The sequence below is a fragment of the Myxine glutinosa genome, chromosome 5 (assembly GCF_964187855.1).
Source record: "Myxine glutinosa chromosome 5, kmMyxGlut1.1, whole genome shotgun sequence".
Taxonomy (NCBI): Eukaryota; Metazoa; Chordata; class Myxini; order Myxiniformes; family Myxinidae; genus Myxine; species Myxine glutinosa.
In genome coordinates, this window is record NC_136265.1 from 16,773,966 (window position 1) to 16,839,489 (window position 65,524).

General features: G+C 47.3%; 1 protein-coding gene and 3 non-coding genes across 4 annotated transcripts; 1 reads left to right on the forward strand and 3 right to left on the reverse strand.

The window, feature by feature from the left end:
* Positions 1-11,347: 11,347 nt before the first annotated feature.
* Positions 11,348-11,511, forward strand: LOC137428805 (U1 spliceosomal RNA). The gene has a single exon (XR_010984760.1). It is a non-coding gene; the product is annotated as a U1 spliceosomal RNA (small nuclear RNA).
* A 3,649-nt stretch (positions 11,512-15,160) lies between these two features.
* Positions 15,161-15,321, reverse strand: LOC137428811 (U1 spliceosomal RNA). Its single transcript, XR_010984765.1, has one exon. It is a non-coding gene; the product is annotated as a U1 spliceosomal RNA (small nuclear RNA).
* Positions 15,322-17,258: 1,937 nt separating this feature from the next.
* LOC137428810 (U1 spliceosomal RNA) lies at positions 17,259-17,422 on the reverse strand. Its single transcript, XR_010984764.1, has one exon. It is a non-coding gene; the product is annotated as a U1 spliceosomal RNA (small nuclear RNA).
* Positions 17,423-20,715: 3,293 nt separating this feature from the next.
* UBE2I (ubiquitin conjugating enzyme E2 I) lies at positions 20,716-44,948 on the reverse strand. Its single transcript, XM_068117703.2, has 7 exons — positions 44,607-44,948; positions 44,369-44,450; positions 41,390-41,473; positions 30,535-30,607; positions 24,008-24,117; positions 23,851-23,930; positions 20,716-21,086 (listed from the first exon to the last, which is right to left on the reverse strand). Exons 2-7 carry the CDS (start codon positions 44,432-44,434, stop codon positions 21,023-21,025), a joined length of 477 nt encoding a protein of 158 aa, XP_067973804.1. The 5' UTR covers positions 44,435-44,450; positions 44,607-44,948; the 3' UTR covers positions 20,716-21,022.
* Between the last annotated feature and the right edge of the window lie 20,576 nt (positions 44,949-65,524).

Here is a 65,524-nt window from a genome sequence, read left to right on the forward strand (position 1 = left end):
ACACACACACACACACACACACACACACACACACACACATCCCCCCTACCCCCTCCCACACACACACCCACACCCCTCCCCCCACATGCACACCCTTCCAAACACACACACACACACACACAGTCACGTGGAAAAAGTAAGTACACCCCATGTAAAGTTTTGACTTTTTCAACATATTTCAACATAAAGCTATTTGATCTTCATTTCAACAATATTGATAGATAAATGTGATATAATATAACAAATATAATGAAACATTTACATTTTGTAGTCCATTGCATAATTTAAATAAACATAAATGGAAATTTCGCATGTGGAAAAAGTAAGTACTTTTTGCCGTCCTGTAAGTAAAAAGCTGGCCGTCCGACCGGTCCTGGGGGTATGATGTCACTTCCGGTCGATGGTAAGTAGGGTTGTAAGCCCAATTTGTCTTAATACCTAAGTACTACCACCGGCCGTAAGCGAGGAAATACTCCCACCCGGGCCGCAGCGTGATTGGATTGCGCAGAGCGGAGCGAGCTGCGACTCGGGCCGTTATCAAGGGACTAAACCCGATTCCGAGCGTTGGCCAAATCGTGCCACAGGTACTCAATCGAAAGAAGGGACGAAAGTGATCGGATGATAAAGAAGAAACCAAAGGTAAGAAATGAGACATTTATTAATTATGTACAGAAAATCAAAGGAAGAGAAACGAAAGTAATATACAAGACGAAGAAGAAGAAGATACACAGGGCAAGCCTTAAAACAGTCTTAATAATTATCAACGCCCAGACAGAACAAACAGACACATGAAAGGGGAATAGCAGGCAGGAATCGCTGGAAGAAGAAGGTCCAGGCGGGACAACAGGGCTGGAAGGTTCGGCAGGGTACAGCAAGGAGGTCCGCTCCAGGTCCACGCTCCGGGCTGGAAGCGAGCAGCCAGCGGCAGGTACACGTAGTCGTTTCACGCGGTAGGGCTTTTTGAAGCAGCTTGTCACAGAGCTCCGCACAGCTTCGTCTCTCTCTGCCTTCTTCGTCCAACCCATCCAACTCGTACCTTCTCACCGACTCGTCAAGCAGTCCCTTGCAGTCGCTTTTATTGCTGTGTTCGAAATCAAGCCGCCAGCTCTGATGACCCACCTACTGGTTGGCTCACCACGGTTGACCCGCCTACCGGCTGGTTGGCCGGTAGGGGCTTGCTGACTCCACCTCCGATGACGAGCTGACGTGCCACACCTTGTTCTGGTGGCTCCTCCCCCTTCTTCCTCGGCCCGACCGCATGGCCAATGGCGGCTGGTGGGGAGTTAGAACACCACTCGCACCGCTTTTGAAGGGAAGTTTGGGCCTACTCTTATTTGATTAATGCAATGCAGATTCAACTACTGGGAACAGATCCTTAACTGAAACACATAATAATGAAATAACTACGAAGAGGTCCTATGGTTCGCTACGTGTTGTTCATGGGCTAACTAGGGTGCGATCTTTAACAAGCCAATTGATGGGAATATTTACAGGGGGATATTTATAAGGGATACATTTACTAAAATTTACTAGTGAAGGTTCTAAAAACCATAACAATATACAGACTTGGCATTTAATATGGAATATATTTTTTTTTTCCTGATTTGGGTTTACTTTCTGAACTCAGTATATCAATCTGGTGAGTTTCTTTTACCCTTCGGTGATGTCTTTGTTGAAAGAACCATGTCACTGATTGTCTTTCGCAGCAAGAAGTCAATAACAGGATTATATCACAGGTGGCATGACAAAATGTAAGGACGGGTATATAAGGGTTGTTGCGTTCTGTATTAGTGGAAAACAACTGCTGCACGTCTACAAAAGTTATTGCCGCTTCCTCTGGAGATGGTCCGTCAACTCGACAATGCTGTTTGTCATGGAGTGGTGGCTTTACGAAATTCCGGCATGAACCAGCGTGCTATTGCTCGGCAGTATGGCATCACTCAAGGTCAGGTGTCAAAGATCCTGAAACGAAATGCTCAGAGGGGTGTCCCTTCTTCAATAGCGAGGCCAGGACGTCCCCACAGAACCACAAGGAGAGATGATCGCCAGCTGCACCGGTTAGTCTGCAATGGCCATACCAAGTCAGCTAATTGGCTTAGTGCTGAGTGGCAGCAACTGACGAATGTGCCTGTATCCAGAAGGCTAGTCAACCAACGACTGGTTCAAGCAGGCTATCGTGCCAGGCATCCCCTGAGAAAGCCAAGCCTGACCAGACAACACAGCCAGCGCCGATTGCAGTGGGCCAGAGAGCACTGTCAATGGCAGCCAGTACACGAATCACGTGACCTTCAGTGACGAGTCTAGATTTCTGGTCTATTGTCAAGATGGCCGCGCCCGAGTGCGCAGACAAGTGCATGAAACCTACAACGAAGATTGTATAGTGCCAAGAGTCCAAGCTGGAGGTGGTGGGGTGACCGTTTGGGCTGCTTTTCATGCAGGGGGCAAAACTGACCTGGTTGTTCTGAATGGAAACCTGAACCAGAGCAAGTACAGGGCCATTCTGGAAGAAACATTTTTGGTTTCAGACCAGGTCACTCTACTCTGGACATGCTGCTTCTGCTGTCTCAACAATGGATGGAGGTCCTCAATGCCAAACAGGAAATCAGAGCTGTCTCCCTTGACATATCACGTGCCTTCGATACGGTCTGGCACCCAGCTCTGCTCACCAAACTCTCCTCCTATGGTATCCATGGAAATCTCCATGCATGGCTTGCGGACCTCCTCTCTGGTCGTAGTCAACGTGTAGCCCTGAATGGATTTCTCTCATCTCCCCTTCCCGTTCAGGCTGGAGTTCCCCAAGGCAGTGTGCTGGGCCCTGTGCTTTTTCTGGTCTTTATCAATGATCTCTCCGACTCTCTGGAAAATCCTCTATCTCTTTGCTGATGACTCCACTCTCTGCCGCTCCATTCCTCTTCCCTCAGATCGGCAGTCTGCAGCCTCCTCACTCTCTGAAGACCTGGACAAAATCACAGACTGGTCAAACATGTGGAACATGTCTTTCAATCCTGACAAATCTCACACTCTTACTATGTCTCTCCGAAAAGATCGACTGGACAACCCTCCCATCTACTTTCTCAACAATCCTCTCCAAGAAGTTCTGTCGCTCAAGCTTTTGGGTCTCACCATCTGCCATGATCTTTCTTGGGAAAACCACATTTCCAAGCTGGCCTCCAAAGCCAGTCGCCGACTGGGCATCCTCCGTCGTGCGAAGTCCTTCCTAGGCACACCTGAGCTCCTCACCACATACAAGGCTTTCATCCGCAGCTCAATGGAATACTGTTCTCCCCTATGGGCTGGTGCTCCTGCCTCACACCTGGCTCGGCTTCACGCTGTTGAATCCAAAGCTTTCAGAATCATTGGAATCTCCCGCGATGAAGCTATCTCTGAGGGCCTTTCACTCACTCACCGCAGGCAGGTAGGTGGTCTTTCTGGCTTCTCCCGACTCTTGTTTGGCCTTGCTCCCCCAGCTTTCTCTGTGCTCTGTCCCCCAAATATTCCTACAGGTCGCACAAGATCTGCCAGCCACCCTCTGATGGTTAAACTGCCGAAATCTCGGCTCTCTGCTCACCTTCACTCTTTCATTCCTCTTTTCTCCCGCCTCTGGAACAAACTCCCACACTCACTTCAATCACACTCCTCCCTCCAGGTCTTCAAAACAGCTGTTCACCACCATCTCTTATCTTCCCCCATCCAAAACCTTGATCTTTTCTACCCCCACTAATTCACCCCAGATCCACCTTGTTTGAAATTCCAACTTCTTTCCTGGAAGTCTTGGCAGTGTCCATATGTTTTATACCTCTCCCACCCCCCCCCCCTTCCCATGCCTCCCCCCAAAGCCCTCTCCCTCCCACAGTTCTCTCGATGTCTCCATGTCTCTCGGTCCCTGCTCTCAAATGTTGTTTGTGTCCTTCCCCCTCTCTCCCCATCTTGTCTACCGCTCCCGATGTTATTTGTTTTGTGTGTCTGTTTGTCTTTCTGTGTGATTAATGTTCGCTCTTTCACGAGCCTCGATCTTGTATACAAAAAAAAAACAAAAAAAAACATTGCTTCCATTTGCTCGTGCAGCCTTTCGAGGAAACTTTGTCTTCCAAGATGACAATGTACGGCCTCATCGTGCTCGCATGATCCAACACTTTCTTGCTGACCGTGGTGTCGAGCATATGGAGTGGCCTGCCATGTCCCCGGATATGAATCTGATAAAGAACTTGTGGGCAGAGTTAACACGTCAAATCGACCACTTGGACCAGCAGCTGACCTCAGTGCGTGAATTGCAGCAGGCTATTGTCACTGCATGGCAAGCGATTCCTGTCCAAACCTTGGCAAATCTCATGAACAGCATGCCTCAACGTGTGCGTGCTCTCCTGAATGCTCGTGGGGGTTACACGAGTACTTAACTGTAATTTTACTGTCCGTAATCCCAGTCGTATTTTAACTTTTGTTTTTGTTGAAAAAAAAATTTGGCCAATGTGCAAAATAAAGAGATACTTCTGGAAAACATACAGAAGTTTAACACTACTGTCCGTGAATTGAGTTCGATATCAGTTTACATCACTTTCGAGGATCAATTTATTTGCTTCGAAATGTCAAATGTGGTTTTTGTTTCTTTTGAAGGTCACATTAACAAAATCTAGAATAATTTCAACATAATTCCAATGAACTTTTGGTTCTAAGTCATCTTGAAAAGTAAGTTCATCCCCACAAAAATATTCCATATTAAATGCCAAGTCTGTATATATATATATTTTAAAGTGATTCTTCACCATTGTGAGATGGGGCCAAAAACGATACATAGCAGGACATTGTGGTGCTGGGCACACACGTTAAACAAAGGTAGGCCACAACGCTTTGGTTTAAGTCGAGCTCTTTATTCGTTGCTCACTCGTCAGCACTGCCGTGCTCGGGGCTGCGAGCCCGCGTGTATATCCGGAGGCCACACCTCACCTGGGGCGTGGCCGACACCTACTGGTGCGCGGAATTACGTCACTGCGCCAGCGAGCCATCGTGTCCGCCACACGCGCCCCCCCCAGAATTCCCGCTCACCTGAAGGGTCAGTTTGCGGGGCAACCGGATGACCCGGCCGAAGCGCCCTCTGGCGGCTGGCGGCGTCTGGGATGCCGGGATGCCATCTGGGATGCCTCTGGCGGCATCTGAGATGGGTGCAGGGCAGGGGAGTGGCATGACGGCGGGGTTGGGCGGTGCCGGGGGTCCGCCCGCCGGGGGACGGCCCCGACGCGGGGGCAGAGCCGCTGGCGGGGGGTGGTCCAAGTCGAGGTGGGCCGGCTTGAGGCGGTCCACGGAGACGCGGTCAGGAGTACCGCCGATGTCCAGGGAGAAATGCTTCGCCCTGGTCTCCAGCACACGGAAGGGCCCGTCGTACGGGGGCCGCAGGGGTGTCCGGTGGGCGTCGTGGCGGATGAACACGTACTCCGCCGTGCGAAGCTCCGGGGCGACGTGCGTTGGCGGGCAACCGTGGTGCGCCGTCGGCACTGGGGCGAACCTCCGGGCGGTCTACTGCAGGGCGGAGTGCTGCTGCGCCGCGGACCATGGTGCCGTGGAGTCGTGGAGGAACTCGCCGGGCACCCGCAGCGGTTGTCCGAAGACCAACTCCGCCGCGGATGCGCGCAGGTCGTCCTTGGGCACCGTCCTGAAGCCTAGCAGGACCCAGGGGAGCCTGTCGACCCAACCGCCGTCGCGGAGGCTGGCCCGGAGCGCGGCCTTCATGGCGCGATGGAAGCGCTCGCATAGGCCGTTGGCCTGGGGGTGGTAGGCCGTGGTGCTGTGCAGCTGGACACAGAGCCCCTGCGCTACCGCCCCCCAGAGCTCCGAGGTGAACTGGGGGCCGCGGTCGGACGAGATGTCCGAGGGGGCGCCGAACCGGGCAACCCAAGTGGCGATGAACACCTGCGCGACGTCCGCCGCCGTCGTTGCTGCCAAAGGCACGGCCTCCAGCCACCGGGTGGTGCGGTCCACCATGGTGAGGACGTGGGTGAAACCCCGCGATGGGGGCAGAGGTCCCACCAGGTCCACGTGAACGTAAACGGGGCCAGCGGGGCCTGGGTGTGGTGGTGAACCTTCGCGCGCTGGCACGCGAGGCACGTCCTGGCCCAATCGCGGACGGCCTTCCGGAGGCCATGCCAGACGAACTTGTCGGCGACCAGCTTTTGGGAGGCCTTCGTGCCCGGGTGGGACAGGCCGTGGATGGCGTCAAAAACCCGGCGCTGCCAGCCAGTGGGCACGATGGGGCGAGGCCGGCCGAGGGAGACGTCGCACAAGAGGGCCGCGCCCCCGCCGTCGAACAGTACCTCGGTGATGCGGAGGCCCGTGACGGCGGTCCGAAAAGCCTGGACGGCGGGGTCGGCAGACTGGTCCGCCGCCATCCGGGCATAGTCGATCCTGAGGTGGACCGCGTGGGCGACGGACCGGGAAAGGCAATCCGCCACCGGGTTGTCCTTCCCGCGACGTGCTGGATGTCCGTCGTGTACTCGGACACGGCCGAGAGGTGACGCTGCTGCCGGGCCGACCACGGCTCGGCGACCTTGGCCATCGCGAAGACCAGGGGCTTGTGGTCGACGGAGGCCACGAACGGGCGGCCCTCGAGCAGATGGCAGAAGTGCCGGACCCCCAGGTGGAGCCCGAGCAGCTCGCGGTCGAAGGTACTGTACCGCCGTTCATGCGGGCGGAGCTGCCGGCTAAAAAACGCCAGCGGCTGCCAAGCTCCCTTCACCCATTGCTCGTGCATCGTGCCCACCGCGTAGTCCGACGCGTCAGTGGTGAGGGCGATCGGTGCATCGGGCGCCGGGTGCGCGAGCATGGTGGCGTTAGCCAAGGCGAGCTTTGCGCCCGCGAACGCCGCGTCTATCGGCTCGGTCCAGGCAACGTCGCCTTTGCCCGGCTTCCCCCAGAGGGCCTCATGCAGGGGGCGCGGGAGCTGGGCGATGCGGGGCAGGAAACCGTGATAAAAGTTCACCATGCCCAGGAACTCCTGGAGCCCCTTGATCGTGTGGGGGCGCGGAAAACCCCTGACCGCCTCCACCTTGGCCGTTAAGGGGATGGCCCCGTGCCGGTAAGGGGATGGCCCCATGCCTGGCCCCGTGCCTGATGCCCATGCGCTGTCGGAGCGCCGGACGATGCCCAGTCGCTCCAGGGTGGCGAACTCCTGCGCCACAGCGAGCTTCGCCGGGTCGAGGCGGCGTGCCCGGGCGTAGACCGGTGGCCCGACGGTGTGGATGTGATACTCCACCCCATGCTTGATGGCCACCGCCGAGAAAGTGGGCCGCGTGAGGGCCGGGAAACTGGCGAGGAGGCGGGTGAACTCGTCCGCTGCCGGAAGCGTGCAGACCAACCTCGCCGGGACCAAACCGCTCAGCAAGCCGCTTGGCGAGCTGCTCGATGAGCCGCCCAGGGAGCTGCTCAACGAACTGCTCAGCGTGCAATCAAGCGAGCTGAAGGTTTCGGCTTGGACAAGGCGTCTGTGCCTCACGTCCACCAACAGCCTATGTGCACAGAGGAAGTCCGCTCCGAGTAGGCCCATGGGGACACTAGCGGTAACGAACGACCACTGAAAGCGCTGCCCCCCGAACCGCAACGAGAGACGACGCTTTCCGAACGTGCGGATGGACGTGCCGTTGGCGGCAAGCAAAGCGGGGGCCCCGGCCCTCAGCTTGCTTGTCGGACGCGGAGGCAGGGAGGACGCTCACCTGCGCTCCCGTGTCGCACAGGAAGCGACGACCCGAGGAGGTGTCTGTTATGAACAGAAGGCTGCCAGTATGGCCGACGCTCATGGCAGGAAGCGAGCGCCGGCCTGGCCGTTTCCCGACCTGCCAAAAGTACAAGGCGGGCGGCAGGACCTGGCCTTGTGGCCGAACCTGGTATGGAAGTGGCACCAGGTCTGGCCCGGTGGTGGTTGTCGCGCTGGTTGTGACGACGGTGGTGGGCGTGGCGGCGGCCACACGCGGATCCGCCAAACCTACGCCGTGTTCGGGAGGATCCGAACGCCATGCCACGTGGCGATCCGAACCACTCGCGCCGTGCGCGGCGCCGGGATCCGCGACAGCCGTGCTATATGCCGGCCGTGTGTCGTGGGCCGCGAAAAACTTGTCCGCCTCCTTGGCCAGGGCGCACGGTTCCGTAATGGTCGAACCGGCCAGCGCGAGCCGTACCTGTACAGGTAGCTGGCGGAGGAAGAGAGCACGGAACAGGAAATCCGCGTGGCCGTCGCCGAGCAGGGACAGCATGTAATCCATGCGGTCGGACGGTCGTGTGTCGCCGAGGACGGGAAGGTCCAAAAGACGGTCAGCACGGTCGGCCTCTGTGAGGCCAAACGTGTCGGTCGCTTGAGCGCCGCGTACTTGCTCTCTTCCGGCGGGTGCCGGAGGAAGGACACAACTCGGGCGGCCGTGCCAGATCCAAGGGCAGCGACCACGTAAAAGTACCTCGTGACGCCCCGGAGCTGGAATTGGGCCTCGGCCTGTAGAAACCAGGTGTCGGCCTGCGCTTCCCAGAACTCCGGTAACTTGATCGTGACAGCGTTGGTGGCCATCGCGCGTTCGGGGAACAGCAACGGCTGAACCAGTCGGAGGTCACCAGTGTGGTGCTGGACACAGACGTTAAACAAAGGTAGGCCACAACGCTTTGGTTTAAGTCGAGCTCTTTATTCGTTGCTCACACGTCAGCACTGCCGTGCTCGGGGCTGCGAGCCCGCGTGTATATCCGGAGGCCACGCCTCACCTGGGGCGTGGCCGACACCCACTGATGCGCGGAATTACGTCACTGCGCCAGCGAGCCATTGTGTCCGCCACAACATCGCAGTTATGGATGGATTTGGACGAAACTTGTTGGACAGGTTGTGTGTGACAAGGAAGAATCGATTCCATTTTGTTGAAGATCTGAATATGGATTCGGATATGATAATTATTTAATTTGTAATGTGATTCTTTACCATTGAGGCAAATGGCCAACCCGGCGGAGGTATATGCTCCCTACTGAGTGCCGTGCTAATTCTGACTGGGAAGCACCAGCATGACGTCAGTACGTCCACCTATCCTTGCCTCGTGCGGTGCAGCGTGCACAGTGACGTCACTTATGCCTCGCCCAGTGTGCATATGATTAGCACTATGGTTCTTGCATTTTATTGAACCTTCCCCGAATGATTTATTTATTTTAGGTCATTATTCTGTTAATGCGACATCATCAATGTCCACAACGTAAATTTATAGGTACGGAGAGAAAAAGAAAAGTAAATAAAGATGGCCATGAGATAAATGCACCAAGTAGTTAAAAATATGAAGAGATGGAAATACAGATGAGGAACGAGTGAAGATTAAATAAAGAATTGAAGGAGCTGGGGCTCCCACGTCGATCGGAAGAATGGACGCGACAAAAAGCTGGAATTCATCCGAGTTGCTTTAATCAAACCAAACACTCAGGCACTCTGAAAAGCCCGTTTATCGGGCAGCAATATATATACATATTATCCCGGAGCGTTTGCCCAGGAAAGGCGAGAGGGGGCGTGGCCCAGCGTCCCGACCGAGGCCTGGCAAGTTGAGCGCGGGCCTGCCCGGGCGTCCTGGACGAGCCCGGCATGGTGATCGCTCCGCGTCCTTGATAGGTGCAAGGCGATTGTGAAAACCCAGCGGTAGCCGCTACAGAATAATAATAATAAAGGAGTCTTATATAGCCCCATCAAGCAGAGTAAACTACCCTCATGGTGCTTTACATTATCATGTGAACGCACACACACAAACATACACACACACAGACACACCTTCACTCTTGCCCTATTCCTCTCCCTCCCCATTCAAAACCCACAGATGTGTACACTCCCCTCCTCCTCCCCTCCCTCCCACGCACATGTACACAGACATAATCTCGATCTCTGTCCCACCTCAAACCAAAGGGAAAAACTAGACTTAGATATAGACATTAGACATAGACATTTCAATGAGAATAATATTGAAATTGAGCTAAAACTATTTAAATTTTATTTGCATTTAAGAAAAAGGTCTTTCTCCCATGTTGGTGTTTTTATCATATTTTCCCACAAAATCACCACGCAATCATGTGATATTCATTATTTTCTCGCAAATGGAAACGACCGATTTGTGATGAATGGAAACAAAATGGCGTGCACTGATCACGTGACCAGAATATTCGGGACACGCGATGTTGGGAGCACTGATCTAAATACAACTGTATCACTGGTTTGCTGAAAAAACTGAAGTCGCCGGCCGCCATCTTGGTACTCACCATAACAAACTCCCAATAAAACAAAACTCAGTTTATTTTAAAACCTGCTCTCCGTAATCACCACAACATGAAAAAGCGCTAAAAATCGAAAACCTGCTCATCTTTCATTTTTATTCCACGTTCACTGTGGAATTTTCGGTCCTTAGGGAGTCCCAATATGGCGGCCACGCTCCCATCAGCAAACGTACTCTCTTCGGCTGGGAGTTCCTGCTATGATACAGCTCAGTGGTCTAGGCTCCACACAATCGCATCCGCAAACTCAACCAGAAAGTTCAAAACCTTTCCCGTCATCGACTCGTCTTAATCAACTATGAACACAAGGATCCATGTGCGATGGAGTAACTTCAAATAGCTTGTTCTTCCAACATCACGAAAATCGCGACTCAATATCAGGCGTCATGACGTCATGCGTTGATACACTACTTAGCGTCATAACGTTGCGATGGCGTTATGACGGCAGGACAGCGTCATTAAATGTCGGCTTCCTCGAAAGGCATCTCGCCACGAATACGTTCAAAATCTGCTCCAATATCAGGCGTCATACGTTGATATAGTACTTTGCGTCATAACGTCACGAGGCGTCATGACGTTGGAACAGCGTCATGACATGTCGGCTTCCTCGGAAGGCATCCAGCCGCTAAATCGTTTATCATGTGCTCCAATATCAGGCGTCATGACGTCATGCGTTGATATAGTACTTTGCGTCATAACGTCACGAGGCGTCATGACGTAACGGCTTCCTCGGAAGGCATCCAGCCGCGAAATCGTTTATGATGTGCTCCAATATCAGGCGTCATGACGTCATGCGTTGATATAGTACTTTGCGTCATAACGTCACGAGGCGTCATGACGTAACGGCTTCCTCGGAAGGCATCCAGCCGCTAAATCGTTTATGATGTGCTCCAATATCAGCAGCAAAGCGAGAAATTCTCCAAATATATAAATCAGAATATCGAACCGAATATTCCAATTGGGATTTGTTTACAAATATCGCGCAAAATTCACCATTTAAATAGATATTCAGAGGAAGGTGTTGATTACGTCCTGGTCAAGTAAGGCGGTGCTCGCACTAAGACAAGGGAGACCGTGGGGTGAACAACTCATACTTACCTGACAGGAGAAATACCGTGATCAAGAAGGCGGTGTTCTCAGGGCGAGGCCGACCCATTGCACTCCGGGCTGGTTGACCCTTGCGATTTCCCCAAATGTGGGAAACTCGACTGTACAATTTGTGGTAGTGGGGGACTGCGTTCGCGCTATCCCCTGATCTTTAACCTAAAAACAGATGAAGCGTGGATGTGGATGTCGCTGTTAGTCAAACCGGTTCGCAAATGGATGTGGACCTTCTGGACTAAAGTGATAACTTTCCTCACATGCTGCGCAGAGCTTGAGCTTGCCATTTTTGGTAGGGACTTCCTTGCTCCTTGCACCTTTTTTTTTTTTTTTTTTTTTGTATAAAAGGTCGAGGCTCGTGTGAGAGCTAACGCATTAAACACAAAAAAAGACAAACAAACATAAAATGAAAGGAGCGGGAGACAAGAGGGGCAGAGAGAGGGAAACACACACAAGTAGAGAGCAGGGATATCGGGAGATCTATTAAAGGGAGAGGGCTGGAGGTTGTTGGAGAGAGGGGGGGGGGGGGGGGGGGGGTCTTAACTTCTTTAAAGACCACGACCATGGAGGAAGTGCGCAAGCCAAAAAAAACCTTTAGCTCCTGAACTTTGTGTCCTCACCTGACAAGGTGGAGACTTGCTGTCAACCCTCGACTCTGATTCTGCAACTGGACCAGACGTCATCATCCCACGGGTCCTAAAATCCTGCTCTGCCGCTCTTTCCCACCCTCTCTCTGTTCTCTTCACCCTCTCTTTTGCTCAAGGTCATCTGCCATCAGTTTGGAAATCGGTCAACATTTCGCTTTACATAAAAAGGTGCAAAAACAAATCCTTGCAACTACAGACCAATCAGCCTGCTCCCAATTATCAGCAAAGTCATGGAATCCATCATTGCTTCGGATATCAAATCCTTCCTCTTCTCCAATGGCTTGATCTCTGATCATCAATTTGGATTCAGAGCAGGTCACTCTACTCTGGACATGCTGCTTCTGCTGTCTCAACAATGGATGGAGGTCCTCAAAGCCAAACAGGAAATCAGAGCTGTCTCCCTTGACTTATCACGTGCCTTCGATATGGTCTGGCACTCTGCCATGCTCACCAAACTCTCCCCCTATGGTATGCATGGAAATCTCCACTCGTGGCTTGTGGACTTCCTCTCTGGTCGTAGGCAACGTGTGGCCCTGAATGGATTTCTCTCATCTCCCCCTGCCTATTCTGGCTGGAGTTCCCCAAGGCAGTTTTCTGGGCCCTGTACTATTTCTGGTCTTCATCAATGATCTCTCTGACTCGCTTGCAAATCCTCTCTGTCTCTTTGCTGAAGACTCCACTCTCTGCCGCTCCATACCTCATCCCTCAGATCGGCAGTCTGCAGCCTCCTCACTCTCTGCAGACCTGGACAAAATCACAGACTGGGCAAACAAATGGAACATGTCTTTCAATCCTGACAAATCTCACTATGTCTCTTCGAAAAGACCGACTGGACAACCCTCCAATCTACTTTCTCAACAATTCTCTCCAAGTTCTGTCACTCAATCTCTTGGGTCTCACAATCTGCCATGATCTTTCCTGGGAGAAACACATTTCCAAGCTGGCCTCCAAAGCCAGTCACCGACTGAGCATTCTCCGTCGTGCGATGTCCTTCCTTGGCACACCTGAGCTCCTCATCATATACAAGGCTTTCATCCACAGTTCAATGGAATACTGCTCTCCCCTCCGGGCTGGTACTCCTGTCTCACACCTAATGCCGCTTCACGCTGTTGAAACCAAAGCGTTCAGAATCATTCGATTCTCCCGCGATGAAGCTATCTCTGAGGGCCTTTCACTTACTCATCGCAGGCAGGTTGGTGGTCTTTCTGTCTTCTACCGACTCCTCTATGGCCTAGCCCTCCCGCCCCCCCCCCCCAGCTCTGTCCCCCAAATACTCCGACAGGTCGCGCAACATCTGCAAGCAACCCTCTTATGGTTAAACTGCCAAAATCAGATGTCTCGCTTTGCTGCTGAATATCAATAGAACTAAACGTCATCTTGACGCCGTTGTTCACATGATCCAATGGCTCCAAAGGGGATGGGGGAAGATAAGAGATGGTGGTGAACAGCTGTTTTAAAGCCCTGGAGGGATGAGTGTGATTGAAGAAAGTGAGAGACTTTGTTCCAGAGGTGGGAGAAAAGAGGAATGAAAGAGTGAAGGTGAGCAGAGTCTTGATTTTGGCAGTTTAACCATAAGAGGGTTGCTTGCAGATCTTGTGCGACCTGCACGAGTATTCGGGTGACAGACCTGGGGGGGCTAGGCCAGAAAGGAGTCTGTAGAAGACGGAAAGACCACCAACCTGCCTGCGGTGAGTGAGTGAGTGGCCCTTGGAGTTAGCTTCATCGCGGGAGATTCCTATGATTCTGAACGCTTTGGTTTCAACAGCGTGAAGCCGAGCTAGGTGTGAGGCAGGAGCACCAGCCCAGAGGGGAGAGGAGTATTCCATTGAGCTGCGGATGAAAGCCTTGTATGTGGTGAGGAGCTCAGGTGTGCCACGGAAAGGCTTCGCACGGCGGAGGATGCCCAGTCGGCGACTGGTTTTGGAGGCCAGATTGGAAATGTGTTTCTCCCAGGAAAGATCATGGCAGATTGTGAGACACAAGAGATTGAGTGACAGAACTTGGAGAGGATTGTTGAAAAAGTAGATGGGAGGGTTCTCCAGACGGTCTTTTCGAAGAGACATAATCAGATTTGTCAGGATTGAAAGACATGTTCCACTGTTTGACCAGTCTGTGATTTTGTCCAGGTGTCCGGAGAGTGAGGAGGCTGCAGACTGCCGATCTGAGGGATGTGGAATGGAGCGGCAGAGAGTGGAGTCATCAGCAAAGAGATAGAGAGGATTTTCAAGAGAGTCAGAGAGATCATTGATGAAGACCAGAAAAAATACAGGGCCCAGAACACTGTGTTGGGGAACTCCAGCCTGAAGAGGAAGGGGAGGTGAGAGAAACCCATTCAGGGCCACACGTTGCCTACGACCAGAGAGGAAGTCCGCAAGCCATGCATGGAGATTTCCATGGATACCATAGGAGGAGAGTTTTGTGAGCAGGGTGGGGTGCCAGACCGTATCGAAGGCACATATGTCAAGGGAGACAGCTCTAATTTCCTGTTTGACATTGAGGACCTCCATCCATTGTTGAGACAGCAGAAGCAGCATGTCCAGAGTAGAGTGACCAGGTCTGAATCCAACTTGATGATCAGAGATCAAGCCATTGGAGAAGAGGAAAGATTTCATATCAGAAGCAATGATGGATTCCATGACTTTGCTGATAATTGGGAGCAGGCTGATTGGTCTGTCGTTGCAAGGATCTGTTTTTGTACCTTTTTATGTAAAGCGGAAATGTTGACTGATTCCCAAACTGATGACAGATGACCTTGAGCAAATGAGAGGGTGAAGAGAACAGAGAGAGGGTGGGAAAGAGCGGCAGAGCAGGATTTTAGGACCCGTGGGCTGATGACATCTGGTCCAGTTGCAGAATCAGAGTCGAGGGTTGACAGCAAGTTCTCCACCTTGTCAGGTGAGGACATATAGTTCAGGAGCTAAAGGTTTTTTTTGTTGTTTTCTTTGGCTTGTGCACTTCCTCCATGGTCGTGGTCTTTAAAGGAGTTAAAGCTGAAAGGAGCAAGGAAGTTCCTACCAAAAATGGAAAGCTCAAGCTCTGCGCAGCATGTGAGGAAAGTTTATCACTTTAGTCCAGAAGGTCCACATCCATTTGCGAAGCTGTCTGACTAACAGCTACATCCACATCCATGCTTCATCTGTTTTTAGGTTAAAGATCAGGGGATAGCGCGAACGCAGTCCCCCACTACCACAAATTGTACAGTCGAGTTTCCCACATTTGGGGAAATCGCAAGGGTCAACCAGCCCGGAGTGCAATGGGTCGGCCTCGCCCTGAGAACACCATATTGTTTTATTGAAAAATTCGATAGTGCAAGTCAACAATAGTCAACAAATAAAACCATAAACAAACCTCACCAAAGAAACAAGTTTCCAATGTTCGGAACATTTCGCAAATCCCTTGCTTCCCTCATATTGCTCCCAAAAAAAGAAAAACCCCATTGCATTCAAAATTAAAGCCATACACCAAACCTCGTATGCCCATGGTGAAACAACTCCTTTCCAATGTCCAGATCATTTAGCAAATCCATTGCTTCACAGTACTTTCCATACTTTCATGAAGTATTTAACAAATCAAGTAAACTAACAATCAGGGGGTAGCGCCCCGGCTTGGGAAACATCTTTTTCCACAAAGCCTTCTCTCTGACGGAGGCTCTTCCCAAAAGTCTCGAGCAATTGGCTATCTCGCTCAGGAAAATAGCCACAAAAAGGCCAGGGTCCCACTTGTCCCTTCCAAAGATGGCCAAGCATCTGCACTTCCACAGCGCCATCTTCGTTGCACATGTGATCCTCCAATATGTTGACTTCTGCAACAGAGGAACTCGCCCTGTTAGTCCATTTGTAACCACCTCATATGTTAAATTCATATTTGGGAGCAAAGTGGAGAGCCAACGCACGTTGGTGATGCCCCAAGACCTTTGGGCAAATACACATGACCACATGTAATGTGACACCGATTCTGCCTGATTACACCCAGAATACGGACATTCGACTGTTCGGGCAAGGCCACGCGTGACACCTACCAGCCGTGATGGAAGTAAACCGTTTACGTGTAACTATGCCAGGTCACTATGACGCCCGGGCATAGACAATGCCGAGATAGATGCTGGTGACCAGCTGTTTTAAAGACCTTGAGGGAGGAGGGAATGGGGATTGAAGGGAGTGGGAGAGTTTGTTCCAGAGGCGGGAGAAAAGGGGAATGAAAGGGTGAAGGTGAGCAGAGAGTCTTGATTTTGGCAGTTTAACCATAAGAGGGTTGCAGGCAGATCTTGTGCGACCTGAAGGAATATTGGGGGGACAAAGCACAGAGAGAGCTGGGGGGGCAAGGCTGGAGAGGAGTCGGTAGAAGACGGAAAGACCACAAACCTGCCTGCGGTGAGTAAGTGAGAGGCCCTCAGAGATAGCGTCATCGCGGGAGATTCCAATGATTCTGAACGCTTTGGTTTCAACAGCGTGAAGCGGCATTAGGTGTGAGGCAGGAGCACCAGACCAGAGGGGAGAGCAGTATTCCATAGAGCTGCGGATGAAAGCCTTGTATGCGGTGAGGAGCTCAGGTGTGCCAAGGAAGGAGTTCGCACGACGGAGGATGCCCAGTCGGTGACTGGCTTTGGAAGCCAGCTTGGAAATGTGTTTCTCCCAGGAAAGATCATGGCAGATTGTGAGACCCAAGAGATTGAGTGACAGAACTTGGAGAGGATTGTTGAGAAAGTAGATGGGAGGGTTGTCCAGTCGGTCTTTTCGAAAAGACATAATGAGCTTTGTCAGGATTGGAAGACATGTTCCACTTGTTTGCCCAGTCTGTGATTTTGTCCAGGTCTGCAGAGAGTGAGGAGGCTGCAGACTGCCGATCTGAGGGATGGAGCGGCAGAGAGTGAGGAGGCTGCAGACTGCCGATCTGAGGGATGGAGCGGCAGAGAGTGAGGAGGCTGCAGACTGCCGATCTGAGGGATGGAGCGGCAGAGAGTGGAGTCTTCAGCAAAGAGATAGAGAGGATTTTCAAGAGTCAGAGAGATCATCGAAGAAGACCAGAAAAAACACAGGGCCCAGAACACTGTGTTGGGGAACTCCAGCCAGAACAGGCAGGGGGAGATAAGAGAAAGCCAAAAAGTTCCTACCAAAAATGGCAAGCTCAAGCTCTGCGCAGCATGTGAGGCAAGTTTATCACTTTAGTCCAGATGATCCGCCACATCCATTTGCGAACCGGTCTGACTAACAGCTTCATCCACATCCACGCTTCGTCTGTTTTTAGGTTAAAGATCAGGGGATAGCGCGAACGCAGTCCCCCACTACCACAAATTGTACAGTCGAGTTTCCCACATTTGGGGAAATCGCAAGGGTCAACCAGCCCGGAGTGCAATGGGTCGGCCTCGCCCTGAGAACACCGCCTTCTTGATCACGGTATTTCTCCTGTCAGGTAAGTATGAGTTGTTCACCCCACGGTCTCCCTTGCCTTAGTGCGAGCACCGCCTTACTTGACCAGGACGTAATCAACACCTTCCTCTGAATATCTATTTAAATGGTGAATTTTGCGCGATATTTGTAAACAAATCCCAATTGGAATATTCGGTTCGATATTCTGATTTATATATTTGGAGAATTTCTCGCTTTGCTGCTGATATTGGAGCACATCATAAACGATTTAGCGGCTGGATGCCTTCCGAGGAAGCCGTTACGTCATGACGCCTCGTGACGTTATGACGCAAAGTACTATAGCAACGCATGACGTCATGACGCCTAATATTGGAGCACATCATAAACGATTTAGCGGCTGCATGCCTTCCGAGGAAGCCGTTACGTCATGACGCCTCGTGCGTTATGACGCAAATTACTATATCGACGCATGACGTCATGACGCCTGATATTGGAGCACATCATAAACGATTTGGCGGCTGGATGCCTTCCGAGGAAGCCGTTACGTCATGACGCCTCGTGACGTTATGACGCAAAGTACTATATCAACGTATGACGTCATGTCGCCTGATATTGGAGCACATTATAAACGATTTCGCGGCTGGATGCCTTCCGAGGAAGCCGACATGTCATGACGCTGTTCCAACGTCATGACGCCTCGTGCCGTTATGACGCAAAGTACTATATCAACGTATGACGTCATGTCGCCTGATATTGGAGCAGATTTTGAACGTATTCGTGGCGAGATGCCTTTCGAGGAAGCCGACATTTAATGACGCTGTCCTGCCCGCCTGCCGTCATAACGCCATTGCAACGTTATGACGCTAAGTAGCGTATCAACGCATGACGTCATGACGCCTGATATTGAGTCGTGATTTTCGTGATCTTGGAAGAACAAGCTATTTGAAGTTACTCCATCGCACATGGATCCTTGTGTTCATAGTTGATTAAGACGAGTCGATGAAGGGAAAGGTTTTGAACTTTCTGGTTGAGTTTGCGGATGCGATTGTGTGGAGCCCAGACCACTGAGCTGTATCTGTAATACCGGCACCCGATCTCTGTAATACCGGCACCCGGTCTCTGTAATACCGGCACCCGATCTCTGTAATACCGGCACCCGGTCTCTGTAATACCGGCACCCGGTCTCTGTAATACCGGCACCCGGTCTCTGTAATACCGGCACCCGATCTCTGTAATACCGGCACCCGATCTCTGTAATACCGGCACCCGATCTCTGTAATACCGGCACCCGATCTCTGTAATACCGTCACTCGATCTCTGTAATACCGTCACCCGATCTCTGTAATACCGGCACCCGATCTCTCTAATACCGTCACCCGATCTCTGTAATACCGGCACCCGATCTCTGTAATACCGGCACCCGATCTCTGTAATACCGGCACCCGATCTCTGTAATACCGGCACCCGATCTCTGTAATACCGGCACCCGATCTCTGTAATACCGGCACCCGATCTCTGTAATACCGTCACCCGATCTCTGTAATACCGTCACCCGATCTCTGTAATACCGGCACCCGATCTCTGTAATACCGGCACCCGATCTCTGTAATACCGTCACTCGATCTCTGTAATACCGTCACCCGATCTCTGTAATACCGGCACCCGATCTCTGTAATACCGTCACTCGATCTCTGTAATACCGGCACCCGATCTCTGTAATACCGTCACCCGATCTCTGTAATACCGGCACCCGATCTCTGTAATACCGTCACTCAATCTCTGTAATACCGGCACTCGATCTCTGTAATACCGGCACCCGATCTCTGTAATACCGTCACCCGATCTCTGTAATACCGTCACCCGATCTCTGTAATACCGGCACCCGATCTCTGTAATACCGTCACCCGATCTCTGTAATACCGGCACCCGATCTCTGTAATACCGGCACCCGATCTCTGTAATACCGTCACCCGATCTCTGTAATACCGTCACCCGATCTCTGTAATACCGGCACCCGATCTCTGTAATACCGGCACCCGATCTCTGTAATACCGTCACTCAATCTCTGTAATACCGTCACCCGATCTCTGTAATACCAGCACCGTGCACACATTAGAGATCAATGGTGGAGACTGAAGACAAATGTTGTCGCACACTTGCACCCCTTGCTTACCAACAAGAATGGACAGGATTCGATTATTTGCTGCAGTTACAATCGTAATCGATAGTGATTTATAGATAAAAAATTTGGAAACGCTCTGCGACCCTCCCACAGGTCTGCAGGTGTGTGCCATTATGAATGAGCTTGTGGAGTACTCACCTGATTTTAAACACCTAAGCGAGCACTTCAAATAAACGGTTTAAAAGGAACGGCTGACTTGGCAAGCAATAGCAAGCTGATTGCCAATGGTAAATACATGTTCCAAAGCAGTTATCATAAACGATGCGGAGACTGCCTGGAAACCGCCAAGCCACGCCCCTCGCTCCTGTGGAGACTGCTTGTCACCATTAAGCCACGCCCCTCGCTCAGTTGTTTTTTTGATGACTCGACATCGATGAACTAGGGTAACTTATAAACATATAATTGCTTAACTTAGTTTTGAACTTTAAAACCAACAAATATATGTAAACCCCACATTCCCGTGGGGTACACGGCACCATGAACTCCACATTGACATGGTTGTAATTTCAAGTCAATGAGATAAAAACTGAGACTTTTGGAAATTCGAAAAATAAATAAATAAATAATGCCCTATGCTCATCTCAAAAATAGTTGGTTGAATTCAGTTCATTGATATGAAAATCTTATTCAAATTTCAAGTCCATCATGATAATTGAGGATTTTAGATATTTGAAAGAAGCAGTTGACCTTTGTCACCTTTTGCCGTCAAAAATGAAGAGGATTCTGTCAGACCACGAATTGTACCATTTGGTGAAGTTTCGTGAAGACAAAAACAAAGGCATTTTAAAGGCCATTTTCCCTGCAAGAGCGGCGGTTAGCATTGCGGTCCCCATGACAATCTTCCCCATCTTCGTGAAGATCAGTTTAAAATTGTGACCGGTAGCCAAGTACAAGTGAACGGACAGACAAACACAAACTGGAGTGATCAACATATTCGTCTGACAAAAAAAAAGTAACGAACGGACCCAAATGCAATACCCTACCCTCTGGCGAGGGTAAAACGTCTAAAGGAAATATTTTTGGACCGTTCAAGCACAAATTTCTAAAAGTATAATCTTTCACTTTGCAAGGTGGACTGGTCCATGACCACACACGTTTATTTCAAAATATCTGAAAAGGCTAGATAAATCACCATGCAGTTATGTTACAGTAAAACTTGAAGAACCAGCAATCAAATTTTAATGGAATATCAGGAGAAATGAACATGAGTCAAGAACAGGCAGTAGTCGAGGATAAGCCAACAAAATAACCACAACTGCACCTTCTTTACAATCATAAGATAGGATAGACGAAAATGGGAAGAACTATAAAACTACGAAATGACGAATACATCTATAATAAACAGCTTATTGCATGAAGCATGGCAAGTCCTTCCACATTTACTTAGAAATAAAATGGTTTTATGCACGCTGTGTACAAGTCCCACTGTCATGAAACTCCAGTTCAAGTGAAGTCTCAGCAAGAATGCATCAAGGAGGAGAAAACTTCTTGGCTTGTGCTCGCACCCTCTTGTCATACTCAACCCGGTTCTGACTACAAAACACAGAAAACAAACAAACTCCGACAAAACTTAAAACGACATCGGGAATCGCCGTTTACAAGCATTACTCATTTAATAAATTGCGTAATAGTGTGTGTTTTCCTGAAAAGGGTCAATCAAGGAAAAGGATATCCACTTTCTTCAATAATCAAACTCCCAAAATAAATAACCTTCTCGATCAATTACTGCACATTCATAGAATTCACATCAGATATTCATGAAACATTTTAAAACTAAAGCTGGAAAGAATCGCAAAATGCAAGGCCTGTCCACATCTGCTTTGTACGCAAAGCTTGACAAAAACGGCAGTTAAAAAAAAAAAAAAATTCATTTTATGAATCTGTGTTCTCCATATTCCCATAATAAAGGGATTGGTGAAGATTTGCTGAAAAAGCTCATTGGTAAAAATGGTATGGCCTGGACACACACGAAAGCTCAATATCACTCGGTAGAGAGCATGCCTCCACAAGGTTGAACAGTTAAAATTTTGCATCCCACTGATGGGCCAGATCCAGACCTGAACTAAAATCTAACAAATTTGTCCTTGGAGCACACCCAACATGTCCACCAAGTTTCGTCTGAATCCGTCCACAACTTTGAGATATTGTGCTATGTATCGTTATTGGTAATCTCTATAAAATTTAGAGTCAAAATGGTGAAGAGTCTTTAGAGTTTAAATGGTCAAGAGTCTTTAGAGTTTAAATGGTCAAGTCTTTAGAGTTTAAATGAATGAATGATCGTTTTAAGGCCATTTTAGAGTCTAAGGCCTTTAGAGTCTAAATGTTCTCTTCTAAACTAGTCGGGTCGAGTCGAGTCAAGTTAAACTTGAGTCAAAACAGAGAGTTGTCTCTGTTCTCTTCACCCTCTTTTGCTCAAGGTCATCTGCCATCAGCTTGGAAATCAGCCAACATGATCCTTGCAACTCCAGACCAATCAGCCTTCTCCCAATTATCAGCAAAGTCATGGAATCCATCATTGGTTCGCATATAAAATCCTTCCTCTTCTCCAATGGCTTGATCTCTGATCATCAATTTGGTTTCAGACCTGGTCACTACTCTGGACATGCTGCTTCTGCTGTCTCAACAATGGATGGAGGAGGTCCTCCATGTCAAACAGGAAATTAGAACCGTCTCCCTTTCGATAAGGTCTGGCACCCCGCTCTGCTCTCCAAACTCTCCTCCTATGGTATCCATAGAAATCTCCACGCTTGGCTTGCGGACTTCCTCTGGTCATAGTCAACACGTGGCCTTCAATTGAATTCTCTCATCTCCCCTTCCTGTTCAGGCTGGAGTTCCCCAAGGCAGTATTCTGGGCCCTGTGCTTTTTCTGGTCTTCATCAATAATCTCTGACTATCTCTTTGCTGATGACTCCACTCTGTCGCTCCATTCCTCATCCCTCAGATCGGCAATCTGCAGCCTCCTCACTCTGCAGACATGGACAAAATCAGACTGGTCAAACAAGAGGAACACGTCTTTCAATCCTGACAAATCTCACACTCACTATGTCTCAGAAAAGACTGTCTGGAAAACCCTCCCATCTACTTTCTGAACAATCCTCTCCAGGAAGTTCTGTCACTCAAGCTTTTGGGTCTCACTATCTGCCATGATCTTTCCTGGGAAAAACCACATTTCCAAGCTGGCCTCCAAAGCCAGTCACCGACTGGGCTTCCTCCGTCGTGCAAAGTCCTTCCTTTGCACCTCTGAGCTCCTCACCACATACAAGGCTTTCATCTGCAGCTCAATGGAATACTGCTCTCCCCTCTGGGCTGGTGCTCCTGCCTCGACTTCATGCTGGTGAAACCAAAGCTTTCAGAATCATTGGAATCTCCCGTGATGAAGCCAACTCCGAGGGCCTTTGACTCACTCACCGCAGCTAGGCAGGTTGGTGGTCTATGTCTTCTATAGACTCCTATCCGGCCGAGCTCCCCCAGCTCTACCCCCCAAATATTCCTACAGGTCGCACAAGATCTGCCAGCAACCCTCTTCTGGTGAAATTGACAAAATCAACTCTGCTCACCTTCACTCCTCTTTACTCCCACCTCTGGAACAAACTCCAACTCTTCAATCCCACTCCTCCCTCCAGGTCTTTAAAACAGCTGTTCACCACCATCTCTTATATCTTCCCCCATCCAAAACCTGGATCTCTTCTACCCCCATTAATTTACCCCCAGATCCTCTTTTTTTTGAAAAACAGACTTCTTTCCTGGAAGTTCTAGAAGTGCCCATGTGTTTTATACTCCCCCCACCCCCCCCCCCCACCCCCAAAGTTTATACTTTGCCAAAATTCCCAAAGTTTATACTTTCCAGTCTAAATTGCGAGGAATCATGGTGAAGAATCAGTTCAGCATTAGCTTCCGGATCCTCACCAAAATCTAATAATTTCACCCCGTCACACACCCAACTTCGTCTGAATCCATCTACAACTTTTTAAAAAGATATCCTGGTCAAACAGACAACGGTTGAAAACAACCTCCACCCTCCTTCGGTTGCGAATGTAATTACGACACATGCTCCTCAACCACCAGAATCTACTTCAATTAAATAAAGACCTCAAAAATATTTAAAACTCCATCTCCTGTCAATCCTTTTAATCACAATTGTTGAAAACTAGGTTCAAATTTTGTCATAAAAGGTCATGGTCAGTTTTTGTTTTTTTGAGGTTTAAAAAAATTCTCAAATGAGTTCATTATATTCATACCAACAGATTCTTATTTGGATGAGTCTCGGGTGATGTGCCAAAACAACCGTGGCATTTACCAGTATATTGTGTAGGCCTCAGCCTGGGCAGGGTCTTGTATGTTTGGCTCATTGAGCAGCTCCTGTATACCCAGCAGGATCTGCAGCACAAACACCACCGGTTACATGTGTCACAAACGTACAACAGCACTTTGATACACAAGACCCTCCCATTTACCTGTTTGATGGTGATAGCTGGCCTCCAATCCTTATCCTCTTCCAGGATTGAAAGACACACCGTGCCCGAAGGATACACGTTGGGATGGAAAAGTGGAGGCTCAAACTTGCCTAACACACATTTTGGGCAAAAGGACAAAATGGAGTAATTTTGTGTCCAACGTCGCAGAAAAGGAAAATTCCCAATTATATTCCGTTAGTGCGAAAAGCAATCTCTAGTTGCTTATCACACTAATGGGCTCAACCAATCAGCTTATCAACAAAATAAACTACCAACAAACAAGTCGCCATTATCCAATCACTTGGTTTGGCAAGAAATCAAACCGAGACGATCACATTTAAACAAAGCAATCACTTCCTGTACTTCTCATTGTTACCCACATCCCGTTTGTCTGTCTGTCGTTTTTGCCCCTCGGCTTTCTACACTTTCTACTGTTCTTTGGCCTGATACGTTCAGTATTCCAGCTCTTCCACAAGCCTCGACTGTGTACAAAAATATAAAAAAACATCGTTTACAAAAAGGATGTGGCAAAAGTACTCCTAAGGCCTAACCTTGTGTACATATATTTCTTCTCAACAAGGTACATGGTGTTTCAAAAGTCTCAGGACGATATGGATTGTGTCGCTATTGAACATTATTAATTGTAATTATGATTATTTATTTTCATAAGAGATCAGGGAGGAAGAAGACCAGGCGTTCAGAAGAGACCAACAACTCTCGCCGGTGGTGAGACAACTGGTCACTCGAAGTCCAAGAAAATACTCACCGGTACTCACAAGAGCTTGGTCTTTTCAAACACGACGGCCAGACATGAAACTATCCAAGCAGATCAAACTAGAACGGCACTCTGTAAAGAGCACACCTCTGCAAAGCTGGTTTGTTTATCCCACCGATTGGTCGGATCTGGATCCAGGCCTGAACCAAAATCGAATCAGCTTGTTCTTATCACCTAACGAAACTCATCCACCAAGTTTTGCCACAACATTTTGAAATATAGTGCTCGATCTAATTTTCAGCACGATCACTGAATGGTGAAGAACCACACAAAATGTAAAATTCGGGTATCCGAATTCAGGTCTTCACCAAAATTGAATCGATTAGTCCTTGTTACACACCCAATCCCCCCCAAATTTTGTCTGAGTCCATCTACAACTTTGAGATACCCTGTTCACAAAACAACCGGGTGAAAGCATAACCTCCATCCAACTTCGGAGGCGAAGGTAACAATCTCAGACACCGACAAGCGAGAGCAACCACGCGTCAGTGGCTCAAACAACAACAACAACACCACATGCATTTTAAGGCCATTTTCCCTACTAGAGCGGGGGTTAGCCTTACGGTCCCCATGACAATGTTCTCCATTTTGCCCTATTTTCTGCATCTCTCCTTGTTAACCCCCTTACCCGCATTTCTTCTTCCACCATCTTTAGCCAAGTCTTTCTCGGTCTTCCCCGTCCTCTACTTCCTTCTACATTCATTTCCATCACTCTTCTCAACCAGTCACTTTCATCCTTCCTCAACACATGACCAAACCATCTCAACCTGTTCCTCTTCACAGCATCAATCACAGGCTCTATTCCCATCATCTTTCACAATTGATCATTTGTCTTCCTCTCTCTCAACGATACTCCGCACATCCGTCGAACCACTCGCATTTCCACCCTTTCCAACCTTCGTTGCTGCTCTATATTCATTACCCATGTCTCGCTCCCATAAATCATAACACTTCTCTCACATGCAGCATACACCTTTCCCTTCAGCTTCAACGACACTCCCCTCATCATCAGCACACCACTCAGTTCCCGAAACGTCTTCCGTGCACATCTCACTCGAGCAACCATTGCCGGGTCTGATCCACCTTCTCCATTCAGCATGTCTCCAAGGTAGCAAAATGTTTTCACACCTTCCAGCTTCACGCCATCTCCAAGATCCAACTCAACATTTCCTCCAACTGCAGCTCCCTCTGTGCACACCTTACATTTGAATGTAGCTGCCACACTGGTTAATGACCCTCTCAGACCATTACATTTTTGATGAACCCATTCAGCGCACATTGTACATTGAATTGAGTTCACTCGGACACCCTTCCTGCACACAGCCACTTCCCAGTTCTTTCCACCTCACCACATGCTTTACCACTTGCCATCACCTTCGTCTTTCCGATATTCACCTTCAGACCTTTTGTCTCCATACATTCCTTCCACTTGTTCATCTTTTCCTTCAGTCCATCCATACTTTCCGCAATCAACACCAGATCATCTGCATACAACTCCCACGGTAAACCCTCCTTTACGTTCTGAGCCAGCACCTCCATCACAGCTACAAATAGTAGTGGACTTAGTATGGACCCCTGATGCACTCCCACCTTCACCTCAAACTCACCACTGTTCCCGTCCTTCGTCCTTACAGCTGTGGCGCGCTCTTCTGTACATTGCCATCACGACTCTGATCAACCATTCCTCCACTCCTAACTTCCTCAATGCTGATGTCAATACTTTGCGTGGAACCCTATCGAATGCTTTCTCCAGATCAACAAACCCAAGAAACAACTTCTTCCTCTTCTCCATGTACTTCTCCTGCAACTGCCTCACAATGAAAAGCGCGTCTGTCGTTCCTCTTCCTGGCATAAATCCAAACTGCATTTCATCGATCTTCACTTTGTTCCTTATCCTCCTCTCCAACACCCTTTCCAATACCTTCATTCCATGCTCCAATAACTTTATCGCTCGGTACGAGCCACACTCCAGTCACCTTTCCCCTTGTAGAGGGACGAGGGTACTCAGTTCCCAATCCACTGGAATGCGGCCTTCTTTCACCACCAGATTACAGATCTTTGTCATTCTCTTCACACCCCAACTTCCTGCTGCCTTCAACATATCTCCCACAACTCCCGTCGGCCCTCCCGCTTTTCTACCCTTCATTGCTTTTATCGCTTCCTCAACTTCCTTCTCAGTTATCTTCTCTGCCGGTCCTAAAACTGGGTTACTCTCTATGTTGCCATCCCATTCATTCTCTGTATTCAACAGTATTTCCATATATCTTTTCCATCTTCCTTTAATTCCATCTGGGTCGACAATGATTTGTCCCACTTCATCCTTCAAGCAACTTACCCCCATCACTTCACACCTCTTTCGCTATCTGCTTTGCAATCCTGAATACTGCTTTCTGACCCTCTTCGGAATCCAAGCGTTCTCCAAACATTTTCCTCCATGCCTCCTGCACCTTTGCTACCTCTTTCTTTGCAGCCTTCCTGGCTGCCTTATAACTTTCATGCTCTGCTGTTTCTGCTCCCGTACCCTTCGCCTTCTGCCACTCCTTGAACTTCTTCCTCTTCGCGTCAATCCTCTTTCCAACTTCATCATCCCACCACCATGTTTCCGAGTGCCTCGGTGGTCCTTTTGTCCATCCACATACCTCACCAACGGCTCCCAACAGACTAGCTTTCATTGACATCCAACCACATCATCCTCTACCCTACTCAGCCTCTCTTTTAATGCCTCCCTTACTGTCACCTCTTTCAACCTCCACACCTTCATACCTTCATTCTCGGTTGGTACTTCACCCGCCGAGCTCTCCTTGCACCTTTCACCCTTATGTCGCAAACAACCAAGTGGTGCTGTGAAACAGCCTCCTCCCCCGGGATCACCTTTGTGTCCGGTAGGTGCCCCCTATCTCGCCTACGCACCATCAGGTAGTCAACGGTTGTCATCGACCCACCTGACGTGTATGTAACAAGCTTATTATCCTCTTTCTGGAACTGAGTATTACAAATCAACAAATCAGCTCCATCAGCAAACTCCAAAATCCTTTCACCATCTCCATTTCTCACACCATATCCATAACCCCCATGAACTCCGTCAAAACCATCCATACTCCTTCCCACATGTCCATTTAGGTCTCCTCCTACCACAACAACTTCCTCATCTTTCACGTTTTCCATCAGCTTCTCTATCGCACACCAGAACTTGTCCTTCTCTTCATCGCTTCGACCAACCTGCGGAGCATATCCCGAGATGACGTTCACCAAGAGCTTTCCAATCATCATTTTCACCATCATCAACCTATCACTCACTCTCGTCACACTCACCACACTGGTGTTGGTGTCCTGGTTTCTGAGGAGTTTGTAGACATTCACGCCCTCCAGGCACCCTTGCCACATAAACCTGTAGTATTTCTGTCCCTGCCTACCCTTCACCATTCTCACACCACTTCCCTTCCATCTCGTCTCTTGCAAACAACATATGTCCACTCTTCTTCTGACCAACACTTCCACGACTTCTCCTGATCTCCCTGTCATTGTCCCTACATTCCATGTACCAAACCTCAGAAACCGATCTCCACTTCGGGCTGTACCCTGCCCATATGTAGTTGTAATTGTCATGGTTCTCTTTTTGAGGCAATGTTTTTTATGGCTGGATGCCCTTCCTGACGCCAACCCTTACGACACGCAGGGATACGGTGTACCTATTCTAATCCAGGGTACACACTGGGAAACGTTTAAAACATGGAAATTCTAAGGGGGGGGGGGGGGGGGGGCGGGGCGGCGTCAGCATTACGGCTGCGGTTTAAACATATTGAAACAAAACCATGAAAAACAATCTGGGAAAAGTCTAAGTGAGAACATGGATTTGAGAAAGCAGGAGCAGAGGTGGAAGAAAAACGAGATATAGGGGGTGGGGCACAGGTCGAGACGGGGAGGAGAGAAAGAATTAATATCGATTTTTTTTTGTTTTTTTGTTTGTTCTGTTTTCAAAACGCTGGACAAAGGGTAAGATTTTCATGAGAGGTAGGGGGGAGAGAAAAGAAAATCAAAGAAGCAAGCAAATACTATGAGGGAAAGAACTTTCTTCACAAAACTGACGGGGGGGGGGGGGGGAGCCCGGAGAGACCAGGCCGCGACTAACAAAAATACGACTAATTACACAAATTTGCAACTACAACAAAACCAAAACCAAATAGACAAACAATAACACATACACAACAAAATACCCAGCGGAAATTTGACAAAGACACGAACGGGAAACCACTCAAACTTTGATGCCGTGGAGAGATCGAAGCAAGCCTCGTCGCTCGAGGGACCGGAAGTTTGCCGGTTGCTTGCCTTGCCTTGCTCGAAACTTGCCAGCTATATTGCTGGGGACCTGAGGATGTGCCTTTTCAAGGTTTCATATTAATCGGACAAGTGGTTACCAAGTCATGGCCATTTATTTAGCAAATACATACATAGGGCGCCGCGTTGTGGTCACCCCTCCCCCTTCTTCACCAACTTGGACCACGTGCGTAATGGCGTTCTGCGCCGCGGCACGCGGCCACAAAACGAGCAGGGGAGATCGGCAGAACGCAACCTCGACTGCAGGTGTCCAGTGTCGGTTTTGGCGAGAGATTGGGGATTTTGGAGGGGGCCTATTGTTATCTATCTATAATTCCAGTAATTATAAACACAATGCGTGTGTGTGTATGTCTGACCGCTGTTTCTCGACAACCACTGGTCTGATCTAATCGAAACTTGCCAGCTATATTGCTGGGGACCTGAGGATGTGCAGATTGCAAACCCTCGCCAGGATGTATTTTCAGTGTTTTTTTTTAAGGCTTTTGTGTTAAAACAAACTAGCAACGGTACCCCGCCCTATGGGCGGGGCTTCAATTGGGAGGCCCAAATGAAAAGGTAAAATATCAGAAATTGAAGGCTTTTTTTATTTTAAACGATTCATATAAACATCCGTTAAATCATATCACACGCAAATCATCAAAATCTAAACGGTATCTGTAGATAATTTTTATTATTTATTTATTGAAGATAAATACTATCGGAAAGAATTAATCCAAAAAAGGTGCACAACCTCTTTTTTGTTTCCAAGTGTCTAAATAGTGTGGCCTCTGGAAGTGTTAAGGGATTCAGGTCTACTCAACTTGCTTGCCAACGAAATACGTGTGTGTGTGTGTGTGTGTGTGTGTGTGTGTGTGTGTGTGTGTGTGTGTGTGTGTGTGTGTGTGTGTGTGTGTGTCTGACCGCTGCTGCTTTTGATACTTCCCCGGTATATTGCTGGGGACCTAAGTATATGCCTTTTCAAGGTTTGAAATTAATCGGACAAATGGTAACCAAGTTATCGCCATTTCTATACCAAACAAACGAAATTTTTTTGCACGTATGCCCACGCACGTACGCCCACGCACGTTCGGTCACGCACTAGTGGCTCAAACATTGGACCCTTTTGGTTTGAAGATCAAGACAAGAACGCAGCGACGGTGAACCAGAAGAATTATCGTCACATCATCCGAACACATCTTCCACCATTGCATTGACAAAAAACCAAACAAAAAAAACAGGGGTCCAAATAAATAAATTTCCCATGTCTAGACTTTATGATTGGTGATTGAATATTGGATACCTTGTCGAAAATAAAGCATTAAATAGTACCAAGACTTTTGAAACACTGCACATCTTTTATCTCCACAGGTTGGAGAGAAACTACAATGAAATAATCTTTCAGTTTAAAAAACAAAAACAAACAAAAAAAAAAACGTACATTTTGGAGGCGATGAGGGATAATCATCTTTGAAAAGCATCCGGATCTTATACAGGCCTCCTTCCCATGCGGTCTGCAACAAACAAAGTACCGCATTCACCAAGCAAAAATGGCACCGTCAATGGTTCTGATAGACCAATGATGCGTGGCACACCACGAGTTGTTGTTGCAAAGATAGACAAGCTCACGGTAGTGACGTGGAAATAAAACCACATTCAACGGCATAGTGGTAAAGGAGTTCGCTCTGATTTGACCCCGAGTCAAACCAAACACAAAACTGTGCATGCCTCTTCACTTGATTAATGGGATAAAACAAACCACATGTTCATATCCATGAGAAAGATAGAGTTCTCCCACAAAAGTGACGCCAGTACTGTCAGGGAGGTCCTGTGTGGTGTCTGTGTACACATGCACCTTCCCACAAACTTGAGGAACACCTCTACCCATATAAACCATATAAACACCATATAAAATAAATGCATTATTATTATTATTATTACCCACCAAAAAAAACCAAAAAAAAAAAACTAGAGCTTCCAGGGAAGCAGAACTCAACTGAACTGACTGGACAACTTTAAAGTAGGTCAGTTGTCTGTACTAGATTTGACTTAAATGAAAAGCCAACAACCTTGTGTAATAATTTTAAGGTCCTTGTATCCTTATACTTGGCCTTTTTACAATTGATACAATGTTACACTTTGCAACAATGTTGCAGAAATATAGTTGTGTAGGTGGCCATTTTGTGACAGATCGGGTTGACATGCGATAGCAACCTACCTTGTGTGGTAAGAGTCTCACACACCAAGTTTGATCAAAATCCATAAATATTTGTGGACATTAAAGTCTTAACGTCGTTTCGGAGCTGAAAACAATATGGCGGCCTATGGCGGCCATTTTGACGGATCGGATTGGAATGCAATAGCAACCTACCTTGTGTGGAAAGGTTAAACATTCTAAGTTTGATCAAAATCTGTTAATATTTGTGGACGCTAGTGTTAACGTCGTTTTCATGACCAAAAACAAAATGGTCGCCTAAGCCCGCCATTTTTCAACGGATCGGGCTGAAACGTAACACCAACCTGGTCCTTGGGGTAAGGATGCTGTACGTCAAGTTTGATCAGAATCGGTTGATATTTGTGGACGCTAGAGTGTTAACGTCGAAAGTTAATGGACGACAGACGGGTTCAGCATGTGATGAACTCAACTGGACGGTAGACCAGTTAATTTAAAAAAAAAAAAAAAAAAAAAAAAAAAAAAAAGGAACGCCATTCAGTAGAGCACACCTCCGCCAGGCTGAACACTTCGTTGTGTCCCACCGATAGGCCAAATCTGGATTCGGACCCGAACCAAAATCTAATCGGCTTGTTCTCGTCACATAACCAACTCATTCACCAAGTTTAGTCATAACTCGCCCCCAACTTTTTTTTTTAATGTAATCTTATATATCGCTTTTCACCCGATCTCCAGATGGTGAAGAATCACTTTAAAAATCAAATAATTATCATATCCGAATCCATATTCAGATCTTCCCAGAATCGAATCGATTAATCATTGTCTCACACCCAACCTCTCCACCAAGATTCGTCCAAATCTATCCATAACTTTGATATCCTGCTATATATCGTTTTTGGCCCCATCTCCCAATGGTAAAGAATCACATAAATTATTATATTAGCCGGATCCAAATCTTCTCCAAAATCTAATCATTTCGTCAGTGTCACATACACTACCCACCTCTGCTAAATTTCGTCTGAATCCGTCCATAACAGATATCTTGTTTACAGACAATCTGCCTCTGTGTTTGCGTCTGCTTCCCCGCCTGTCCGTCTGCTTCCCCGGCCGTCCGTCTGCTTCCCCGGCCGTCCGTCCGCTTCCCCCGGCCGTCCGTCCGCTTCCCCGCCCGTCCGTCCGCTTCCCTGCCCGTCCGTCCGTCCGCTTCCCCGCCCGCCCGTCCGTCCGCTTCCCCGCCCGTCCGTCCGCTTCCGTCCGTTCCCGCCCGTCTGTCCTCCCCGCCCGTCTGTCCGTCCGCTTCCCCGCCCGTCCTGTCCTCCGCTTCCCCGCCGTCTGTCCGCGTTCCCCGCCCGTCCGTCCGCCCGCTTCCCCGCCCATTCCCTCGTCTGCTTCACCAAGCGTCTGTGCCAGTGCCTCTGTCTGTCCGCGTGTCTACACGTCCCCTGCCTCTGTCTGTCCGCGTGTCTACACGTCCCTGCCTCTGTCTGTCCGCGTGTCTACACGTCCCTGCCTCTGTCTGTCCGCGTGTCTACACGTCCCTGCCTCTGTCTGTCCGCGTGTCTACACGTCCCTGCCTCTGTCTGTCCGCGTGTCTACACGTCCCTGCCTCTGTCTGTCCGCGTGTCTACACGTCCCTGCCTCTGTCTGTCCGCGTGTCTACACGTCCCTGCCTCTGTCTGTCCGCGTGTCTACACGTCCCTGCCTCTGTCTGTCCGCGTGTCTACACGTTCCCTGCCTCTGTCTGTCCGCGTGTCTACACGTCCCTGCCTCTGTCTGTCCGCGTGTCTACACGTCCCTGCCTCTGTCTGTCCGCGTGTCTACACGTCCCTGCCTCTGTCTGTCCGCGTGTCTACACGTCCCTGCCTCTGTCTGTCCGCGTGTCTACACGTCCCTGCCCTCTGTCTGTCCGCGTGTCTACACGTCCCTGCCTCTGTCTGTCCGCGTGTCTACACGTCCCTGCCTCTGTCTGTCCGCGTGTCTACACGTCCCTGCCTCTGTCTGTCCGCGTGTCTACACGTCCCTGCCTCTGTCTGTCCGCGTGTCTACACGTCCCCTGCCTCTGTCTGTCCGCGTGTCTACACGTCCCTGCCTCTGTCTGTCCGCGTGTCTACACGTCCCTGCCTCTGTCTGTCCGCGTGTCTACACGTCCCTGCCTCTGTCTGTCCGCTGTGTCTACACGTCCCCTGCCTCTGTCTGTCCGCGTGTCTACACGTCCCTGCCTCTGTCTGTCCGCGTGTCTACACGTCCCTGCCTCTGTCTGTCCGCGTGTCTACACGTCCCTGCCTCTGTCTGTCCGCGTGTCTACACGTCCCTGCCTCTGTCTGTCCGCGTGTCTACACGTCCCTGCCTCTCTCTGTGCAGCGTGTACGTCCCTGCCTCTGTCTCTCTGTGCGCGTGTACGCCCCTGCCTCTGTCTCTGTGCGCGTGTACGCCCCTGCCTCTGTCTCTGTGCGCGTGTACGCCCCTGCCTCTGTCTCTCTGTGCGCGTGTACGCCCCTGCCTCTGTCTCTCTGTGCGCGTGTACGCCCCTGCCTCTGTCTCTCTGTGCGCGTGTACGCCCCTGCCTCTGTCTCTCTGTGCGCGTGTACGCCCCTGCCTCTGTCTCTCTGTGCGCGTGTACGCCCCCTGCCTCTGTCTCTCTGTGCGCGTGTACGCCCCTGCCTCTGTCTCTCTGTGCGCGTGTACGCCCCTGCCTCTGTCTCTCTGTGCGCGTGTACGCCCCTGCCTCTGTCTCTCTGTGCGCGTGTACGCCCCTGCCTCTGTCTCTCTGTGCGCGTGTACGCCCCTGCCTCTGTCTCTCTGTGCGCGTGTACGCCCCTGCCTCTGTCTCTCTGTGCGCGTGTACGCCCCTGCCCTCTGTCTCTCTGTGCGCGTGTACGCCCCTGCCTCTGCTCTCTGTCCGTCCCTCTGTGCGCGTGTACGCCCCTGCCTCTGTCTCTCTGTGCGCGTGTACGCCCCTGCCTCTGTCTCTCTGTGCGCGTGTACGCCCCTGCCTCTGTCTCTGTGTGCGTGTACGCCCCTGCCTCTGTCTCTCTGTGCGCGTGTACGCCCCTGCCTCTGTCTCTCTGTGCGCGTGTACGCCCCTTGCCTCTGTCTCTCTGCTGCCTCTGTCTCTCTGTGCGCGTGTACGCCCCTGCCTCTGTCTCTCTGTGCGCGTGTACGCCCCTGCCTCTGTCTCTGTGTGCGTGTACGCCCCTGCCCCTGCCTCTCTGTGCGCGTGTACGCCCCTGCCTCTGTCTCTGTGCGCGTGTACGCCCCTGCCCCTGCCTCTGTCTCTGTCTCTCTGTGCGCGTGTACGCCCCTGCCTCTGTCTCTCTGTGCGCGTGTACGCCCCTGCCTCTGTCTCTCTGTGCGCGTGTACGCCCCTGCTTCTGTCTCTCTGTGCGCGTGTACGCCCCTGCCTCTGTCTCTCTGTGCGCGTGTACGCCCCTGCCTCTGTCTCTCTGTGCGCGTGTACGCCCCTGCCTCTGTCTCTCTGTGCGCGTGTACGCCCCTGCCTCTGTCTCTGTGCGCGTGTACGCCCCTGCCTCTGTCTCTCTGTGCGCGTGTACGCCCCTGCCTCTGTCTCTCTGTGCGCGTGTACGCCCCTGCCTCTGTCTCTCTGTGCGCGTGTACGCCCCTGCCTCTGTCTCTCTGTGCGCGTGTACGCCCCTGCCTCTGTCTCTCTGTGCGCGTGTACGCCCCTGCCTCTGTCTCTCTGTGCGCGTGTACGCCCCTGCCTCTGTCTCTCTGTGCGCGTGTACGCCCCTGCCTCTGTCTCTCTGTGCGCGTGTACGCCCCTGCCTCTGTCTCTCTGTGCGCGTGTACGCCCCTGCCTCTGTCTCTCTGTGCGCGTGTACGCCCCTGCCTCTGTCTCTCTGTGCGCGTGTACGCCCCTGCCTCTGTCTCTCTGTGCGCGTGTACGCCCCTGCCTCTGTCTCTCTGTGCGCGTGTACGCCCCTGCCTCTGTCTGTCTCTCTGTGCGCGTGTACGCCCCTGCCTCTGTCTCTCTGTGCGCGTGTACGCCCCTGCCTCTGTCTCTCTGTGCGCGTGTACGCCCCTGCCTCTGTCTCTCTGTGCGCGTGTACGCCCCTGCCTCTGTCTCTCTGTGCGCGTGTACGCCCCTGCCTGTCTCTCTGTGCGCGTGCACGCCCCTGCCTCTGTCTCTCTGTGCGCGTGTACGCCCCTGCCTCTGTCTCTGTCTCTCTGTGCGCGTGTACGCCCCTGCCTCTGTCTCTCTGTGCGCGTGTACGCCCCTGCCTGTGTGCGCGTGTACGCCCCTGCCTGTGTGCGCGTGCGCGCCCCTGCCTGTGTGCGCGTGCGCGCGTGCACGCCCCTGCCTGTGTGCGCGTGCGCGCGTGCACGCCCCTGCCTGTGTGCGCGTGTGCGCGTGCACGCCCCTGCCTGTGTGCGCGTGTGCGCGTGCACGCCCCTGCCTGTGTGCGCGTGTACGCCCCTGCCTGTGCGCGTGTACGCCCCTGCCTGTGCGCGTGTACGCCCCTGCCTGTGCGCGTGTACGCCCCTGCCTGTGTGCGTGTGCACATCTGCGCGTGCACGCCCCTGCCTGTGTGCGCGTGCACGCCCCTGCCTGTGTGCGCGTGTGCGTGCACGCCCCTGCCTGTGTGCGCGTGTGCGTGCACGCCCCTGCCTGTGTGCGCCCCTGCCTGTGTGCGTGTGCACGCCCCTGCCTGTGCGCGTGTGCGTGTGCGCGTGTATGCCCCTGCCTGTGCGCGTGTACGCCCCTGCCTGTGCGCGTGTGCGCGTGTACGCCCCTGCCTGTGCGCGTGTGCGCCCCTGCCTGTGCGCGTGTGCGCGTGTACGCCCCTGCCTGTGTGCGCGTGTGCGCGTGCACGCCCCTGCCTGTGTGCGTGTGCACGTGTGCGCGTGCACGCCCCTGCCTGTGCGTGTGCACGTGTGCGCGTGCGCGCCCCTGCCTGTGTGCACGCGTGCGCGCCCCTGCCTGTGTGCGCGTGCGCGCGCCCCTGCCTGTGTGCGCGTGCCCCTGCCTGTGTGCGCGTGCCCCTGCCTGTGTGCACGTGCGCGCGCGCCCCTGCCTGTGTGCGCGTGCGCGCCCCTGCCTGTGCGCGTGCGCCTGTGCGCGCGTGCACGCCCCTGCCTGTGCGCCTGTGCGCGCGTGCACGCCCCTGCCTGTGCGCCTGTGCGCGCGTGCACGTCCCTGCCTGTGCGCGTGCGCCTGTGCGCGCGTGCACGCCCCTGCCTGTGCGCGTGTGCGCGTGTGCGCGTGCACGCCCCTGCCTTTGTCCCTGTGCGCGTGCACGCCCCTGCCTGTGTCCGTGTGCGCGTGCACGCCCCTGCCTGTGTCCCTGTGCGCGTGCACGCCCCTGCCTTTGTCCCTGTGCGCGTGCACGCCCCTGCCTTTGTCCCTGTGCGCGTGCACGCCCCTGCCTTTGTCCCTGTGCGCGTGCACGCCCCTGCCTTTGTCCCTGTGCGCGTGCACGCCCCGGCCTTTGTCTTTGTCCCTGTGCGCGTGCACGCCCCTGCCTTTGTCTTTGTCCCTGTGCGCGTGCACGCCCCTGCCTTTGTCTTTGTCCCTGTGCGCGTGCACGCCCCTGCCTTTGTCTTTGTCCCTGTGCGCGTGCACGCCCCTGCCTTTGTCTTTGTCCCTGTGCGCGTGCACGCCCCTGCCTTTGTCCCTGTGCGCGTGCACGCCCCTGCCTTTGTCCCTGTGCGCGTGCACGCCCCTGCCTTTGTCCCTGTGCGCGTGCACGCCCCTGCCTTTGTCCCTGTGCGCGTGCACGCCCCTGCCTTTGTCCCTGTGCGCGTGCACGCCCCTGCCTTTGTCCCTGTGCGCGTGCACGCCCCTGCCTTTGTCCCTGTGCGCGTGCACGCCCCTGCCTTTGTCCCTGTGCGCGTGCACGCCCCTGCCTTTGTCCCTGTGCGCGTGCACGCCCCTGCCTTTGTCCCTGTGCGCGTGCACGCCCCTGCCTTTGTCCCTGTGCGCGTGCACGCCCCTGCCTTTGTCCCTGTGCGCGTGCACGCCCCTGCCTTTGTCCCTGTGCGCGTGCACGCCCCTGCCTTTGTCCCTGTGCGCGTGCACGCCCCTGCCTTTGTCCCTGTGCGCGTGCACGCCCCTGCCTTTGTCCCTGTGCGCGTGCACGCCCCTGCCTTTGTCCCTGTGCGCGTGCACGCCCCTGCCTTTGTCCCTGTGCGCGTGCACGCCCCTGCCTTTGTCCCTGTGCGCGTGCACGCCCCTGCCTTTGTCCCTGTGCGCGTGCACGCCCCTGCCTTTGTCCCTGTGCGCGTGCACGCCCCTGCCTTTGTCCCTGTGCGCGTGACCGCCCCTGCCTTTGTCCCTGTGCGCGTGACCGCCCCTGCCTTTGTCCCTGTGCGCGTGCACGCCCCTGCCTTTGTCCCTGTGCGCGTGCACGCCCCTGCCTTTGTCCCTGTGCGCGTGCACGCCCCTGCCTTTGTCCCTGTGCGCGTGCACGCCCCTGCCTTTGTCCCTGTGCGCGTGCACGCCCCTGCCTTTGTCCCTGTGCGCGTGCACGCCCCTGCCTTTGTCCCTGTGCGCGTGCACGCCCCTGCCTTTGTCCCTGTGCGCGTGCACGCCCCTGCCTTTGTCCCTGTGCGCGTGCACGCCCCTGCCTTTGTCCCTGTGCGCGTGCACGCCCCTGCCTTTGTCCCTGTGCGCGTGCACGCCCCTGCCTTTGTCCCTGTGCGCGTGCACGCCCCTGCCTTTGTCCCTGTGCGCGTGCACGCCCCTGCCTTTGTCCCTGTGCGCGTGCACGCCCCTGCCTTTGTCCCTGTGCGCGTGCACGCCCCTGCCTTTGTCCCTGTGCGCGTGCACGCCCCTGCCTTTGTCCCTGTGCGCGTGCACGCCCCTGCCTTTGTCCCTGTGCGCGTGCACGCCCCTGCCTTTGTCCCTGTGCGCGTGCACGCCCCTGCCTTTGTCCCTTTGCGCGTGCACGCCCCTGCCTTTGTCCCTTTGCGCGTGCACGCCCCTGCCTTTGCGCGTGCACGCCCCTGCCTTTGCGCGTGCACGCCCCTGCCTTTGCGCGTGCACGCCCCTGCCTTTGCGCGTGCACCCCTGCCTTTGGAAGTCTCTCTGCGTGTCCCTGCCTTTGGAAGTCTCTCTGCGTGTCCCTGCCTTTGGAAGTCTCTCTGCGTGTCCCTGCCTTTGGAAGTCTCTCTGCGTGTCCCTGCCTTTAGAAGTCTGTGTCCCTGCCTTTGGTTCGCTGCGTGTCCCTGCCTTTGGTTCGCTGCGTGTCCCTGCCTTTGGTTCGCTGCGTGTCCCTGCCTTCTGCGGGTCCCTGCCTTTGGTTCTCTCTGCGGGTCCCTGCCTTTGGTTCTCTCTGCGGGTCCCTGCCTTTGGTTCTCTCTGCGGGTCCCTGCCTTTGGTTCTCTCTGCGGGTCCCTGCCTTTGGTTCTCTCTGCGGGTCCCTGCCTTTGGTTCTCTCTGCGGGTCCCTGCCTTTGGTTCTCTCTGCGGGTCCCTGCCTTTGGTTCTCTCTGCGTGTCCCTGCCTTTGGTTCTCTCTGCGTGTCCCTGCCTTTGGTTCTCTCTGCGTGTCCCTGCCTTTGGTTCTCTCTGCGTGTCCCTGCCTTTGGTTCTCTCTGCGTGTCCCTGCCTTTGGTTCTCTCTGCGTGTCCCTGCCTTTGGTTCTCTCTGCGTGTCCCTGCCTTTGTCTGCCACCGAGTGTGTCCCTGTCTGGGTGCCTCTACACCTCCGCATGGGCCTCCCTCTGCGTCCCTGCATGCCCCCACCTCACTCTCCGCCATGGCGGAGGGGGAAAAACACGACGGATCCAGTTCAGAAAACTGAAGTTAAATTCTGGTGGAAGGAGCAGAAGTTGAACAGATATACGTGGTGCAAACCACAAACCTTAGTTATTAACAAAAAAATGTTAACAAGCACAGATACATTTAAAGTATATCACCCCCATGCCAAATAAATATCCTCCAGCGTGGCATTGCCTTCGGCGCCCGGCAATACCGCTGCGCAGCTCAGAACCTGCATTGGGAGGGAGAATGAATGAATGATCGTTTTAAGGCCATTTTCCCCGCTAGAGCAGGGGTTAGCCTTGCGGGCCCCATGACAATCATGGTTCCCTGTTTGAGGCAATGTTTTTATAGCTGGATGCCCTTCCTGGCGCCAACCCTTAGTCGCCTCTTACGATGCACAGGGATACGGTGTACCTATTCTAAACCGGGGTACACACCGGGATCATTCATCCCAGCAAGCTGGTACTCAATTTGCCGACCTCGGAAGGATGACAGGCTGAGTCAACCCCCCTGGTGTTAATTTAGCAATTGACCGGGATTCGAACCCAGGATCCCAAGCCGGCACCCTAACCGCTAAACCAACACCAGGCTTAGGGTGTACAATAATTGATGGGAGAGGACACCAGGGGGGGGGGGGGTGGGGGGGGGAAAGTGTACAATAATTGATTGCACAATTAAAATCAATAAATGGTCATAAAATATTTTCTCAATCAATTGGCTAATAGCACACCTAAACCACCAGTGCTTCATCCGAAGCTGCAACTTAAAAAATTAAATCTCATTAATCGAAAAAATTAAATTAATTGATTACTCAATAAATAATTAATCGATTAATTGATAAATCAATAAATCAAAAATACCCTTTGGAGCCACATCACTTGCTTACTGTCATGTCCAAACATTAGTTTCAAAGCTCAAAAGGTGCCCGAGATATTGCCCAGACGAGAAAGGAAATAGATAAGTACTTAATAAATCGATAACTAATTAATCAAAAAACAGATTTTGCCAAAGCAAGTTCTCACTATTGTGCCCAAATTTCAGTTTCCTCGCTCAAAGGACGGGTGAGATATCGCCCGGACAAACAAACCTGAGTGAAAACAGAGTACTCCCCTTCAGCGCGCGTCATTTCCGGGCCCCCTTCGGTGCCCGGCAATGACATCATGCAGCGCCTGGAGATGGCATAGGAAAGGAGCGGTGCACAATATTCTGTATTTGAAAGATAAAAATGGTCCAAATGTATCAAAATTAAAATAATCAATCCCAATTGCTCGGTCGAAAGTGAGAAGAGACTTCTTTAAACCTGACAGTTTCAAAATGAAGAAAACTTGACAAACCAGCCCTTTCTCATCATTAAACTCTGAAGATTCAACTCAACCAGATCCAGTTATAGTAGAACATAAAAAAACAAAACTCAGTTTTCCTGTATCATTTTTGAAGACCATATATATAAAAATAATAACCACCTTTAGAGGCCATTTTTCCCCGCAAGGCGGGGGTTGGCCTTTTTCGGGAACCGTGGTTGTTGTTTTTTGGTCCACTTTTTGAAGCAATGTTTTACGGCCGGATGCCCTTCCTGACGCCAACCCTTTTCGCCGCCTTTAACGACAAACAGGGAATTACCAGTGAACTGGTACTCAATTAGCCGACCTCGGAAGGATGACAGGCTGAGTCAACCCCCCTGGCGTTAATTCAGCGATCGACCGGGATTCGAACCCAGGATCCTAGGATCATAAGCCGGCACCCTAGCCGCTAGCCCAACACCATGGTTTTTGAAGACCATAGCAAAGAATATTTTGAAATGCCAAAGTAAGCACTCCATCGACAAATTACACAAGCGCTGATAAAACTTCCCAAAAAGCCAATCCGTTTTGGTGCATCGTGCAGAAGTATAGCATCGGAATCGAGGAATACATACACGGAGATGAGCGCGACACCTCAAGTAGGCAAGGACATCGTCAGCCTTTCGATGGATTCAATGCAACTGTACACTCGGAACGAGTCAGTGATTAAAGGAGATCCATTTCCAGATCAAAAGGGGGCTTTACCCCCAGCCCTTACCCCATTTCCAGATCGAACACCCATGATATGGAGATCCCTCAAATTAGATAATTATTTAAAATGTAAATGATTACATCAAGCGAGCAAAGAAAACCGCTCGATCCCAGCACCGTCTGTACCCCCGCATAATTTCCTCCACACTACTAGCATTTCCAAAACAAAAACATCGTGAAAATTAGAAACATCCATGAGAATCCCGACGAATAAAAAACAACCACAGCCAGCGGTGATTTTCACACTACCAGTACCGCAGTGTACAATGGTACATACACATCCTCGTTACAAATAGAACCACAAAAACAACCAGAACCTACTCACAATTTTACATCAATGTTGGAAACTCACCCCTTTCTTTCCAGGAATGGCACAATCCCAGTTCATCAGGTTCATCGTGTTATCCGGATTTTTCATGGGGACAGCTACAAAACCCTGCAAGAGATACCACCTGAGATAATCAAACTATCTCTTACTACGACAACCGAGCGAACAGGATGGCATAGACGTACAGGTACGCACATTATACCTATCCTGCCTCCCCCCAGGCCCTCTCCCTCCCACACATCTCCCGATGTCCCTGCTCTCAAATGTTGTGTTTGTGTGCTTCCTCCCCTTCTCTCCCCATCTTGTCGACCGCTCCCCTTTTTATATACTTTGTTTGCTTGATTTGTTTTTGATAAATGTTAGCTCTTTCACGAGCCTCGACTCTATTTATATATTTATATTTAAAAAAAAAAAAAAAAAAATTCGCCTCCAAGTTGTCTAGCCTGGGTTTGTATCCCACCCCAGCCTTAAACTGCCATCCTGGTGATTCATAGACTGGGCGATTCAATGAGCGCCGTCCCTCGAATGGCAGTTAGACTGGCGTCCCGTCTGCCGGAATTAGTTGGTTGACGTTTAAGACGCCGCTGTGTCCTTCGCGTACAGTAGGCGAGCTATCTCCTGAAACCTGAAAAAAAAATCACCAACTCCTGCCCTAACCAGCAGAGGGCACTGCGTCAGCAGCAAAGCGGGGCCCTCAACCAATGTGCTATCCCACAACCTTGTGCTGCATGCGAACAAACACTACTGTAACCCACAACCTCCACCACAATCAGTACAGGTGCATGGAGAAGACTAAAACACGTGTCCAATTTTGACAGTGAAACACAAAGAAGATTATAAACATAGGTGCAATACCCCTGGCACTCACCTGGTAGAATAAACAGTATACTGCACTGATTAAAGGTATTTTAAACCAATTTCAATGACTTCTACAAGACAGGGCAGCATGTAGATTGTAGAATCATAATAACATGTTCCTTAAAAAAAAAAAAAAAAAAAAAAAAAAAAAAAAAAAAACACCTACTTTGGAGGCCAGCCCCCAACTCCAACCCCATATACTTCCTCAGATCCCAAATTTTCTAATGCATTGAACAAACATTGGTAAACAAACCCAATCTTGAACATGAAGGTTGTGGTGGTTTCATCGAGATTGTGGGTGTAGTTTGAGAAGAATACCTATTTGGGGGGGTGGGGGGGGGAGGTCAAACCTGGACCCACTTTGGCACCCAATGGACCGCCTTAGACCCCAATTTTCTTCGTGCCGTGAACAAACTTCAGTACATCACGGGGGATGAAGGTTGTGGTCAAGTTTCATCGAAATCGTGAGTAGTTTCAGAGGAAAAAGCAAATTCCCATTTTGGGGGTTAAACGTAGATCCACTTTGATCCCGGTCAACCCCTTTAGACCCCGATTTTTTGAATGCCGATAACAAACTTGTCACAACACAACAAATATAATTTGTGCCAAGTTTGGTCCCAATCCCATCAGCGGTTTCAGAGAAGTTGCAAGTTATTACGGACGGACCGCCGACTTCGTTCCACGTGGCTCATGACAACTACAACTACTACTACTACTACTACCCTCTGAATGCCATATCGTAATGAAGCAAAACTAGAGGCCTTCAACACTTTGCTCAATGGGAACCAGAAAGGTTTCTCCAGCACACCTCGTACGAGTCCCACCACAAACGAAACCCAAACGGTAATGTGATGAAATAAAAGGCGAAGATCTGTGCACTTCCCTCCCGAGCGGTTTGCCGTGCCGAGAAAAGGGTGGCAAGCTCGGGTACACCACAGCACTCCATCGACAAACTCGGGTACACCACAGCACTCCATCGACAAGCTCGGGTACACCACAGCACTCCATCGACAAGCTCGGGTACACCACAGCACTCCATCGACAAGCTCGGGTACACCACAGCACTCCATCGACAAGCTCGGGTACACCACAGCACTCCATCGACAAACTCGGGTACACCACTACATCGACAAACTCGGGTACGCCACACCACTACATCGACAAACTCGGGTACGCCACAGCACTACATCGACAAACTCGGGTACACCACAGCACTCCATCGACAAACTCGGGTACACCACAGCACTCCATCGACAAGCTCGGGTACACCACAGCACTCCATCGACAAGCTCGGGTACACCACAGCACTCCATCGACAAACTCGGGTACACCACTACATCGACAAACTCGGGTACGCCACACCACTACATCGACAAACTCGGGTACGCCACAGCACTACATCGACAAACTCGGGTACACCACAGCACTCCATCGACAAGCTCAGGTACACCACAGCACTCCATCGACAAGCTCGGGTACACCACAGCACTCCATGGACAAGCTCGGGTACACCACAGCACTCCATCGACAAGCTCGGGTACACCACAGCACTCCATGGACAAGCTCGGGTACACCACAGCACTACATCGACAAACTCGGGTACACCACAGCACTCCATCGACAAGCTCAGGTACACCACAGCACTCCATCGACAAGCTCGGGTACACCACAGCACTCCATCGACAAGCTCGGGTACACCACAGCACTCCATCGACAAGCTCGGGTACACCACAGCTCTCCATCGACAAGCTCGGGTACACCACAGCACTCCATGGACAAGCTCGGGTACACCACAGCACTCCATGGACAAGCTCGGGTACACCACAGCACTCCATCGACAAGCTCGGGTACACCACAGCACTCCATCGACAAGCTCGGGTACACCACAGCACTCCATCGACAAGCTCGGGTACACCACAGCACTCCATCGACAAACTCGGGTACACCACAGCACTCCATCGACAAGCTCGGGTACACCACAGCACTCCATCGACAAGCTCGGGTACACCACAGCACTCCACGGACAAGCTCGGGTACACCACAGCACTCCATCGACAAGCTCGGGTACACCACAGCACTCCATCGACAAGCTCGGGTACACCACAGCTCTCCATCACGCCTGCCAAGGACAACGCGGGAGCTTACAAACGGATGGTCTTTCCTCCACGCCTTCCTTTCTTGGGACAATCTGTTCGGAGCGATGCCCGACATGGTCAGTGGTCACCACCTGTGGACGGACGATAAATCATTTTAAAACAAGCTCCATTCGATGGACAAAGTTCGATAAGATTAATGTATGCGGTACGACGGAGAACAAAACAAAAAGGAAAAGAGAGAGAAAGAGAGAGTAGGCCTGAGGCCTAGCCTTGCCGGACAAGCTCACCCTCGTAATGGATGCGGGGAGGGAGGGGAGAGGGACCAAGCGAACTGGGACAAAAATGGAAATCGAACAACAAGTCACTTCTTATACCGAACTGGGTAATTCGAAACAGCTACCGCTTTTTAACTCCTCTCGCCCGTTTAACATATACAGTAGCGAGTCGTCGTAATCGTGCCACCGCCCGTCGCCCGATAGCCAGAAGGGCCCAAAACAAAAACGCCGCCAACCGGAAGAGGGAGCACTTCTCCCAGCGTCGGTTTATCCTGTGCTATATGGCCACCTGATTATGGCCAACAGAGATTATGCTATATAACATTCAATTAACCGCCAGGTGCACGGAATTATGGCGGGAAAGCCAATTTACACAGTTATATGTATTCGAATGTGAGAAAGTACGCCAAAAATCACAATCACAAGCGACATCATGACACAGTAAGTAGATCATAATTTTTTTTTAGTTCCGACGGTAAATACAAACCAGTGTATTTAGCAATACATCGCCTAAATTTGTTCCCTTTACGAAGTTCTCCGAGCGATGTATAAATTAATTTTATTAATCCTCTAACTTCGTGAGCTATAAAATGCATAAGACTTGTGAGTTTACCTATGTTTACGACGTGGTTTAAACACTGGAATATGTTTTATATATATATCTATATATATAAAACACAGTTTGTGTGTGTGTGTGTGTGTGTGTGTAATGTTACCGATAGACTCCTAAACGGAGAGGCTCACATGCTTGATATTTGGCATAGACTTGACCATTGAACCTGGGAAGAACATGGCCGACCTAAAAAAAATTATTTCATAATATTTTTTTACCATATTTTTACCTCAGCGCATTTCTGCGAGGAATATTATACACGGAATCTGACCGGTGGCAGAGCAGCACGCTGATTCGCTCAGAGCGATCACGTGATGTTCCTTGCCGCCATAAACTCAGTTACGCGTTCGCACGTATTTCAGAGCGAAAAGCGATTGCGTTTTTTCACATTTCAGCGAGGAACATTGCCATTCACACCACATAGGTTTTTTTTCTTTCATCTTTACGAGATCCACATTTTTTATTCATATTTACCTCAGCGAGGAATATTATACACGGAATCTGAGCAGGTGGCAGAGCAGCGCGCTGATTCGCTCAGAGCGATCACGTGATGTTCCTTGCCGCCATAAACTCACAGTTACGCGTTCGCACGTAATTCACACGTTCAAAACAAACGAGATCCGCGAAGCGAGTTGGTTGAGTCGTGCTAACCAAGATGGCAACACGGCGGCTTCACTTTTCACGGAGTATGAGCGTTCTATATATTTTCAATTCAGTGCGCCAGACTCGCTCACGTACTTGATTTGTGGCATAGACATGGCCATTGGGCCTTCACGGTGTAATTTGTGCGAGGCTTTTGTCCGAGTGAGCTTGAGTCGAGAGGGCGAATGTACGGGTTGGGAATGTACGGGTCTCCCTTCCCCCGCCCGGCAACGCCGGTACTGGAGGGCGTCACAGGATCGGTGAGTCTCCAAAAGCCGCTTCGTGCTGTTGCGAAGATGCAGGACGATGTCGCGATTGTTGTGCTGCTCTCCAACCATGAGAACTGCAACGTCATTGTTGACTGGCCCTCCCCTTCCCTCCCCCTTCCCCCTCCCCCCTCCCCTACCTTCCCCCTCCCCCTCCCCCCTCCCCTCTATATATATATAGATTGTTACGGTTTTGTGAATAAAGGATGACCCTCCCCCCCCCCCCCCCCCCTCGTAGGTAGATGCACCACAACATGTAGCCTCGTTTTAGTTCAGTTATTTCATAGTAAATGTAAGCGTAGTCCTTTCCTGTGTTAGTTTTGCGTTGAGCAGGCCAGTAAGTGGAGGCCTCAATTAGGCTGGAATACCATGTGCTCGGCCTGAGACAAGTCTGGCAAGGCCGAAGGGAGAGCTGCAGGGGGAGTGGCCGGTAAGCAGCGAGCCGCCAATCAGAGGTCGAGGGGAGTGGCTCACAACGGCAATGAGAGGAGGGGCTTGGAACATTCGGGTAGGACCAGGGAGGGGCTATATAAAACCCTGCCTCAAGTCCCAGCAGAGACAAGAGTTCATCACAAGTGTCAGAACGCAGGAGAGTCACCCAGCCCCTGAGCCAGAGAGGTCAGAGAGAGAGATCGTCAGAACCGCAGCAGAACGAGTGGATTGAATTGTTTGTAATAGCCTCGTTGTACACGAACTCTCCCCGTGCCCTGTGCCCTGCGCTCTGCTGCCTGTATTAATCGCGCTTGTGAAGACGACCCATTCCGGGCCACAGACGCGCGACCTCCCTGCCTGCGCTCCCTGCACGTGCCGTGAACAACCGAGGGCCGCGCTGGGCGAGCTGTCCGGAGTGGGCGGTGCCAGGACGCGTTTGGAGCGCGAACTTTTCCTTCCTTTTTTTCCCCCGCGTGAGTGAGTGGGCCCCTTGTCTGGGCTTGGCCTAGCATTTGGCCATTTTGGCGTCATTTCACAATTGGCCTAGCATCGCATGAACCGAACCGCTCGAATCGGGTTCAATAAAAGGTAACGGCACGAGTCATGTGATACGCACACCGCTCGGGCGTATTCGATTAGCGTGGCTTGTGCGAGGTCCGGTCCCCTTTCTCGTGGCAGCATGGGTCAAAGGTACGTGTGGCATCGACCGGATATCCTTTTCCACGCTCGCTGCGGGAGTGGCGACTCGGCCTCGTGGACACGAAGACCCGAGGGGAAAAAGGGGTTTAATCCCCCCTTTGTAATGTTGACGGGCTTCGGGAGATCCGCAACAATATATATATAACTTGGGGCCGACTTCCGTTGTTAGTTATATATATATATAACTTCCGTTGAACTTGGGGCCGACTCAGAAGAAGACCTTTGTTGGTCGAAAGCTTGTCAAATTAAAGATCGAAGTCCTGAAGCTACGTCCGCGTCTGATTTAATCTCCCGATTATTTATTCAATGCAAATGAGACGCCCTGCTCGTACTGTGGAGTTTCTACTATTTCTCACAGTTATATATATATATATATATATATATATATATATATATATATATATATATATAAATATATATAATAATGTCGGCCTCCCCCTTATCAAGGGGGGATTAATCCCCTTGTCTTTTTACTAGCCGACGCAATCCCGGGGCTATCACGTTCCTTCCGGTCGGTGTTAAATAGAGTTGTAAGCCGAATTAGTCTTATTACCTAAGTACTAACACCGTGAAGCAAGGAAATAACCCCACCCGAACCACAGTTTCAGTGGACACGCCGAGTGATTAGCAAGCCACGATTCGGGCCATTAACAGGTACTAAACCCGATTCGAGCGGTTGTCAATCGTGCCACGCTTACCCAATGGAGAAATCACTAAGACGGTCGAATCAGGAAAACAGGAAGAACAAGGAATTTATTTACAATTGTATGGGAAGGAAGAGAAGTACACACTTTGTACAAAGAAGAGGAAGAAGAAGCAGAAATGTACAATGAAGAGGAAGAAGCAGATACACAGGGCAGCCTTATACTTATCCCTGGACACGGGCCCGTTCGCACTCAGACTCACTCACACGGGGTTGTAGATGGTCGGGTTGAATGTCCACTGATGGCGTCCACAGCTCGCTCGGGTCCCCGACTCGTACCACGAAGCAGCTGGTGATGGTAGACGGTAGACGGCAGGCGAGATCGTCACGTGTCGGTGGCGCGGATCGGACAATTACACTGGGGGGATCGGTAAGCTGGCGATTATACTGCGTACGTAATAGTTGTACCAGCGCCTTTATACGCGCTCCCGGTATCGCTCGGTACAATGCGCCACTTCCACAATGATGTCACCAAAGCGCCTTTCCACAAAAGTCCTCACAAAAGTCCTTTGACACTCCTCTCCTCATAACTCAGCTCACGAACTTGACAAGTGCCTCTCCCTTCTCATCACTCGTTCAACCGAGGACCCCGGCTCATAACTGAGGTGGGGGCCTCGCGCGAAGGGTTTTATTGCCACGCCCAGCGAACCCTCTGGAATGTCCAGCCACACCCTGTCAGGCGATGTCGCCTCAGCCCTGGATGGGGTCTTACCGGCTCCGCCCTTGATGGCTGCCTGACGTGGCCACACCCCCACCCTTGCGCTCCGCCCCCTTTTCGGGCCTTACATCGTGGCATTTGGGCTGGTTTGAGCGAGCAACTGGCAGCTAACGCTGCCGGCCCAACGCGTAACAAACTGTGAGGGGCAATGGGGTGCAGACAGGATGGTGGGCAATGGAGCCGATTGGAGGGAGTGCTGCAGACTGAACGGGGCCTACTCTTATTTGTTTTACACAACGCAGATGATAACTATTGGAAATGGCCTTATCTCACATATACTAAGAAATAACTAACGTTCTAAGGTGACCTACGTGTTGCATGTGGCCTAACTATGGGGTGCAACCTTTAACCTTTAATGATGTTACCTGTGTGGGTTCTCAAAACCGCAACAATATATATATATAAATATATACAGTGTGTATCAAAAAAAAGGTAATCCGAATTCAAGGGGTTAATATGCAAAGGTTATTTAGTTTGACAATTTACATGTGGTTTACCAATTATGAGGATATCCTCAGCTTTCCATTGATGCCTTTCATGCATCATTGCTGTCACACATGACCGAGTACATGTTCATTGAAAATGACAAGTTCAAATCGCATTTTTACAAGTTTGGCTAATCGGTGCAAGACAGTTTTAAATGGACGCATTACTTGTCGACTGCCAAGTTGATTATGTAAAATTGTTAAGCTGGTCTGGTAATCGTCGGTTGCGTCATCCTTTGTTTAAGATGGGTATTTAAGATGGGCCTACAGTGTATGGGTTTAGAGACGGTCTGAGTCATTGAAAAGATGGTTCAACTTACGACTGAACAGCGGACCTTCGTGGTTGCAACCTTTCACCAAACTGGAAGTTTGCAGCGTACTCGTGATGCGTTCAGGGACCGTTTCCCAGAACGGGAGCCTCCAGCAGCCAAAACCATCTGGGCGAATGTTAGAAAATACCAAGAGCATGGCACTAGCCTCAACCGCAACAAGGAGAATTCTGATAGGAGGCGCACTGGGCGATCAGAAATGAACATTGCAGCAGTAAGGCAGCAAGTTTTGGAGCATCCTAGGGATTCCAGCACAAGATGAAATGGGACGGGATTGCCTTCGGCAACATTCAACCGAATCACAAGACTGGACCTCCACCAACATCCATATCGGATTCACATCCGGCATCAACTTACGCCAGGGGATTTTGCCAGGAGATTTTGCCAGGAGGCTGGTGCTTGCCGGATGGTTGATAGCACGTTGCGAAGCAGATGTCAATTTCCTGCGGTATCTCGTTATCGGCGACGAAGCTGCTTTTGACATGGACAGCAAGGTCAATACCCATAATGTTCTTGAATATACACCGACAGGACAACCCCCGGAATTTAAGTTTGACACCAACATGAATCGACAAAAGTGGACTGTTTGGTTGGGACTTTGTGGAAGTGGTCAGGTGATCGGACCATTTTTCTTTCAAAGGAATGTCAATGGTGACAGGTATCTGCAGATGATCAATGATGAAGTTTTACAGCAGCTGGAGGAGAACTTTGAGCGACAGGTCCGTGGTGTCTTCAGATATCTCTGGTGGGCCTAAGACGGCGCCCCAGCACATCGTCTTATCGCTGTCCGAGATCGACTGAGGGAACTCTTTGGAGACCGAGTCATCGCCCTCAACCATGCAGTGGAATGGCCACCAAGATCACCTGACCTCACACCATGTGATTATTTCCTTTGGGGACATTTATAGAACAAGGTGTACGTAACTCCTCCCCGTGATCTTGACGAATTGCAGGGCCGTATTCGACATGAAGTGGATGCTTTGCGCAATGACCCGGCTCTGGTGAGACGAGTAGTTCAGGGCATGCTCCGCCGCTGTGAGCTTTGTGTTGAAAGGGGAGGTGGACATGTCAGTAGATGATAAATGTTGTTCCTGGGACACCCCCAAATCTCCATTCATTTACATGTAAATTTTCCTCTCACACTCACTTTTCTTCATTTCTCCTTAACACCCCCATTACTGCTACCCCTTATGAACCTATGATCCTTCTACCCTTATGAACCTATGATCCTTCTAGCCTTATGAACCTATGATCCTTCTGGCTCTTCTACTATTGACACTGAGCACAGGTCCTCATACACTTCTTCCATATCATCTGGCAGATCATCTTTGGCCCACTCAAACAATGATCCTACAAATATTTGTTTATGTGTGGGAAATAATTTAATTCTCTTACCACTTCCATCACCATCTAATATATTAACAAAAAAGATGTTTGAGTTTGGTTCTTTATCAAGATATTTTAACTGAGCTAAGATAAAATGATAAACCTCCCTCAATGTTCTTGTTTGAGCACCTCCAGTGCCACACACCATTTTAAAATTAAAGTATATATTTTCCTGACAACCATCAAAGTTTTCCGTCCACTCAAAAATATTTCCATCTTTTTTACCCAATTTACCGGTATTTAAATTAATTCTCTTATTTGTTTTGTGAACTTTTTTACCAGTTGCCCTTTCAATTATACCTATTTGATATTTTTCACATTCGTTATGTTTACCATTTATATACCAAGGTTGATTACACCTCCACTCTTTAGTCTGGTTTATACTTGGTTCTATCATTTATATATTCATAAAAAAGGCGGCGGTAGCCCCTTAAAATCCCCAACCCTATTATCTTATCACTTATATATCTTATCACTTATATATATCTTATCACTTATATCTTATCACTTATATATATCTTATCACTTATATCTTATCACTTATATATATCTTATCACTTATATCTTATCACTTATATATATCTTATCACTTATATCTTATCACTTATATATCTTATCACTTTTATACTTATACAATATAACCATGAGGGAGACCATCAATTCCATTTTCTAAAATAAACCTCTTATCATCAAAAGCCCCCAATGCTTTCTTATTCACCTCTTCTGAATATAATTGATGTTTATAACTTCTTATTCCATTAATCTTTCTAAACTCTTCTTTCTTTGTTGTTAAACAGTTATAATAATCCTTAAAGTTTATTGTTTCTTTAATAACATTTTTCTTTACACCTTTTAACTTCTTATCAGTCTTTTCAACGTTATTCACAATGTATTTATAAGCCTACTGGCTCTTCTACTTCTACTGAGGCCTTGGACCTCAATCCCACAAATTCACTCCCAACATTTCCTCCTAATTCATCCTTGAACTTTCCAATCACCTTTTTATTTTTAGAAGAGAACAACTCACTCTCTGGACTATAATTACTTGTGTCATAGATATTAATGTCCTTTTTCATGTCTGAATAAACATCATCAGTATTAATTTTCAAAATAAAACGATCTGTATCCATATAAAGTAGATTAACATCATTTTGATATTTCTTCCTCAAGTTATTATAAAAGTAATCATACATTAATGACTTTGATAAATCAAGAATTGATGTTCCAATATAAATAGGTTTGTCCATTTCAATACTCTCTTTAATCAAATGGATCGCACAAATGTTCTCAGTAAAGACCTCAGCTCGAGTAAAACTCGGTCTATTAATTAATTTTGATGCTTGTTCCCAAGATGTTGCTAGTCTGATATTTTGTCTTTTCCTCATGTTCTCCATGGTCTTACCAAAGACCGCATTATTCATCAATTTATAAAAGTCTTTCTCAAAATCTGTTTTTGACTCTGTTCTTCTTTGTGTATTAAAATCAATGTACTCCTTTAACCAATGACTTTGATTGAACTTTAGAACCCTATGGATCTTCTCTACTCTTAGACCTTTTGATAAATATTGTCGCAAATTTCTTTGGTGTAGAACATAATTTTTATTGTTATATAATGTAGTAAGTAATTTTTCTGTTGATTCACCTACATCAAACGATCGTTGATAATCACTCAACCATTCTTTCTTTGGACTTTCTTTCTCACAAGCAAATGGAAGATCTTTATGTTTGATTTGAAGTTCTTCAGGATATTTTAAATCGACCTCAAAATAATAACCTACCTTTGAATCATCCAATTCTTTTTGTGTAGAGATACATACATCTTGTAAAACCTTTTTGTAGTCTTTTTCCTTTACCCATCTAAGTTTTCCATAAGGAAGAGCCTGAGACATTGCCTAGCCATACAGGTTGTTCGCGTCATAGTACATCAAGTAAGAACTCTTTTTCGTTGAATCATAATTTGGAAGATATTTGTTATTTGCTTTTGCGTATCTACTCGAGCAGACTTGTGAAATTCCACCTCTTTTTGCCTTTTCAATCATCAAAAGCATATCAACATCGGTTATCAAATCCAAATCGTGTTTTGTCATTTTCAACATCGCGCTCCAGGCCAATCCAGGTGCTGTGTAGTAGTGAGCAGGATCCAATCCATATCCAGTGTGACAAACAGATCTAAAGGCTTCAAATACATCGGCCAATAAAAGCACATCAGTTTTGAGATACAAATCGTGATACTCGCCAAGATTCTTGATGTTCTATTTTTCCCAAACATTTTGTGCATGTACATAATCTTTATCAGATATATGACTGTTGTTTAATTTGTTATAGAAATTTTCTTTTAAAGGAAGTTGTGTTTCATTGAATCTCTCAAATGAGTCCATATAGTCATAGGGGTAAATTCCCTTTTGTGTTAGTAAATCTTTATCTGAAAAATACTCTGAAAGACATGGAAACTCTTTTAGATTTTGAACCAAGTTAGCCAATGGACTTGCCATGAATTTAAATGTATCAAGAAATCTGATATGAGTAATAGGAGATGTGTGAATTGTTTTTGTGAATGAAATGTATTTCTGATCCGTGTTAGGAATTGCTGAAATGTGTCCAAATGTCTTTGAAAGTTCATTAATAAATAGATGCGTATCATAATTAGCGTTGTTATGAAGAAAGACGGGAATGAAAGAGGGGCGTTTATAATTAATATTACAACTTTGATGAGCCAGACCTCTATATTTACCAGTGAGATGACAATGATCTCTAACCTTTAGACCTTCACCAATTTTTTCCTCACAAATATGGCAAACATTGTTTTTTCTAAATTCCCTTTTCTCTTCACTCGTCAAGGACATTGGTTTATTGGTTTCTCTCATTATCTTGGTTAATCGAACACAGTCTTTTTCTAGTCGTTTCACAAACTCCTCTGGGGTATTTGAGCCTGTATACACCTCTAACTTGTTATATTCATCACCAACGGATGATTTGATAAAATAACAAAAACCGCAAGGAGTATGTTTTTGACATTTATTTGTGTATGATTCTTTTGGATCTGGAGAAGCAGTATCTATTTTTTCTAGAATACTTTCGAAATCAGCATATATTACAAACGGATGTTTGATCATTTTCTTTTCATCTTTGAATGTGATCTTTGAGCCTTCTTTAGGCATATTGATTACCGTTGATTTATGATCACCACAATAATTTGAATGTTTATCTAATCTTTCTTGTGAATTGAAGAAGTTAAGACAATGCAAACAAATATATATTTTATTTGTTCTTTTACATACTTGTGGTTTTATTAATTTAGCAATACTGTATCTTTGATGTATGTATAATGTGAATTTTCCTCTGAATTAAAATATAGAAGATTAATATGAGTTTGTTAACAATTGTCAGAAAGCTTTAAAACCTGAATGTTGTTTGTTTCTGTTAGACCATAAACATTAACTGATAAATTATTCATCTTTTCAAATTTAGGAATATCATTTAAAGCCAAAGGAAACTTTAGATCTTTCGTATTTAATGTATTCTCATATTTTTTATAATGAGATACTCTTTCATCATGAAAATGTGGAGGATGTAAGTGTGCTAGAATAGACCAGAGAAAACATTTATTGTCTTTATTTTTGATATTGATAACTGCTTTTCTATTTTTGATAACACTAGGTAAATCAATGTAAGAAGAAGCTTTTAGAGGATCTGATTTAAGAATATGAATGTCTATGAAAATTTTTTTCCTATATTGAATCCACTTCCTACGATTGAATTATCCACATCTTGCTCTTGTTTAATAAGTTCATCATAGACTCCTGATGTTTTAAAATCTTGATATGAAGATATAAAGTGTGGCTCAGTTCTCATATATGGTGTATCTATAACTCCTTCATCCTTTGTCATTTCTAATTTTACTCCCATATAAAATTCAAGTGGTTTCATTTCTTTTAGTGTTTTTTCAATCAACGTTTGAACAGCAGGTTTAACTATTTCTACAGCATCAACTATAGACTCTGGTTCAGGAGGTTTGAAGTTAAAGACTCTTATTTTAATATGTCTTTTGAATGCACCATCAGTATTTTTAATAGTAAACAATTTTGACAAGTGTTTGTTTGTTTTAAGATGGGCTTTGAACCCCTTCTTTAGGATATCTCTATTACAGAGACTACAATGTTTTTTGTTCTTAGGAAGTGGTGATAATTGATTTAGAATGTTGTAAGTGTGTTTAACTGTGAGTATGTGTTTTCTATAATGTTTTACTTCCTTTTCGCAAGTATCACAATAGACCATATTTATAGGGTAAGAAAACAGAGTGTTTTATATATATCACTGTGCTTAAACTAAAACGCCTTTTTGGCTTGTTTTATATGTATAACTTTACTTAAACTAAAACACCTTTACATCTCCCAATCCATATCAGAACCAGGGTCATATTCAGAATCAATCTCACAATCAGAGACATCTGAGTCATCAATAAAACTACTATCATAACTATCACAAGAGCAAAGACTCTCTGAATCAAAACTATCTACTGAACCTAGACTCTCCGAGTCTCCGTATCACAGGAGCAGAGACTCTCTGTATCACAGAGGCCCTCAGTATATGAGGAAACTTCTGAGCAGGAACTATCACTCATTTAATTAGCAGGAAAAATATTCCCATCAATATCTATATACTTTCTTTGATTAGTGCCTATAACAACAATGTTTCTTACATTAAAGGTAATCTTGAAATAATCTCTAACGATCATGGTACGAAATGTCATCTCGCCAGTAATATTCATATTATTAATATTACCTACATCTTTTGGACTATTAAAGAAGATACAAATGTCTCCTCTAGAATTATTAATGGTCTTATCATTCATTTTCAAAGTATCGCGATCGATCACTTTTTCAAGCTTTGAATAAATTTCCAGGAGTAGAGGAGAAACTTTTGTTGGATTTACTTGAATGGATGTCTTTCCAGGTAGAGTTAGAGCTCTTCCTTTAAATGAAATAGAGGGACTCATGTTATTTTCCATATCTGGTTTTACCCAAAAATTTCCATATTTATCTTTGTTCAATTTAACATCTTTGACATATTTTTCTATATCTTCCACTGAAGTAGAGATTGATTGAAATTTGTCTTTTGTGCTTTGAAACATTGTATTTATTAACTAATAAACTTGCATTTAGTTTAAGTAAAAATTTACTGTTTAAATATGATAAATTCTGAAGGAGATTTAGAATTTCCAGACTCTCCATATGATAATTTAGAAATCTGCTGCCGTTGTGATAGAATAGGGCTTAATAATGAGGGTTCATATAAACAATGTATTTTCTGTGATTTAATTTTAATTAATGATAATAAAAAAAATAAAAAAATATATAACTCTTTTAAATTAGAACCAAAAATGAATTACTTTACAAGATTAATAAGAGAGATGAATGTTAAGTATTGTGATGATAATACACCATTTCTTTCAAGGGAAGAGACTATTTGTATTGAAGAAATGTATAAGGGTTTAATGATATTTATTATTCAAAATAATTTGAATGGAAATGTTAATACAAGATACTATATAAATAAAATAATGAATTATTTTGAAAAAATTTTTTTGTACACTGAATCGAGGCTCGTGAAAGAGCTAATTAAACCTGAACTCAGGATAAAATATAGAGTTTCTAAAATAGCTCAAAAAAGTTAGATGACTTGTTTTCCAAATATATAAATGAATGATTTTTTACCCGTTTGGGAAAATAAGATAAAATTTAATAACCATAAAAATACTCCAAATTCATTGAGATGTCTAATAGTTGGTTCAAGCGGATGTGGAAAAACCTGTTTACTTTTAAAGATGCTCCTTCGTCCTAATTTTTTAGATTATGATAATTTAATAATTTTTACGAAGTCAAGTTTTCAACCCGAGTATCAACTACTCTCACAGGGTTTTAATGCGGGTCTTAAAAAGGAAGACATTATCGGTTTATTTAAACTTCAAAACAAACTAAATGATTATAATATTGAAGATATAATACAATTATTTTGTGATACACAGAAACCAAAATCGAAACCAAAACCCATAACTTGTATTCTCAGTGATAATACGGATAATATACCTTCACCCCAAGATTTAGATAAATCAAAAAAGAACCTCGTTATCTTTGATGACTGTGTTAATGAGAGAAACCAAACAGTAATGGATAGCTACTATACAAGAGGGAGACATTCTTCTTGTAATTGTATTTATCTTAGTCAGTCATATTTTCAACTCCCTCGGCGCTCAATAAGAAACAATGCTAATACTTTTATTTTATTTAAGTTGAATTCAATAGATACAAATAATTTTTGGAGAGATAATTGTTCTACATTATGTAGTAAGAAGGAATTTGAAAATTATATGAAACACACGATTGGAAAATATAAATATATTGTTGTGAAACAAGATGAGATACTAACTGATATTTTACACACATAAATGACAACTATTATTATTAATCTTGTGGGTAAATCTGCTTCAGGAAATAACTTTCATAAATCTGAACTCTTGAATAGTAAAAATGAAAAGATTGTAAGTTTTTTTTTAAAAACACCCTATGATTCGTTTTGTAGGTACTACAACCAGAGCAATGCGACCAGAAGTAGAAGGGAAAGATTATTACTACATTTCAATGGAGAAACATATACGATTGAGGAACGAAGGTCAAATATTTGAGGAGGTCTCTCTTGGTACTACAAAATATTCACATTGTAAGAGTGAGTTAAATAAAGTAAAATCTAATGGTCTTGGGATTTTAGAAACTAATCCTGAAGGAATGAGACAAATTATTAAACAATTGTGTGGTGATGGAGTTAAGATTTTATCATTCGGTTTTGATATCGATGAGGAGACTCAATGCAAACGTATGAAAAGCAGAGATACAAGTATTAGTGAAGAAGAAATAACAACTCGTATTAATACCAATAAAGAATTTGATGAAATATTTAAAGAAAAGGATTTATTTCAACACATTTACTATAATGACGAAGAAAAGGAAAATTTTCCCATTGACCTTTACAATTCATTAAATGATATTTTTCAACAAATAAATACAGAAAATGAATACCGAAGAAAGAGTAAGAAAGTTTAAAGAACATCAAGAGTTGGTTTCAAAAGTTGTAAAGCAACAGGAAGAGATATAGAGGGGTCAATATATGGTTGAACCCCCAAAAAATTGATACAAAAGGTTTTTCAATGGATTCTGGTACCATTGGGCATTCTAAATAACATACTAAAAATCTAGTAACATCTGACTTCCGGAAAGGGGTCATTTTCAAGATGGCGTCCGAGATGGCTGCCGGGAACTTAAAATGGCCATATCTCAATTATTATTCAACCTAGAAAGGTGGTTTTGGTGTCTAACCCTGGGTTTTAGGGCCCAAGGAATCCAAATGAATCAATAAAATTACCATCAGTTAATTATTTATTGACAAGTCCAAGATGGCATCCCAAGGTGACATCCTGATCCACTAAAATGGCTCTGTCGAATAGTAGTCAACCTAGAGAGATTTTTTCAGTGTGTATACCTAGGTTTAAGGCACCCAGGAAATCATCAAAATTACTTAAATAAGCACAAAGTAATCAGGTAATCCAGTAAGCCAGGTTTACCAGCCCATTAGGCATTTGTTGTCTTATACAGTTAGTCGCTATTCATCGTCATCCTTCGACTCACCAGAACTCACCATCCTCTGCCAGAAACGTCTTCCGAAAGGCTGATAAGCCACAACTAGCTCACGCGATCTGTGATCATGCAAGTGATGCCATCCTAGATTCTGTACCAGAAACGGAGATCCACGTCCTTGATGGAGGTTCACTCCTTCACAGAATACCATGGAAGAGTGGAGAAAGCTATGGTGAAATAGCGCAGTCGTATGCTGACTCCACCATCCAGCATTATGGTTCAGCTACGACCATTGTCTTTGATGGCTTTGAGGAAGGGCCGTCCATTAAAGACAACACGCATCAGAGAAGAGGACACAATATTCATCCCATTGTCAGCTTCACTGCTGAGACAAAGTTCTCAGGCAAGAAGGAGGAGGTCCTGTCAAGAGATATCAATAAACAGAGACTGATCGGGATGATAAGTGATGAACTGAGAGAAAGGTATTGCACTGTGGTCAATGCACCTGGAGATGCTGACGTAGATATAGTAAAGGCTGCAGTGGAGGCATCTCTTCTACACACCACTACACTGATTGGAGAAGATACTGATCTCCTTGTCTTACTCCTTTACTATGCACAGGGAGACAGTAAGAGCCTTTATTTCAGATCAGACAAGTCCAAAGCTGAAGGCAGTTTTAAAGTGTATGACATCAACCGTCTAAAAGAAATCCTCGGACATGACATGTGTTCTCAGTTGATATTCATCCATGCCATGACTGGTTGTGACACGACTTCTCGGATTTTTGGTGTTGGCAAAAAGACTGCTTTCCAGAAGCTTGTAAAAGGAGACCCTGTCCTTCGGTCTTGTGCCAACACATTCACCATCCCAAACCAGACCACAGAGGTGATCGATGACCTTGGATGCCGAGTAATGGCTATCCTCTTTGGTGGCAAGTGCAAAGATTCCCTTGCAACAATGCGATATAACACCTTCAGCAAGAAGGTTGTCTCTGCTTCGTCTTTTGTAACACCCGAACATCTGCCCCCAACTGAATCTGCTACAAACTTCACTGTCGTAGAGCGTACTACCAGATCATGGTGTGGATGGGAAAAGAAGAGGGTATGGATGCCATGAAATGGGGGTGGAGCCTGCAGGATAATCAGTTTGTCCCACTTATGTCAAGAATGAACGCTGCTCCAGACAGTCTCTTGAAGGTCATTCATTGTAACTGCTCCACTGCCTGCAAGACATTCCGCTGCTCTTGTAGACGATATGGACTACCATGTACTACTGCCTGTGGACCGTGCCAACGTGAAGAATGTGACAATCCACATAACAAGTTTCTTCCAGAGGAGTCGGGGGATGACGATGAATAGCGACTAACTGTATAAGACAACAAATGCCTAATGGGCTGGTAAACCTGGCTTACTGGATTACCTGATTACTTTGTGCTTATTTAAGTAATTTTGATGATTTCCTGGGTGCCTTAAACCTAGGTATACACACTGAAAAAATCTCTCTAGGTTGACTACTATTCGACAGAACCATTTTAGTGGATCAGGATGTCACCTTGGGATGCCATCTTGGACTTGTCAATAAATAATTAACTGATGGTAATTTTATTGATTCAATTGGATTCTTTGGGCCCTAAAACCTAGGGTTAGACACCAAAACCACCTTTCTAGGTTGAATAATAATTGAGATATGGCCATTTTAAGCTCCCGGCGGCCATCTTGAAAATGACCCCTTTGTGGAAGTCAGATGTTACTAGATTTCTAGTATGTTATTTAGCATGCCCAATGGTACCAGAATCCATTGAAAAACCTTTTGTATCAATTTGTTTGGGGTTAGGTGAGTTTTTTTCGTATATTGACCCTACTAACAAAGAAGAAACGGAGACAGAAACTAACTGGTGAAGAAGCCTTTGAAAGAAAACAAGACAAAAATTTTTAACCACTTTTAAAAACAACAAACGATTTCACCTACAGTTCCCACGGTAGAATTTACTCCGAAAAAATTCAAATGCTCAAAGATTTTAGTCAAATGACAGAGCAAGAACTTGGAGAATTAGAATATGATGATGAAGGATTATTTCAGAAACTTGAGGAGGTAAATCAACCCCCTAATTATGTTGTGGAAGCTCTTCAAAACAATGAATATTCGACGGGTTCAAAAACCAGAGCAGGTCTCATTCCAACAGAAGAACCAGCACAGTTCCATCTTGTGAAAGAAAAGTTATTGATATTTAATAATAAATTGGTGTTCTTAAGTTCTGCTCAACCAAATGTTGAATTAACTCCAAGATTAATGTTTCTTCTAACAAACTCCGGATTCAGCGGTTCAAAATATTTTGAGGGACCACTTGATATGGAAAGAGAGGAAGATAGAGAGTATATTGAGTTGCTAAACGCACTTGATTATGGAGTTTCTGTTGCTGGTAAAAGTAAGAAGAATGAGAAGGAGAAACATATTATTGATGCTTTAAGTAAGCTTGGTTCGGGTGTTAGTTTTCTTCCAAATGACCCATCACAATTAGTTAATAGGCTATTATTGTTGTTAGGTAGTAAGAAGGCTGGAAACAACAATTGTTTTAATGAAATATCCGCCATTTTAGATCAGTTGATGAATATGAAAATCTATATACATAAAACACAGTTTGTGTGTGTGTGTGTGTGTGTGTGTGTGTGTGTGTGTGTAATGTTACCGATAGACTCCAAAACGGAGAGGCTCATGTGCTTGATATTTGGCATAGACATGGCCATTGAGCCTGGGACGAACATGGCCGAGACAATATTTGACGAGATCCATATTTTTTATTCATATTTACCTCAGCGCATTTCAGCGAAGTACCCGCTAATCTCAGCCAGTGCGAGCAGCTCGCTGATTCGCTCAGAGCGATCACGTGATGTTCCATCCCGTCACGCGTTACACGTTTGCACGTAATTCAGGGCGAAAAGCCATTGCGTTTTTTCACCTTTATGCGATCGTGTTTTGTGTCGATTTTGTGCGATATGAATTAAATTTTAATTCATATTTCGTGTTTACGAATTCGAATACGAAGGATTTCCCCTTTCCCCTTTCGATTTCGAATACGAATCGAATACGAGCTTGAGTCGAGAGGGCGAATGTATGGGTTGGGAATGTGCGGGTCTCCCTTCCCCCGCCCGGCAACGCCGGTACTGGAGGGCGTGGGTCACAGGATCGGCGAGTCTCCAAAATCTGCTTCGTGCTCTTGCGAAGATGCAGGACGATGTCGCAATTGTTGTGCTGCTCTCCGACCATGAGAACTGCAACGTCATTGTTGACTGGCCCTCCCCTTCCCCCTCCCCCGTCCATCCTCCCCCTCCCTTCCCCCTCCGTCCTCCCCCTCCCTCCCCCTCCACCCTACCCCTTCTCCCCTCCCCCTCCCTTTTCCCCCTCCCTTTCCCCCCCCTCCATTTTCCCCTCCCCTTTCCCCTTCCCCCTCCCCCTCATCCTCCCATCCCTCCCCCTCCCACCCCCTCACCCTCCCATCCCTCACCCTCCCCCTCCCATCCCTCCCACCCCCTCCCATCCCTCACCCTCCCCCCTCTTTTCCCCTCTCCCCCTCCCCCTCCCCCTCTTCTCCACCTCTCCCCCTCCCCCTCCCCCTCTTCTCCCCTCCTACCCCCTCTTCTCCCCTCCCCCCTGTTCCCCTCCCCTCCCCTCCCCTCCCCCACCCGGCAATGCCGGGTACTTCTGCTAGTAATTAATAAATGTCAATACAAAGATATTTTATTAGATATTAAATAAGATGAGAAGCACAATTCTTAGTTTTAATTTCACAACGAGTGATTACACAGCTTCATTCCCTTACCCACTACAACTTGACCCCACAAAAGAATATGAGGCATCTTTATTGTCGGTGGAAACTTATAATACCTTGTTTAATTTCACAGAGAAAAACAACAAGTTTAGTTATAATCCAGGAAGTGGATATAAAACTATAACCGTTTCACCCGGAGCTTACGAGATTTCTCAAATATCTTCTGAAGTCTCTCGCCTTATGAAAGACAAAGGTGATGAACCAAAAAATATGGTAATAGATATTCAAAAACACACTTCAAAATCAACTATTAAACTTAAAAATAATTATAAAGTTGATTTCACGATTGAAAAATCGTTTAGAGATCTATTGGGTTTCTCTTCAAAAAAGATTGAAACTAACGGGACGTTTTACAGTGATAATGTCATTCAAATATCCTCCGGTATAAATTCAGTATTAATTCATTATGATTTGATTGATGGTGCTTATAACGATGGAATAAGAACAAATACAATATTTTCATACAGCGCATCCTCAACCCCGATTGGTTATAAATTTAATATGGAACCAAAAAATCTTGTCTATTTACCTGTGTCAGGAAAAACCATATACAGAGTAAATTTTAGGATAACCGATCAAGATAATCGTATGATCTCCTTTAATGAAGAAATTATATCCATCAGAATTTACCTACGTGAAGTTTTTCAATAAATAAATAATGGTTATTGTGAGAAACACGAGTTGGGAAAATATAAAATAATTACAGGGGATGGGATGTTCCTTTCACCATACTATAAGGGTGAAGGTATGTTTCTTGGTAGGGGATACTATAAACCAAAGAGGCAACGTGGTGTGGGACATCAATTTAGAAATAAAGGAAATGGGATAATTGATACTCTAATGGGTATTGGTTCAACCATTCTTAAACATAAAGACCTAATTGGTTCAACTGCTTCTGCCGTGGGCTCAGTTGCGGGTGCTATAAAGAGTATAAAAGATGCTCAAAAGGAGTCGCATAACTTACAAACAATCAAAGAAATTAAAAAAGGTAAAACTCAACTATCTTCACAAGAACGACAAAAAATCATTAAAATACTTGGGTCAGGGTTTCAACAATTTTAATGCTTTTATAAATACAAGTATGGAAGCGATTGATAGTATCTATGATTTGGATGATATGATTATCATTTCAAACTCCACCAAAAAGGAAGACTATTTTAAGGTAAATGCTATAACAGGAACAGACTGGAATTCAAACGGAACAAATAGTTTTTAAATAAATAATCAACAAACTTACTTGAATCTAGCTGATAGTTTCTTGCTGTGTAAATTTAAATTCACTAAGGCTGCAAATAATACTAATGCTACACTCGTAAATGATTTCTTCTGGAAAATGTTTGATAGTGTCCGCCTGTATATTGGAACACAAGAGGTTGAAGCGGTGGATTATGTCTCTGCTGCATCTGAAATGATGAAATTTACACTATATTCGTTTCGTGAAAGAATGGGTAAGGGAGCTGTTGAAGGTTTTATTCCTGATATGTCAACGGGTACAAACGCAGACCCTGGTTATAGTCAAAGGAAGGCAATGTATAATGATGATACAAAAGCAGAGAATAGTTTTACCGTAGCAGTACCTCTGAAAGGTATATTTGGATTTTGTGATTATGATAAAGTTTTCTATGGTCTTAAAATTAGATTTCAACTACAAAGGAATGATAATGTAAATAGGTTGTTTTTTGGGGCTGAAAATGCTTTTGGCGACAATAATAAATTTGTTATTAATGATTTGTGTTGGTATATCAGTGAATATACTCCTAATCTTAAAATGGAAGAGATGTTAAATAGAAGACTTAACTCAAAGAAACCGCTAAATGTATCATACCTTAAAAGAAGATGTCAACACGTTAAACTGGAACACACTACCTACACTTGGAATTTGGGTGTTCTTGAAGGAAAGCCACGATACCTCTGGCTCATTTTTAAAAAACCAGATGGAGAGGAGGGTACTGATGAGAATAATGCGCTGAGTGATAATGCTGAGGTGAAACAACTTCGGGTTTCTCTTGATGGCACATTTTATCCACGAGATAGATTGGAAATTGATTGGGAAAAAAAAGATTATGCGGAAGCCTACAAGTCTTACCAAAAGGTGTGTGAAAGCAACGGTAATAATGATCCTATTTTGGATATGGTTGCGTTTCAAAAACTTTATACAATCTATGCAATTGACCTGAGTTCTCAAAAGGAAACTGCAAAGTTGCAAACTGCAAAGTTGATGCTTATTGTTTGCTTTTGGAAGAAACAGAATTACAGATTAATACAGATAATGGTGTTATGATTAATATCACATAGGTTTTTTCTCATAAATAAATGAGTAGGAAAGAACCAGTATATGTTAATCAAATCAATCTTAATAAATTAACATCTTGTATTCAAAATCAAAAGCCTTGTATTATTAATGTTAATACAATTCAAAGAAAAGGAGCAGTAAGAATTGATGTCTTACTCACAAGAGAGCAGGTAAAAACACTATATGATGCTCGATCACTTAAAATTAAAATGACAAAACCTATGTTGAAGAAATATTCAACAAGGGCAACGAGTGGAGGATTTCTCCCATTTCTAATTCCTTTATTTGCTGGTTTAAGTGCGGCGGGAGCATTGACTGGTGGTATTTCAGCAGCGGTAAAAACTGCTAACGAAAGGAAGGCACAACTAAAAGCTCAAAAAGAATTGGAAAGACATAACAAGGAGTTGGAGAAACAAATTAGTGGAAGTGGTGTAATTGTGGATTTTGCTCAAAAACTTGAAAGTTTACCTGATAAAGCTAGATTGTTGGTTGGAGATATGCTTTCCTCCATTGCTCAAGCGGGTGTTAAACTAACTAAACGGGGTAATGGATTGTATCTTTCTCATAAATAAATGGATAAATGGTTTAAACAATTTGGAAAGAATACAACGTCAAATATAGAATGAGCTAAGTATTGTAAAAAACTAAAAATTGATAATGTGGTTATTTGTATGAGAGATGAATTCACAAAGTTGTCCAAGAATACAAAGAATATTATTTTGAATTTAGACACAGAATGGTTCTCATTGGGTTTGTATTCATAATAGTCAGGATAAATATTATTTTGATAGTTATGGTATGCCACCACCTGTTGAAGTAATACAATTCTTACAGAATGGTGTTTATCAAACATTTCAAGTTCAAGAAATTAATTCTAAATGTTGTGGTCAATTATGTTTATATTGTTGAG

Excerpts from the sequence above, each read along its gene's own strand:
- UBE2I (XM_068117703.2), bottom strand. The coding sequence starts at position 44,434 with ATGTCGGGCATCGCTCCGAACAGATTGTCCCAAGAAAGGAAGGCGTGG. Across the intron at positions 41,474-44,368 it reads GGAGGAAAGACCATCCGTTT|GGTTTTGTAGCTGTCCCCAT; the intron begins GTAAGCTCCCGC and ends TATCTCTTGCAG. Across the intron at positions 30,608-41,389 it reads CCATTCCTGGAAAGAAAGGG|ACCGCATGGGAAGGAGGCCT; the intron begins GTGAGTTTCCAA and ends TGTTTGTTGCAG.